Source organism: Rattus rattus, chromosome 4 (genome assembly GCF_011064425.1).
Source record: "Rattus rattus isolate New Zealand chromosome 4, Rrattus_CSIRO_v1, whole genome shotgun sequence".
In the NCBI taxonomy this organism is placed as follows: domain Eukaryota; kingdom Metazoa; phylum Chordata; class Mammalia; order Rodentia; family Muridae; genus Rattus; species Rattus rattus.
This window is the reverse complement of record NC_046157.1, coordinates 131034621-131106709: the sequence shown is the minus strand read 5'-3', so window position 1 is coordinate 131106709 and position 72089 is coordinate 131034621. Positions and strand designations below refer to the sequence as shown.

General features: G+C 38.6%; 1 protein-coding gene across 1 annotated transcript; it reads left to right on the top strand.

The window, feature by feature from the left end:
• The first annotated feature begins 35464 nt into the window (after nucleotides 1-35464).
• Nucleotides 35465-36869, top strand: LOC116898182 (heat shock transcription factor, Y-linked-like). The gene has a single exon (XM_032899545.1). The coding sequence runs from the start codon at nucleotides 35538-35540 to the stop codon at nucleotides 36714-36716; it is 1179 nt and encodes a 392-aa protein (XP_032755436.1). The 5' UTR covers nucleotides 35465-35537; the 3' UTR covers nucleotides 36717-36869.
• The last annotated feature ends 35220 nt before the right edge of the window (nucleotides 36870-72089 follow it).

The window sequence follows — 72089 nt, the reverse complement described above, 5'->3', positions numbered from 1 at the left end:
CTCTCTCTCTCTCTCTCTCTCTCTCTCTCTCTCTCTCTCTCTCTCATTGACCAAGCTATCTTTGAGTAGTGCATTGTTCAAATTCCATGTGTATGTTGGCTTTTTGTTGTTTTTGTTATTGAAGACCAGCCTTAGTCCATGGTGATCTGATAGGATTCCTGGGATTATTTCTATCATATTGTATTTGTTGAGGACTGTTTTATGACGCAATATATGGTCAATTTTGGAGAAGGTACCATGAGTTGCTGAGAAGAATGTATATTCTTTGGTTTTAGTTTAAAATGTTTTATAGATAGCTGTTAAATCCAGTTGGTTCATAATTTTGGTTAGTTTCACTGTGTCTCTGTTAGTTTCTATTTCCTTTGATGAGTATTTTGTGTCCTTCTTTACGTTATTTGGTAACTTTTTGTTGAAAGTCTATTTTATTCCCTATTAGTATCACTACCCTAGTTTGTTTCTTCTCTCTTTCCTTCTCCCTCTCCTTTTCCCAGTCTAGTTTTTCAAGACAGGGTTTCTCTGTGTTGCCCTGACTGTCCTGGTACTCATTTTGTTGACCAGGCTGACCTCGAAATCAGAGAGGAAAAGCTGAAGGTAGAATCTTTTTCCCAAATAACAACATTATGAATAAAATCCAACAGGGTTATTATACATTTAATTTGTGTACTTCTCTTGCAGGGTCTATGCAGAGTGGTCCTGAAACTGAAGTCTTCTGAATCTTTGATCAAGATGGCAGGACTTGATTTCTTTCAAAGATATATCTGCTCACCTTTAAAACCAACTACAACTTCCGTCTTTGTTCTTCTTGTCATGCAAACTGAGCCTGTTGAAGCTTTGATTGACTTCTACTGTGTCAGTAATAGATGGTTTATTATTAGCATGTCATCTGAGGAAGTCAAATGGGGAGGTGATCTACTGGTAAAGAACAGAAATCCAAAAAAAAAAAATGAAAACTAAATAAAATCAAACAACAACAAAAGAATTAACCAGTACCTGCCTGCTCCAACCTCCAACCTCCTACCTGCAACTTTCCGAGGAATACCATTGGGAAATATCACAAACATCTTGGGGCAACATCACTGTGAAAGAAGTCTGGAAAACCCACAGTTTAACAGTTGCTTTTTTTCAGCTTTGCATGAGGGCAGTTTCTTCACTCAAAACTTAGCAGCGGAAAGGATGAAGGTGATGATGCAGGACTCTTTCGCCATTTTAAGATTCTATCCATGAGTTCTGTTTTCTGTAACTGCCAAGTAGATCTTGACCATCCTGAACTTAAAAAGTTACTTCTCTCTTATAATTTGGAGACCTCTTGGCATTTTGTAAGCTTCTCAAGGCCCATCCCAATTAACAACTTTAAAACCTTAAGATGACTACTGAAATGTGATGATCTCTCCAACACATTCCAAATTATGTATAGAGCAGACATGATCTTTGACCTCACCAAACTTAAACTAGGCCAGATAGCTCTTGTTCTTCCTCTCCTGGATTATTGAAATGCTTTCCCTCAGTTAGAACTACCATTTTAATCACTTAAGATGTTATCTATCATTTTTATGTTTCTCTTCTCCAATGCTCACCAGCATTATATTGGGTGGAAGTCACATGCTATTTTAAGAAAGATTTTATAGGTTATATTTCCAGTTGCCTCCAGGTTGTCTCCATTTTTTAATGTGGCTGATTCCTATCACTGGGTTTTCTGAAACTCATCCTTGAGACCTTGAGATCACAAAGCAGGTTTACACAGATTAGACTCGAATCTGAACTTTGCTTCTTTCTGGTGATTCTGTCTCTCTTCCTTTTTATGATCTCCTATGAAGGAGATCGCAGAGTATGTCAAGCTCCCTGCTCGGTGTAGCTGAGTTTAGAGAGCACAGAGTACTGCGAGTCCCCTGCTTGGTGTAGCTAAGGTTAGGTATCCATTCCTAGCTCACTCTGTCCCAGCAAAAGGGCCCTGTTCAAGTGTAGGTATACGGGGTATTGGAGTATGGTTGTGATCAGTTCTCAAGTGAAGGACGGGGAAACAAGCATGTTTCATCAGTACTATAAATGGACTGCGGTTAACACCATCTTTGGATGCTTACTTTTCTGAATTTGCTGCCATGGAAGGCAACCTCATTTTCACACATTAACATTTTCATATTAAAAAACAATCTTATATTCACCTTGATGATTCAAATAGCTTGTCTGAACATATATTTACCCTGCTACTATAAACCCATTTGAATGGGCCTTGTGAAGAAGAGTGTGTGAATATACTGTTTACTGTTTATCCACTGAGTGCAACCACTATATGCTTATATCCCATGCATAGTGTTACCACAATGCTCAAACTTCAGGACACAACTATTTTCAAGACATACTTCTCCAGAAAAGCAACTGTAAGATGATTTCTATATTTACCACTGATTATACCCAGTCTATTGTTGACCCAGATCCCCAGTGTTTGCCGAGAGTTTACCTTTATTATAATTCTGTTGTTAAATGTTATAAAGAATACAAACAGTACAAAGAGAACTACTAACAAAGTAATATTTATTCTCTAGTACTATATTCATTAAATTTGTTTCTTTCTTTACTCACCTAGCTTGTATACAGTTTTGAAATAGAATCCATCTTGATAAATCTTTAAATCATAGGAAAACCTTATCTACTAGAAAGTGCTATGCAGGCTGCTGGGAGAGAAATTGACAGTGGTTTTGTTTGTTCGTGGACCCCTCCTGAAAAAATACTTATGGTTCAGGCAAGACATGCCCACTGGTGCATTTGACTGTTCTGATTCGATTTGAGATGTGCTCCATGGAAAATTCATTCTGATTACAGTAAACCTGATCAAGAGCCTATGACTGAGAAGGCCACAGGCTGTTGTGTCAAATCCACAAGTGCCATTTGGCTAAATTGACATGTAGTCAAACAGCTTTCCAAATATTTGTGTTTCCAGCTACAGAGCAGTGCTGCTCTTGACCTGCAACCAAGAAGTTGCTTTCTGCACTGGGTGGCAGCTAATGAAGGGACTCAAAGCTGGACAAAGTATCAAGACTAAATGGCTGTTGAATGCTTGGCCCTAAATAGGACATTCCCTCTAAGGCCTAGGGAATATCACAGAAGCGTGGGGGAGAAAAGACTGAGGGTTAGAGAATGGAAAGGAGGCTATAAAAGCTATCTTCTAGACATGATAGGGTCATCGAAATAATGAATGCGGCATCTATGGCTATCTGCACAAGACCTGCATAAAGACGAGGGGTAAGAGAATTGAGTAGATGAGAAGCAGATGAAGGTCGGGGGAATGGGGAGGGAAATGGGGTGAATGTGGTCACAGCACATGTATGAAACTGTTGAGAGAAAATATTCAATTTACCTCAGGTAAAATTACAAACTAGAGGAAAGAGCCATAGGTATCTAATTGAGATCGGGATGTCTGGCAACCCCTAGTGCTCCTCAGTAGTTTAATCACTGAGATGGAAGGTTAGTGCTTAACAGTGGGAGTCCTCTATGCTTTCCCTTGCCTTCCTGGATAAGCTGCTGACACAGCTTGAGGGCTTGTAGAGGATAAAAAGCTCATCCCTGGTCTGAGCTAAGATACCCTCTCCTACTGCTTTGCCTCGCATATGACTGTGTGGGGCTAAACATCTGGTAGACCACTTATTATTTGTGAATGAGGGCAATTACCCATGGCACAGGTGTGTTACCCTCGGAGAGATCCTATTTCATTCTAATATGGACATGTCTGCAAATAATTTATGAGGTGCACTTACTTAGAGTCATCTTTCCCATGGAGAATAATTGCTAAGCTGCTTTTTCTTGGGTTTCTTTTTCTTTTTTAATTAAGGATTGGTCCATGACACCTTTTAGCTCACATGTTAATTGTAGCACCTTTGATGAAAGCCTGAATGCTAAATAACACGCCAGTCTTTTTACCTGCAAACCACAGCTGTTTCTTTTCAAACTCTCTTTGGTACAGTTTTCAAGGTAGTCTATTTCTCGATCACAGTACCTGTGTGGTTAATAGGCTCTTGGTGGTTCTTTCCTTTAACTCTTGGCTATTTTCTCCCTGATGTCAGAAGTAGACACTGAAGTCTGAAGGTCAAAATCCTGGTACACTCCATTTTAATGAGTAGATTATAGGAACACCCCTCTTACCTTTCTTTTCCATGTGGTACTTGGTTTTGTGAACAGTTCTTTGATAGTCAAGGAACTTTTAATTCTTTAAAAAAATTATCATTTGCATTTTGTATGTTGGCAAATAATTTATATAGTTTATTAACAGACACCGAAGGACTCTGGACTCCTTCCCTAACTGGTGGCACTCCTTTTAAAGTCCACTTGAGTTATTTGGCATGGAAAACAATGGAATCTTTCCTCTCAACACAAGCTATATGATTGTGTAGCAAGTATCAGTACACTGAAAAATTTGTAATATAAAAAGAAACAGAATTTGTGAGTTCAAATCACTTTCTACTTGCTTTATTGTTTTGGATACATCATTTAACCTCAGTGAATTCAGTAAGAAGTCGAATTCTGGAAGAGACGTGGGTTGAATCTTGGCTCTATCCCTTCACTCACTCTGTGTCCAGCCTTACGTTTCAGTTTTTAAAATCTAGGGTGCGAATAAGTGCTGGTGAGATGGCTGTTTTAGTTAGTGTTCTGTTGCTGTGATGAAACATCATGGCCAAGGTAAGTTGAGGAGGGAAGAGTTTATTTGTCTTACATTTCCAAAACTGTGGCCCATCATTGAAGTAAGTTGGGATAGAAACTCAATCAGGACAGGAACCTGGAGGTAGGAGCTGATGCAGAGACCATGGAGGGGTGCTGCTTACTCAACCTGCTTTCCTATAGGACCCTAGACCACCAGACCAAGGATGAATGGCCCCATCTAAAATGGGCTAGGCCTTCTCACATCAATCACTAATTAAGAAAATGTCCTATAGGTTTGCCTACAGACCAACCTTATGGAGGCATTTTTTTTCAATGTAGGTTCCCTCATCTCTAATGACTCTAGCTCATGTCGAATTGACATAAAACTAGTCAGCATAATGGCTCAGTATGTAAAGCACATGCCAAGTCTGATGACCCAAGTTTCATAATGGGATCTACATAGTAGAATGAGAGAACCCACTCACAAAAGTTGTCTTCTGATCTCTACGCATGCACACCATGGCACATGGATGCCCCCCAATCGTTAAATGTGTGTAACTTTTAAATTACATGAATAATAAAATTCAGGTTGGTATAAAAAATTTATCTAAAATGCTTTTCACAATGTGGAAAGCACTACATTTTGGGGCCTTATTCTTATAATTTTAAGTATTCAAGCACATGATAATATTGCCATTAGTATATTTAAGATGAAATCAATAGCATTTGCCCTGCTATCTCAGAGGCCATTTTCACTGGTAAGAAATAGCAGTACATAAATGGAAGACACAATGATGCTATCTGAGAATTTTGGGGGCTATAGCTGCCCTGTGTAAAAGCACCTTTGCTTTTAGTAATGTCAAAATTTCTTTTCTTTCTTGATCATTGTTGCCTCCATAGCACTGAACAGAGGGCTTGAAATATGATAGGAATTCCAGAAGTCTTGTTGAATGAAGCTATTGTATTACCTACCCCCCCCCCAACACACAACTTTTGAAGCTTGGCATGGGTTCTAACTTGTGATAATAAAAGGACTGACTGTGATGGTGCTCATGATTAGATGCGGAGTTTCCCATCAGCTCATGCAACCCTAGGTCTACATCATACCCAATACCCTGGAACACACCAGGTTGCCATGCTGCAGGGTATGTGTTACAGCTTACAGACTTCTTTCTTTCTTTCTTCCTTCCTTTCTTCCTTCCTTCCTTCCTTTCTTTTTTTCCTTTCTTTCTTTCTTCCTCTCTCTCTTTCTTTTCTTTCTTTCTCTCTTTTTTCTCTCTTTTTCTTTCTCTGTCTCTCTGTCTCTCTCCTCTCTCTCTCTCTCTCTCTCTCTCTCTCTCTCTCTCTCTCTCTCTCTTTCTCCTCCATCAGCTAGGGTTTTCAGTCTTACTTGGAAATCGCTTTGAAGAAGCTGAGGTTAAACTCTCAGTTTTTCTATTTCAGAGTGTGGAGAGGATCAACCATAGGTTGAAGTCTTTCAAAGTTAGCCACAAGTGTCCTGAAATGCTAGGGTGCTCTTCAGCCTCTCAGTAGGGAACTTCCTGGGCAAGCAGTGAGGGTGACTGTAAAGTAGTGGTTGGCAGATGAATGCAACAGAGAAGGGAATGTGGCCCAGTTAGAGCTTCTACAGGGAGAGAAGCTACTTTGTGTTGGAAAAAAAAATTAAGGAAAGCGTACATGATTTTAAAGACTACTTTTCCTGCTCACTTTGATTATTTTTCTCAAAAGACAGGAATAAGTCAGACACTAAAAGAAGTTTTCACGAATGCAAAAGACGAAAGTCAGAAAGAGAGAAACCGCATTTGTAAAAATCAAAGAGGAGTAATCACACAATCTGAAATTCTTTAGAGCAAATGTAATTAAGGAAAGCATTTGGAGCAACTTGGACACAGATTGGTTTTCTGAATGTTTTCGTAACTGATCTTTTCCATGACTTTCTTATCAGACCACACTCGTGTCTCCTCAAAATTTCCCTGAATGGCATTGTAGTAGAGTCAATGTACACTTTGGTCTTTTTATTTCAGGCAGGAGATTTCACTCAGAATGGAGTATCAGTGACTGACTAGAGCACAATTAATGTAGATTAATTAAACCTATGGTCCTCAACTTCAGCTGGGCATCATATTTAATTGGGAAGTTTCTTAAAAATGTAAATTATTCTTCAGGTCTCTGAACCTTGTTTAGAAAGTTGGAGGTGAGAGTTTTGGGGTTTGTATGTTTGGAAGGTTTGGATGTGGGAGGTTTTACTTGTACAAAAGGTGGATGTTCTGAAGCACAGGGGGAAATGGGAAGCTGCCGGTTACTGGAGACTAAGGTTAGGGGCACTCACAGCCCTGTGTGCTTTTATTAGGACATTAAAGAGAAGGCCATGACCTAATAATTATCAAGTACAATTCTTTTGTGTCACTCGGGTCTCTGTTCTGGCCTACGTACAGACATAGTGAAAAAGAGGTTAATACCTCACCTGCCAGAAACGAGTGCAAGGGAAGGCAAGTCTCCTCTCTTACGTTGCATAACTCAAGTTCCTATTAGTTGAAGCTTTCAGTACAAACGTAAATATTAGTTATCTTTCTCACATTAATTATTGTCACACAGATTTAAAGGGTCAGAGATCTGGAAGTTAATGCCTCCTTCACTGTGGGAAAGGTAACACTGTGCATCTTAGCTGCTGTTTTTCTTTCTGGCTGACTGCAGACCAATTGTTTCTGCCCCAATGCAGCCGGCTGGCAAGATGCTCATTTGCATAGGGCAGCCCTTTTCCTGGTGGGAAAGAGATGCCCTCAAGTCATTATTGACTTAAAGCGAGAACCTCGCTAGCTATCAGAGCTTACATTCAGTGCACCCCTGCTTTAATTCTGCTCTTTAAAAAAAAAATCTGTACATGACTCTTCTGCTTTTCTCTTTAAGATCCACAATTTCCTTCCTCATAGGCTGAGGAAAGCACAAGATTTTCATATGCTATTTTATTTGCACCTTATGCAGGTGATGTAACAGGAGGCAGGAAAGTAAAAAAAAAAACAAAAACCAAAAAAAAAAAAAAAAAAAACAAACCCTGGGTTTTATTCTCAACTAACTCCAAGCTTTTGGGAGAGAAGATGACAAATGAAGTTGTTGTGATTTGTTGCCGTAAAACATCTGTACTGAGGCTGGATTATCCCTGTCACTGATTACGTCACTTCCGATGGGAATGGAATTTCACGGCGGACTCTAGGGAAGGGGTACTTGCCTTGTAGGACCTTCATTAAAAACCAAATCCAGAGTAAAGAATAGACTTGATGAAAGGGTTGAGGGGTTCTTAGTGGGAGAGAGTATATGGAGATACAGGAAGCATGATGGGTCAGCAGGGAAGCATCAGCTGGCCTAAGGTAGACAGGAAACCCTGACTGGATATGCTCACCTGGCAGTGGACAGGTGGAGAGGCAGCAGGAGGGCAGCACACTGGCCCCCACGCCTGACAGTCTTTACGCTCCCACGAAAGCTAGCGTAGCACAGGTATTGAGGGAATGACAGAGTCCGCAATGTGTTTACTTATACTTTATTTAAGAACAAGACAAACGAGCTGTATCTCCAGCATTTAGGAATTAGCGATGCTCTGAAATGGTTAAAAAAAATACCACCAAGCCCTTTGCAGTGGGGCCTAGACCTACAGAATGTTCAATGCTGGTGTCAGAACTGAGTTTTCTCTTTTATAGAAGGAAAAATTGCTGGAATCTTGTTTTATAGCTCAGGCTGGCCTTGAGTTTGTAAGCCATTAGTTTCTTGATTCACAAGATGTAGATTTGAAAACCTACCTCATGGACAGGGCTTGAGAATTAGAAACGACTTACATTGTTCATAAAATTGTTTATAAACTGATGCTGTAATTATAGGTTCATTCCAACACACTTGTCTTTGTCATAGTGAGTTGATGGTTTCTCTCCTCCTTTCTTAAGGAGGACTATAACCTTCTGAAGTAGCACACTATCATTTTTCCCCAATAGGAATAAACAAGGCTAAAAGAAAGAAGACTTTCTCTCCCATCTGTCTTGTCGAAGAAAATTCTTCCCAGAAATTTCAAAGGGCCATGTCTCACATGCTAGTATTGGGTCACATCTGTTTTACTGGTCGGTGAAAATACAGCTAGAGGTCATACTGCTTTAGGAATTCGAGGATAGTAGTGTTTCTTTTAGGTTCAACGGCTTCACCAGCCACAGGTAGTTGGCTCAGTTTACAGTGTCAAGCATGCATTTCTCTTTGTAGGTGGTAAACACAATTAGAAGGTGGTTGGTTTCCTCCAAGAGTGCCAGTATTGCACAGGTCAGAACATTCTGCCATGTTTGCCATTGCTGTGGTTTTCGGCTCTCACGGATATATAGCACTCTCGGTGGCTTCTCTCTCCCAGGAGCTTGCGCATCTTCTTCTGGTACTGTGAGAGCAAGTATCCAACAAGGAGGCTTCATGTTCCGATTCCTATCAATTTCTCCAAGACCTGTGTCCACTATGTAGTGCCCTTTATACAATGTGGTGCTTTTGTCGTATAGTCCATGGGTTTGAGGGAGAAGCATTGTCATCGCAAGTGTTGTAACACCAATTCAACTATATATTTGTATATACAAAACTTATACACTATATATTTATAGTAAATATAAGATTAAAATACAATAACTCCCTGTGGCCTTTCCAAATGTCCTTAGTGTAATTTATCTCTTGTCCTCTCCTCTCCCTCCATTGGTCTCCCTCCCCTCTCCTCTTGGAAGTCTCCCTCATTCATGTTTTTTCTGCTTTCCCTTCACAGCAATCATGTCCTACTATGCCCTATGTTCTCTAAAGCTCCTTTCCCTCCACTCTCACCATGACCCCCTTTACTTTCCTGACATTAACAGTTACTGCATGGTATGTACTCACATCTAAATATTCCAAGCTAGCATCTGTACAAAAGAAAACATGTATCATTTGTCTTTATGAGTCTGGGTTACTTTATTCTGTATAAAAGTTTCTAGGTCTATTCCTTTGCGAGTTATTTCTAATTCTCATACCCTGTCCATGACGTAGGTTTTCAAATCTACATTTGATGAACTGAGAAACTAGGGCAGCAAGATCTTGAAGAGCCTAGATGGTGGGACGTCTACGTGGTTCCCAATTCAGTCTTCTTCTATATTATTAGTATCTGTCTAGGATGGAACACCATCTTTGTCTCTACTCGACTTATAAGAAACAGCCTCTTTACTCACTGTCCTTAAAGACATCGAGAATCTCTGATAGAAATTGAAACCTTCGGAAGCTTTGTTATAAGCTCTTATTTGTAAAGGAATCAAATGGAGTAGGAAGAAATTTCATAAAGCAAAATGGTGGCAGAAATTAATACCCAATACATTTCCAATACATGGTTTCCTGGTGACTCCTTTACCTGTTGAAGGCTACTTGACTAACAGCAGGGTTGAGGTTTTAGAAGACAAGTTACTGCCACAGGAAGAGAGCATTGCAGGTAACCTGTTATACACATGTTATGTCTATGTGCACATCAGAGTGCACATACGAGCTCAGAGACCTTAACAACCTCCTGCCAACTCCGAAGACCTGAGTAAGCTCAAGACAGACAAAACGCCAGCATGGAGGAAGGCATAGGGCTACAAAGTCCCATCCCCAGTCAAGGCATTTGCTCCTGAGAGAGGGAGTCAGTTTTATTTAATGGAATGACAGACATGGTATTTGTTGACCATATTCCATAATAGGTCAGGAATAGTTGGCCAACACAAACTGGACTTCATAGATTTTGTTTGTTTTTCTTTTAAAAGAGAGATGTAGATAAGTAGGTGACAGATGAGTAGATCACATGATGTTCAATGGGTAGGGGCCTTTGATGGCTTCTGGGAGCAAAGCTGAGAAAGGAGGGCGAACATGACCAGTCCCTATGCTACAAAATACTAAAAGAACAAATAAAAACATTATTTTAAAAAGAAGAGTGTTGAATATAAGACCCCCAATTCCTAGCTAACATGAACAAATGAATCTGAATGTCATTTAGATTCAGTGGTTTGGGGCTTTATGAAGAAACAAACCCTATCCATTTTCATCGAAAGTACTACTTGTATAAGAGGTGCCACATATCTGCCTGTCCTGTCCTCAGAGGGTAGCCAGGGTAATATTTTCACAGTCAGTCTTTCTTTTTCACTTGCATGAAATTTTCGATGGCTTTTTAGGTATTAGAGTTGAGAAAAACATGTCTTCAAGTGCTTTGATCCCATCCTAGATCTGGCCTTCTTGACACTGTCCTTACCTGCCCCTCTCTCATTTGCATTCTGTTCTCCAACCTCTGACCTCATTTTCTCCCATGCTTCCTAGCCTTTGTCCTACCAGCAGGATTTTGCTGCATCTGTCTGATCCCTGGCCTGAAAGCTTTCCAGGGAGGCTTGCCACAGTCACAGTGTCTTGGGGAAGGACTTTTAGAAGAGTGAGGAGAGGATTTTCAATGGTTTTAATGACTTTGATTTTTCCCTCTCTGTAACATGTAGAGTCACTGACCCTTTCTGTAGAGGAGAGGGTCAGTCCTGTGACGTTAATAATAAAACAGCCAGCAGATGGAAGACAATGGGGTATTGGTCCATTTGATTAATCGTCCATTTTATGTATGGATTTTTTTTTGTATGTGTGTCTATAATGAGTAGGAATTCTGAGATTTAGGGAATGAAGAGCATGATTAACATCTGAGACAGGGCCTAGACTAAAGGCTGTTCACTGAGCCTCAGTATACCTACTGAGCTTATGTATACCTTATGAGCTTATGTGGCTTGGAGATGTCCCCACAGTTCACATGTGGCAATTTAATCCCCAGTAGATAGTGTTAAGGCAGGGCGATCTTAAAGACACAGGCAGACCTCTTATATGGATTGCTGAGAGAGTTGGCTCAGTAATAATGAGAATGGAATTATTACTAATGTGATGCGTTTACCTGTGATACCAGCTCCTAGGAGGCAGAGATAGGGGCCTTGGGAGAGCCATCCTAGCCTAAACTATACAGTAAGATCCTGTCTCAAATAATAATAAGGTGCTAGGCTCCTCCTGCTTTCTTAGCCATTAATGTGATGTCATTTTATGATGCAGAAGGAGGCACTTGCTGGTTGTGGTCCTTCGATTGTGAATTCAGCTTCTAGAGTCACAAGCCAAGGAAACGTCCCTTGCTGGTAAATTGCCTTCTCTGTGCTATTCTGTTAGAACAGCATAGTGTATTAATAGATTAACACATTCAGGTTGCAGGTGCTGCTGTAGGAAGGCATCAGAGAAGAGAAGGGAACGAGGAACATGAAGAACAACATACACACAGACCCTTCAGAAGCATCCTCGACAAAGCTCAGCCAGGGCAGACAGGCTCTTCTTTTCCTGGCAATAATGCATCTGAAATGCATTATTCAGAAAAGACAATATTACCAAAGTCAACATGGATGGTGACAAGTTTGCCTTGTTGCAGAAGGGGAGAAAAAAAGCACCGTGGAAGTGCTTCAAGTAAATGAAAATGGATCCAGTTCATAATCAAGTAAAAATGTTATGGGTCCAGAGCCAGAGAATATTCTTATAGTGGGCTTTTTTCAGCACCCTAAATTTAACCAGATGGAATGCTTTTTAAAGCACCACCCTAGTCAAGCTTTGGAAGCGAAGAATTTGTCTTTTAATGGTAAATTTGCATTCCATCAAAAGATGGAACACATCATCCCCAGCTTACTTATTACCCAGAAATAAGTTATAATTTAATTTATTTTGCTTTATGGTCTATGATGAATACCTAGATTTCAGAAAATTTATTTCAGACATGACCAAGTGGAAGTATATAAACAACATGGATTGAGACACATTAAAAATGTGAACGCCATTCCTGGTATACTGAAAGCCATGTAACCACAAATTCTTGTTGGTTTTAATATGAATATCCTATTTCACAAACCCCAAATACCAAGGTTAAAGAGAGAATACTCACTACCCTGAATGTGGAAAAATTAATGCAGCTGAATTATTAGTAAGGGAGGATCTAGTTGCTGAAATGCAAATAGGTCAACACCGAGTTAACACAATCCAACAGGGAACCATGGGGTCTGTCAAAGATTCTTGGTTTGGAAATAGTCCCACATGCTACTGAAATAGCATCTTGATTTTCTGATAGCTCCAACAAGTGGAAGCCATTGAGTTGGAATTAGTGCCCATGTTGCCCTAATTTCTGCACAATAGACTATGCATTTGTCAGCCGGCAGTTAGGTTGCTGTGGACATCTGTTGGTAATAGGAGTAAAGATGCAATTTTAACAATCAACAAATATCTATTGAATGCTAACTATGTATCAAACTCTGCGGTAGGCCCTGGGAATTTGGGAGGTGATAGACAAGAAAAGGAAGTAAGACATGTTCTTAATTCTCCTGGCATGAAGCCTGGTGAACGCTCCAGACAGGGAACCATTGTGGATGTGATTCAGGATGGAGACGTACTAAGGGCACAGAGGCCCAAGTACAGCTACTGCTGCTCAACTGACCAGAAGTGAGGTGATGCTGGCCAGAGGAGATGTTTGAGTGAGACCTTTGTGAGTGATCTAGCCTTTGCCACACAAGATGGAGGCAGGAGAAGGAGCATCCAGGTTCCAGAAGAACTCGAGAGGCCAGGAGTTTCAACAACTTACCAAAGAATTACCAGTCAGTTGTATTGGATGTGTCAGAGTATACAAGAAAGAAAACAGTATTGAATGTGGCCCTCTCTTAACTTTAGGTTACTCTTATGAGTTGTCATAAAGGGGTGTCTTATAAACAAGAGGAATTTATTTCCCATAGTGCTTGGGGCTAAGAATCTGCACTCGAGGGCTCATGTAGTCTTATGAAGAATGTCTCCATCACAGCCTACCAGCCCTTGCTATATCCTACATAATAGAAAGAGGAATAGAGATTTGCCTCAGACCATTTACATGAGGGCATTAACCCATCTCACAGACTCTACTCTTCTGTTCTAATTACTTTCCAAAGACCCCATCTCCTAATATAGTCATATCAGAAAAGATTGTAGTAGATGAACTTTGGAGACACACAATCATTTAGTTTAGAGTCAAACCCTGACACAACCCATTGGGCATACAGACATTACTATTTCTAGCTCACAGATGACAGGAAGCAGAGACACAGCAAAGTTCAAGCTAACTAATATCATTTAGCTCAGGGCTGTTCTCACAGCTTTTAAAAAATTAAAAAGAAAACTTTTTTTGAGATGTTTATAGGTGTTTTGTCTTCATGTTTTCTTGTGCACCACATCTGTGTGGTGCTTGAGGAGGTCTGAAGGCAGCACAAGACCCCCTGGAACTACATTTATTGAAGGAAATGAGTCTCCATGTGGCTGCTGAACCCAGGTCTTCTGGAAAAACAGCAACTACTGTTAACTGGTAAGCCACTCTCCAGTTGCTCCCCTCTCCCTCCTACCCCTATAACTTCATTTTTAAGTGTTTTTATTTATTTATTTGTCTGTTTGTTTGTTTGTTTATTTATTTCTTTTTGAAACAGAATCTCAGGCTGACCTTGAGTTCACTAAGTTGCTGAAAATAAGTTCAGATTTCTGATTCTCCTGTCTCTGCCTCCTGAGTGCTAGGATTGCAGCCTGGACTATTTTGTCCCATTCATATGGTTCTTGAGATTGAACTCAAAGAACGTGAGGCAAGCATCTATCCACTGACCCCTATCCCCAGGCCCTATAGCTTCAGTTTTAAAATCATGAACAGTATTATAGTTAGGACACAGCTGAGCTTTACTCAACAATGTCAAAACCCTAGTTCGGGAGGACATGCTACTTCACGAAGAATGTTCGTATTGGAGGTGAAATGGTGAGTCATCAGGTACTTGGGCGTGAGCTATTCATTACGTCTGCTTTCACCTTCTCTCACCAGCACTGCTTGTTCGCTCATTTCACTTTTGAATGTCTGCTTCCGTCTACCACGTACCGTGAGAGAAATCTTACGACATGGTAGCTCACACTTTCTAATCTTAGATAATAGAGACAGGAGAATTAGGAGTTCAAAGTCATCCTCATAGACATCGTGAGTTCAAGGCTAGCCTGGGCTACATGGAATCCTGTCTCAAAAGCAAAGCAAGCAACCAGAGTAATTTCAGCTTGTGACATGGAAGAGAGACTGGGAGGTGAGAAAGGTCTGTGGGCAAAGAGCCACGGAAGGACTTGTCACAGGTAAGAGGAGAGATGAGCCAGTGAGATGACTCAGTGGGACGGGCGCCAACCCGAGGGCCTGAGTTCAATCCTCTAGAATCTCATGGCAGAAGGAAAGAACGATGCTGTCGGTGATCCTCTGACCTCCATGAGCAAGATGCCCCTTGCACTCCCATCCCAGATAAGTAAATGTAATAAAGATGTTTAACCAGAGGAAAGAGGAAAGGACTTCTTTTTTTTTTTTTTTTTGTATGAAGGAAATGAGGCAAAGTCTTTTGATTTACCAGTTAGAAATCAAAGTACAGTGAGGTAAACAGACTAGAGGATATAAATTATGTAAGCCAGGCATGATGGTTAAGGACTCTGATCTCAGTTATGCAGGAAAAACACAAATTCAAAGCCTGGTTGCTACAGAGAGAGTTCAAGGCCAGCCTGTGCAACTTTGTGTAATTCTGTCTCCAGATGGAGAATAACACGAGGGCCAGGGATATAGCTCATAGGCAAAGAGCTTGTCTAGCATGTGTAAAGTATTGGGTTCAAACTCCCCCCAACTACTAAAGAGTAAATGAGTTAAATTATAATGAACTCTTAAATAAAAATAGCTTAAGGAGGTCAGGACAAGAGGAGGTGTTCATGGAGAAAATATTAGAAGTCACCCTATTCCGTGGTCAGGATAGTAGGAAAGACGCTCTGTGGGAAGAATTACTGACTTGTCCTGGAAGGAGAGCAGAAGGCTGTCCATGCTGTCCATAAGATGAAGCGCACTGACCTCCCGTTGCTGCTGCTGACCTTTGAAGTTCCGCAGGATAAATTGCACTTACTACCAACAAAAGCACCAACTCCAGACTCCAGGTAATTAACGGGCTCTGATGCCTTATCAGCGCTATTTATCTGGACAGTCTAGTTAGACTAATATGATTTTGAGGCTATCTAGAAGTTTGAATGACTATATGACTATGTTCCATTCTGATAGTTAACGTTAATATAAATTCTTCTATCGGACAATTACTCATCCAGATGTTCTAATTTTTTTCACTAAGTATATAATTATTTATCTACAGTAGTGTGCACTGAAGAGAAAAACAGAAACTTTTTTTTTTTTTTTTTAAGAAATTTCCATCTCTGTTTCTAGCTGATTAGGTCCCCCCTCTACCCCTGAGCACCAGCAGAAGTCCTTGTTTGTAGATGCACAGAAGAGACTTGGGCACTATCTGGAAATCATGTAAGACAGAAACAATGCACTAATATAATTCATATTTTTATAATGTGTAATTTAAATTCGATTATAATTTTGCCCCATTTCAACTTGAGATGATACATAATTAATAAAATAAAAGCAATTAAGAAAAATTGTTTTAAAAAGCAAGACCTTTTCTTGCTGTGTTTCTGGAATATTTCAGTAAGCATGTCAACAACAACAAATATGTTAATTATGTCACCTACAAGTGGGGTAAAATACATGCAATTAGCTTAAGATTCGGTTAAAACATGTTGTAGTTATATGACCATTCTAAGAAATTATAATGTCTTCCATTTGAGTCATTGTGTTATAATCTAATTGTTATTAGCAGTAAAGCTGAAAGAAAAAAGTTCAAAATTACATGAAGAGGGAAAAATAAAGTGTGTTTCCATGAGTCTGGATTCCACAAGCAGTTTCAAAGCAAGATGAAGTAACATCAAAGGAAGAACTGCTTTTGTTTCTAGAGTCTGTGGCAGAAGGCCATGCCCATCAGTTGTAGAGCCCCTGGGGAGTGTGCTGAGGCAGGATGGTCCTTGGGTGTGATCCACTCCCCTGGGCAGGATGGTCCTTGGGTGTGATCCACTCCCGTGGGCAGGATGGTCCTTGGGTGTGGTCCACTCCCCTGGGGAGTGCGCTGAGGCAGGATGGTGTGTGGGTGTGGGGCATTAGTGGGACATTGTCTCCCACATTTCTATTTTCACAAGCTCCCTCCTGAATCTGTGTAATGAATGGGGAGGACCCTGTGTAGTCAGATAAGTATATGTTGACTCTCAGGTCTGCCCCAAGTGTCTGGAGTATGGGGTGGGGGGTAGAAAAAGCCAGCTTTGTTCATTTCACCTGGTGGAGTGATTTTGCTCCTCGGGCCCAGGTCCGGGTCCTGGGATGGTCTCAATCTTGATTGAATCTGGCCCAGGACCTTGGGTTCTGTTTTAGGCCCACGTGCTTGCTTTCTCAGGGAACTGCCTGTCTAGAACATTCCTGACATATCCCTCTGCTTTAGTGCTCTATCTGGAACACAGCACATATAAGGGTATTTCTTTTTAGCACCTCTTCCTTCTTTAGTCTAATGTATGTCTTTGTTTTCTAAGATAAGAAAGTATTTCTTGACTGACATAACTAGCTTTGGTAAGGACAAATGATTTTTTTGACCAACAACAAACAAAAAGTAAAGGGAAAATAAGGTCTTTATTTTATGTGTCTGACTTCACACATGTATTGGTCAATCTTTTCATCTTCTTTGAAAGGGTTCCCCTCTACTTTTCCAGTATACCTTTTCTGTAAGTTGAATATTTGGTAAAAACTCATTTTTTCAAGTGTAGCTGTGGAAGAATCTTTCTTTCTTTTTTATTCCTTCCTCCCTCCAACCCCCGTTCTGTCTGAAGCTAAGTTTTCTCAGTTTTGAGACTTTAATATGATCATTAAGTGCACCAGTTGCTCTATTCTGTGCTGCTAATTGAGCGTACATTTGTTTCCTGTTATCTTTACGAGCCCTTACGAGTTTAATTTGGTTGCATCAATCAGTTTTTTCAAAACTCCTTTAATGTCATGTTCTAAGATGTCTGTGCTTCCTAACACACTCATTAAATCCAATTCTAAGTTGTGCTTCCCAAGAGCACAAGCCAACTGTTTGTCTCAAGAGTTCACCCCTAGGCTTTCCCTGGTTTTCTTTACCACTTGAACAACTTCCACCCAACTGTAGGCTTTGCTAGAAGTTTCTCTGATTAGCCTGCTCACTCGTCTTTCTCATCCTTCAGACTCTCGTGAAAGCAGGCGTGCAGCTACCTGACATGTCATATTCACTGAGCGCCATTCAATGTTGTTCGGAGCTCTTCTATGCTTTTGTCAAGCCTGTGGAGGGCAGTTTGATTCCTCTTCGAAATAGCATGTCTTTCATATTTAAATATGAAATTAAAGCATATCTTCTAAATACAGAATATTCTAGGTACTGTCAACCATTAGATTCACTTGTTATAAATACTTTGATTGAACCTTTTTGAAAGTCTGGGTCCCAAGTCCCTGTGTTACTTTATGGTATAGCTTGGTCCATATTGGTGTTAACACTGGAAGAGAAAAAATATCCAACTGACTTTAGTGGAGAGATTAAAGTTTTATCTTTCAATGTCCCAGGAACTTGGAGACCAACTCATTGTAAAAAAAAAATGATGTGCAAATTATCAGTAAGCAAGGCTAGTTATCAGAGAAATTAAAACAAAACAAAACAAAACAAAACAACAACAACAAAACAAACCTTGAGAGCAGAGCATTTTATAATCTTATCTTAAGCTAGAAATAGTGACTCTCCAAATGTTAGCCAGAACTATATCACTTGTTGGTAGGGCTATAAAGTGGTACATTCTTGTTGGGAAACAAAAACAAATTAATAAATAGAGTATTTGAACCATTCTCAGCATTCAGGTAAGAGAAATTGTCACACACGCTAACAGACAGATGTCTGTTGGGCTTGTATAAGATCCTTATGCAGTTTTGTCACAAACAATGAATTCATTGTGGTATTAAATGGAAAGAACTCAAGTGAATAGCAAATATCCACATATTTCATACATTGTATGAACTGTTCATACAATGATACAATGTTTGAAATGTCCATTAAATGAAATATTCATACAATGTGTAAAATGTTGATGCAATAAAATATTACTTAGCAATTAAAATAATAAGCTAGTTATTCACATAATGTGGATGAATGTCAATACCTTTTGTCACCAGAGAGGAACCTGATGGAAGTGTAAATAGCATTCAGTGTGTGCATAGCTCAAGGACAGGAGAAGCTCTCCAGTGACAGGCTCAGGATCGTGGCATGTATGGGGAGGGTGCGGTGACCACATGAATTCTCTGGGTGAGGAACTTTGATCCTGGGATGTGGGACTCTTCATTTCTCTCACACTTCACTGAATCATACTTATGAATACTTTCCCCTATTCAAATAAGCAGCGACTTTCTCGGTGAAATAGCAGTCCATGCTTCCACGAGAGCCGGTGGAGCAGAGGGTCAGTATAAGAAACACTCCATTCCAAAGACAGCAATAGAGGAAAAACATCGGAAATTCAGAATGGAAGTGTAAGAGCCTTGAAAGACTGCACAAAGATTTACTAGATGGAGAAGCAATCTGGATACACCGTCCATCATGCAGGCTTAGCTAAAGCAAGACCCCAAACAAGAGAAACAGAGGCAGGCAAGAGGAGGTCAAACTGTCCCCACTTGCACATGACAGGATTCATTACTATAAAGACTCCAAAGATCCTACCAGAACACTCTTTTACCTGAGCACTTTCATCAAAGTGTACCAGTATACAACATCTGTAGTAAAACTCTGGTAGCTATATATCAATAATGCATCACCAAATAGGAAATCTGGGAGGCATTCCATTTACCATTCCAAGACAAATTAAAGAAATTAACAACAAAAATGAATGTAGCACTAAACCTAAGGAGATGAAAGTCTTTACAATGGAAACGTCAAAGGACAGAACGAAGTACTGAAGAAGACACTAAAAGGAGGAAAAGGCTGCTTATGCTAACAGATCACAGTTCATACTGTGAAAATGACTACATTACACGAGTAATCTACATACTCAATCCACCTCCCACTCTAATCCCATAATTAAAACAAAACAAAACAAAACAACAACAAAACCCCAAAACCAGTCAGATAGAAGCACAAAAACCTTATCCAGAAGACCAGTGCTGGAGGGACCACAGTACCCGATCTCCTATTATGAAACCATAGAAACAAACACTATGGTACCAGCAGACATATAAAAACAGAAAGTGGCAAAGATGACCCATAATTAAACACACACAGTTACAGCTAATTTTTGGCAAAGCAGTAAAACATAAATATACAGACAAACAACAAAAAACAAGAACAAAACCAAAACCAATACCAATGACAGCTTCTTTAACAAATGGTGCTAGAAAACTGGATTTCCATTTGTAGGCAGAATGAAATTAGATACATAGATATTCCCTTGAAAAGAAATTTCAATCACGTGAGACCTAAAAGTTTACAAGCGCTAGAGGAAAAACGGGCAAAACATTTCAAGGTATGGGCATAAGTAGGACAGTCCTGACATAGATTCCAACAGTATGGGAAATAACGTCAAGAACTGATACATGGGATTATATGAAATTATAAACTTATATAGCAAAAAATGATCACTAGAGTTAAAAGTAGCTTATATAACGGGGAAAAACAATTGGCAACATATACAGGATTAATAACCAGGGAATAATGAGCTATAAAAATTAAACGGCAAAAAGCTACAATCTAACTAAACATACATGGACAAATGAACTGAATAGGCAGATCTCAAAAGAAGAAATGTAAATAAATACCCCAAAGGATGAGCACTGCTGCCACCAGGACAACGTATATTAAAACTTGAGATTCTATATCGCACATAAGAATGATTTTCACTAAGAAAACAAATGGCAGCAAATGCTGGTGAGCATGTGGGGAAGGAGGAATTCTGTTCCCAGTTGGTGGGAATTTAATTTGAGGGGCTACTAGGGAAATAGGTATGAGGTTCCTAAAATATTGAAAATAGAAAAACTCGAGGACAACGCTATGCCACCCTTAGGTATATGACTGAAGGGCTGTAGGTTGGAGAACCACCGAGAGGTGCTTGCATAGCCATGTTCTCATGCTCATCACCGTGCCAGTGGCTTAGGGAACCTCATAGATGAGGCAGAAAGAAGCCAGGGTAAAAGGAAGTCTGACGTGTGACAAAAGCAAACCATGGGTAATGGCAGCATCCATAGACATGTTAACATGGAAAGAGGAAAATCTCACAGGTCCCCTCCGCTACACAAAGAACTAAAGGCAACTATTGGCCTCTAACCAAAGTGGTCAGTCCTGAAAAAGTACGCACACAAACAACAAAAAGAACTCAGCCAGCTTATATATTTGTCTAGAAATGTATAAGCAGCAAAAGTAATGAAGGAAAAAGCTGACCAGTTTGATGAGGGCCATGGGATGAGCAGACGGGACGGGATGGGCTACAGGAAGGGAGAGAAGGGAGGAGTGATTAATCAAAAATGTAAGAAAAAATATTAGAAACTGAAGAAAATAAAGTTCAAGGAACTGTATAGAAATCATTTTTTGCTGAGAGTAAAACTGAAACAGAGCATTCGCATACCTTATACCTGTCTGATGCTAACTGGGCTCTTATCATTGGGCATCTTCTGAGCAACTGAAAGCAGGACTTCGGTGCTCTTGCTTCCCACAAACCCAGGTGTGCGATTGTTCTTTTCTCTTCTAGAACCTTCACAGCATCACCTACCATTGCCAGTTAAGGCAAGCAAACCTCAAATCTCCCAAGGCAAACGTCCGATGGCAGATGGTAAACAGGAAAGGAAAGAGAATGAGAGCAAATATTGTATTCAAGGTAAACGAAGGGAACTTGCCGGAATGTTTCTGTAAACAGGGTTTGCTTGGAGTTGACCAAACTGGGGTGCTCATCCAAGCAGCGATAGGTGTAACAGACTAAGGCCAATATTCATTCTCAACGGGACTCTGTCATGCTCATGGGCCTGAGGTGTTAAACCCTAAGATGAGACTTATGTATTTTGCATTCTCTGTGGGCTTTTACTTAGAAATGAAGCTTCAGGTAAAATAGAGCACTGTCCCTATAAAATAAGAACAATTCCACATGATGTATGATTTTAATCACTATAAAATGTATATCATAAGTAATACTATGGTGACATAAAACAGATCAGCTGTGCCTTGGGCCACACATTTATGGCTGAGGGCGGATGGTATGGTGATGTTCCTGTGCTTAGTGATGGTAGAAATGGTTGAAACTGATGGAGATGGTTACCATGAAATTACGTATATGTACACCAAATGCCTCCGACTTACACTCTTTACTTTTTAAAACGATTACATTTATTTATATACTTAGTTTTTACATGTGTGCACACTTGTGTGGCATGGCATTTATGTGTAAGTCAGAGGGCAACTTTTGGGAGTTGGTCCTGGAGATGAACTTACGTCATCAGGCTTGGCAGTACGTATCCCTACTCACAGAACCATTGTGTTGGCTGTGACTTATATGTTTACATGGAAGAACTGAGTAATATGTGACTGGGTAACTCATTGGTTACCATAAAGCTGTTAAAATATCAAATGTTCAAACCATATTGAAGGATCCATAAAATCTAAAAAATATCTGAAACTTTACTATCTTTACACTTTAGTGTAACTACAGTTTAGTTTTCTTTATTCATGATCACGTTGAAACTTTAGCTTTATTTATAGGAATGAAATTAGAGAAAACGATCTACAAATTAGCATTTTCTATACACAGAACCACAAACTAAAATGTAAGATAATAGCAAATCTTTATTATTTATAATCTATTCAAAAATAGGCTTGGCCGTGCTATGCTGCTGTATGGCAGGAAAGGAGGGGATATTAAAATATCAAGTGGTTTTTCCTTGAAAAGCCTATTTTACAGACAAATAATTCTGATGAGAGAATCTGTGCATTGTTTTCTAACTTTTATGAATTTACATGACAGGTGATACCATGGTTAATCTTGATTGACATCTTGATTGACTTGGGGGATGATTAGGAGAACATGGAAACTTCTGGGCGTGTCTGGGCAGAGATAACCTGAGGATGAGCTCCTGATGACTCTGTTTTAGTCACCGCTGCTGACTGCAGCCTCTGACTAGACAAGACAGAAGTGGCAGAACTGTAGGAGCTGAAAGTGGAGATAGCCTTCGCATCCCTGGGGATGCGCCTTTGAAGGGTGCATCTTGTCCCTCTTACTCCTCTCTGCTCCCTGGCTGCCTGGAGTGAATGAGTAGTTTTCCTCTGCTGTGCTCTTTGCTATTTGGTGTTCTATCTCAGCAGGCCCAGAAGTGACAAACAACTGAGCCTGGATGGAAACCTAAAAATGGAGCTGAAGGAAATCTTTCCCTTTTCAAAAATGTTTCTCTCAGGTATTTGTCAGAGTGACGAAAAGTGACTGACAGACAGGAAGCCCTTCCATTGTTTATTTCTGTGACTCAGACACCTGCCCTTGGACGAATATGGTCACTAAATGGTTGTCACTATTTACATGTAACATTAATTATTCTCGAGAGACAGTGATTAAGCTCTCCTAGATATTTGTTCTGCTGTTTACATGCCCAGACAGAGCTTCAGAGGAAAGTGGTGCTGCTACCCACTGGCTTCAGAATGTATGCTTGAGTGTTACTCCCCAGCGTACGGTTGAAAGCTTCAGTTTTCTTCATCCAATGGGAAAGTTATAAATCCTAAGGTTTTATATGATCTAAATTTTAAAAATGTAAAGAGGCCAGGAGGACTTTTGGGCAGGCTACAGTGCACACTGGATATTTGTCCTTACCCTTATATTCCAGGAATAAGGACAGAAAGATATTCTATTTAAATACAGATATTGCCAAATCATTGAATTAAATTGTGTTATATGTGACCCATGGATGTTTACAGCCAATTGTTACCTTAAAACATCTTTAATAAATCCATTTTTGAATATAAAGTAATCAGAACTTGTAGAAAACAGCAGCATACAGGCGATCTTTCTAAACTTTGTGTGAAAACAAGGATGTGAGCGTTAATAGTAAAGTTGAAATACCCAAGAGTGTAATGCGTACATAGGAAAGTTATTTTAAACTCATTTGAATGACTACAATTAGGAAATACTTGATCTATAGATACCTGGCAATCAAGGTATATATAAGATTTCTATAAGCCAATGTGAACCCAACAAAGATGGGTAAAGGGCATAAGCGACCAATGCAAGAATGATAAAGCAGAATAAATACTCATGTGGAAAATTTGCTTAATTAGTAACTGTGACATGTCAATTTATACATGCTATTATTTTTTATCCATATATTTCCCAAAGACAAGAGTTATGTATAGAACATATACCAAGGTAGGTAATTTCATGAGTCATAAAACAAACTCTAGCTATTTAAAGGCATTAAAACTATACATTTGTTACAGGTTTCTGGGAGTCAGACACCACACTACTAAATCATCTGTAGGTCAAGAAGAGGTACCGGGGGAGGGGGGTAGGAAGGAAATACACAGAAGCAAATCAAGATGAAAATAAAACATACCGAAATTCATGGAATTTGGCTAACACATTATCAATATAGAAAGAGAAAAAAGCTTCAAGTCTGTAGTTTAAGCTCCTGTTTCAGAACATAGGAAAGATGAACAAGAGATTCAGCGTGGAAGGAAAGAAACAATGCATATAAAAAGAAACCAACAAACTGAAACAAAACTATAAAAATCAAAGAGATGTTTTTTTCACATTGTCTAGTAAAATTCGTTATCTTCTAGAAAGATGGGCAATGGCAGGAAAGGAGAGATCAAAACTGAGATTAAAATGTCAAAAATGATATTAAAATTAAAATATCAAAAATGAGATTTAAAGCATCTGTCTGCACTCCAAAGGCGCCTATCTGTAAAGAATCCAGTCTCCAGAGATTCATTTAGTGACGTTGATCAATACCTGGAAAAACACAAACCATTACAACTTGTAGAAAAAGTAATAGAAAATTTAAAACTACAAGGGAAATTAAGATTTTTTTTAATAAAAAGAACCTCAAAATAGAAACAGCTAAGCTCGGATGCTTTTTCAGAAGAATTAGATTGGTTATTTAAAGAATAGACCAATCCAGTTTTATTCAACCACTTCAAGACAATAGAAGAATGACTTTCCATTTTATTTTTTTTCTGAAGCTAGAATTACTCTGATTTCAAAACCTGATAAAGGAATACAAAAAAGGAAAAGCATAGCTTAATATTTCCACTGAACATAGAAACAAAGTCTTCACTGGAATTTTTTCAAGCAAAGCCAGTGATGTATGAAGAGCATTATGCGATATGACTAAGTAGAGTTTATTTCATCTACACCACAGCCACTCGACACAGAAAAGCAGTCAGTGCCATCTACCATACTAAGAGACCACAGAAGGTAAAGCTTATGAACATATCTGTTGACACAAGAAGAGATTCCAACATCCACTCAAACTTGCAGTGTGCGAGAAATAAAGGGGCATCATTTCTATGGTGCAGAACATTGTAACATTAAAAACCAACTTTCTGTCAAAGAATCTACTTAACAGTGAAAGACCAATTTTTTTTTCATTTTGTTCAAGATTGGTAAATAATTCAAGGAAAGGATTCAGGCTTTTCTGACATTTATTTTACATAGTTCTGGAAGTACCTATTTTCAAAAAAAAAATAATAGCCACAAACCAGAAATAGTCAGATGCTAATGGTATGTCTATGTCATGGAATATTGCTTAGCAATGAAAAATTGCTATGGTAAGTGTGTAGCAACTTGGATAGGTTTCAAGGATATGTTGCTCAAGAAAAAGAAGCATGTCCTCAAAACTGAATGTTTTTGTGATTCTATTCATATTACATTGTTGAAATTATAGAAGTATGGATATGAGAGATGGATTGATAGCTTTCAGGCATTGAGAAGGGAATCAGGGGTAGGAGGGCATTGGTGGAACCATGATAATCTCATAATCTGCTTTTTCCTTGTGGAAAGTACTCTTTCTGTGTCCTGTGTCAATCATCCTATCTGAATGCCAACATTCTGGATCCGCTGTTGTACTGTAAATTTATAGAATGTCACCATTGGGGCAATCTGAATAAGGGCTACAAGGAATCTTCCATCATAATTTTTTTGAGGATACATGATCCTGCTATTATCTCAAAATAAATTTTAATTAAAAATACAAAACATAATAAATGTTATGAAAAGTGGACTTCTCAAGCACAATTTTTTTAAAATAACAGATTGGTTTAAAAATTAAAAGGAAAATATGACAGTAGCTAGCAATTTAAAAACTTAATGTGTTTTGATTTAGTGCTCTACTTTTAGGGCTTCATCTTTAAATTAATTCCTTCGTAAAGATGCTCATTTCTACACTCTGCATCACAAAAACTTCTCTTTGCCACAGACAGAGACCATTACAGAAAAGCACAAGTGATTGAAGCGGAGTCCAGTCGAAACTAATAGATTTATAACGTAACTCTTGTGCCTAAGACTCTGGGATTATTGCAGAAGCGGGATGAGAGATTGTGAGAGCCCAAAGCAAGGGTTTTTCTGTGAGATTGTATCTCCTAGACAGGTCAGAGAAGATACACCCACAATGTCTCACCAACATGGTTTCCTGAATGTGACTTGAGGAGGGTAACACTGACAGGCATACTAACATGAACGGGATGAGCTCAGGAGGCCTCAACAATACACGAAGAACTACAGGCAGCTAAGGAATGCTGAGAGAGCAAGAGAGTCTTCTACAGGCAAGAGAACACCAATCAGATATCCAATACCAAATGATCGGCCCTGGAAATGTATATATGAGAATAACGTTCTTTACCAGCTGACCAGGTTGTAAAACACACACACACACACACACACACACACACACACACACACACACACACACACACACACACGTAACAATAATTAATGAAAAAGAGGCAGTGAATATCAAAAAGAGCAAACTGAGAGTACAGGAGAAAGTTTGAAAGAACGAAAAAGAAGGAGAAAGTTATGTAATTATATTAGAATCTCAGAAAAATTTAAAAGAGCAGATGGGAAAAATGCTCATTTTAGCATTCAATGTATACATTAGATGGTATTTTAAACTACAGACAGATAACCGTGTCCATCAGTAGGTACAGAGTATTCTTTTATATTAACATAAATGAACCCTTTGTAGTCATCGCAGAGAACTAGGCAAACAGAAATGACTGGATACACAAGAATGATCTAATATCAGATGAACAGAGCAAGCTCTGGGTAACACTTTCTACTTTTGTAACATAAGCTCTCTATGCCCTCTACAAGAATAGGAGAAAGTAACAGAACCAAGAGATCAAGTTGCAGCTAGTTCTCCATCACCGCCACACTGGGGCTGTAGTAGGAGAGGGGAAGAATCATTACTCTCTACTGGCTATAGTTCTGCACTGCTCTCCTTTTTTATTAGACACACCCGCTGCCTTTAAGGTGAAATATTATCCTGAAATGGTGGGTTATAGTAATAGCACAGGCTTTTACAGTGGAAGACATACTTTTCCCATCCATAATTTCACCAACAGCCTTGTGAGGTAGGTAAGCAAGTGTGTGAAATGAAAAAATGGGGTTTCCCAAAGACCAACTCGTTTCCCCGTGATGCTCCAATGGGAAGGGACGGAATCTGGCACTCCATGTGTTTTCTAAGCTAGCTCCATGCTTAAGCCATGTATGACTTTTGCTCACTCATAATCTGCTTTCTCTGGTGAGCAATATTCCTTTTCTTCCTTTCTCTCCACCTTCTTGCAAGCCGTCAGTCAAGTCTATGTCTTTCCAAGAGCTTTTGGAGTAAGGATGACCCCTCCTACAAAAGCAAGGTAGAGCCTTGCTTTTGCTCATGGAGACCTTGGGTGGTGTTGCAGACTGGACCCACAATTCTCTTTTGTTTTCTCCACAGTGATATGGGATGTAGACCCCTGTCTAAAAGGGGCAACCCAGTGGTTTGCTATGTAGCTTAAGATCTTCAAGTTACAAATGAAGGAAACAGTATTAAATCAGCTAAGAACAGAATCACAGAAGGACACAAAATTCTTTATCCTTAAAGAAAAGAAAAAAAAATCCCTTTACCCTTAATCTGGGAACTATATGCCTGGGAGTGAAATCTCACTTGATAACTAGTAATGAGTTATCAGATACTTAGAATTTTAAAGACCATTTTCAAAAGCCATTTCTATGGCCTCTCTCTCTCTCTCTCTCTCTTCTCTCCAGGATTGGGTTTCCTGAGATCTTGTTAAAGGGGTACTTCACTGAGTGCCTTCTCCCAGCTGCTCGTAAGTGAGTTCTAGGCTAACCTGTTCTACATAGAGTCAATGGTTCACAGGAAGGGGTGGGAGGATGAGAGATGGAGGTGATTTGGACACTGTTGATGTGTTGTATGACCCTGAACTATAAAAGTGAAACCTTTTTATGGCGACTTTGACCTCCCATTAAGACTTTTGTCTAATCTCTGCTTTTCCTTATTTTAACCACAGGGTGGGTTTTTCTATGCAGTTAAAGAATCAAGACCAAAATTTTGAAACCTGATCAACAGTTATAGTCATGTTTATGATCTTTCACTGCAAATTATCTGTTAGTCTGTCTCCTATTAATCATGCCTTGTGGGGCAGAAGGAAAGCACTACACTGTATCCTTTGTGCATAGAGAGGGTTCTCTTCATTTAACCTTCCTGAACAACCCCTGGAGTGATCATTTCTTCTGCTGATGGGGGCATTCTGGTCCTGTTCACTCCATCATCCAAGTCAGCGGGTGGCATTACAGTGTGTCCATTTTGTCCTCCTGGTAGTTAAGGGCTTCAGGGGTCGGGGAGATGTCCTCTAAAGAGGCCAGAGCTACCTCTGAGATGAGATTCTGAAATTAGATGAAAGGGTTTCCATCCTAGCAACCCTTAAAAAAATACATAGAAACACATCTGTCCCTTATTTTTTCAGCTTGCTTCATGGTGAGTCACTCAAGTTCTTAAAACCATACAATTACACATGCTAACAGCAGGGGAAAAGAGTAGATAATAAACCCGGCAGGGGTAATTTAACCAAACCATGTGTATCCATGGTTTATATCAATAAGGGACACTTAAGAATTCTTTTAAGATATGTGTGCATACATATATGCACTCATGCATACACAAAGTTCCCAGACAAAAATGCTATAAAATTATGGGTATGCACACTCAAACACATGAACACACACACACACACACACACACACACACACACACACACACACCTACTGTCTATAGTATGTTCAAAGATGAATATAAATGGTACTTTATTGAAAAAATGTAGAGTGGTTATAGACTTAGAATACAGGTAGAATTCACTCATGTCCTAGGTTACCATACTCTCATTGTTTGATAAAGAAATGTTTCCTTCTGTGAAAATTATAATTAAATTTAACAGTTTACAAGTCAAAGAATCCTGGTGGTTTATAGAATATTGGTTTCTTAAAGAAAATGAATAGTCTAGCTTACTATATACACATGATTTCACAAGACACTGTGTTTTATTTGCTAAACTCCCACTATATAATAAAAATTTTAATATATACAAGTATATGCACATACACATACACACATGCATATTTGTAATTTGTTCTGAAGCCAAGATTTGGAAAAAATATCTAGAGAGTAAAACATGATGGAAGATTAGCTATATGCCATGAACACATGAAGGCATAGAACTAGATACAAATGCAGTATCTCTTGGGAGAAGCAGTTTACACAGTACTGGGGCTGCTTCTTTAAAGGCATCCAACCATTCAGATGTTAGGAGAGACTTAGAAGCAGACAATGTGTTAGACCAATCACCTAAGGTTCCCCATCTGAGAGACTCTTGGATTTTGACATCCATCTTTGTTCATATATGTTTGTGTGCATATATGTGTGATGTGCATTGTGTGTATTGTGGTCAGAGGATAGCCTAAGGTGTCTTTCCTCAGACAGCATCCATCTTTACTTCTGAGTCAGGGCCTTTTAGTGGTCTGGAACTTGGTAACTAGGCTAGACTGCTTTGCCAGTGACCCCAAGAGTCCAGTGAACCCAACGAGTCCATTGGCTGTCTAACCTCAGCACTGTATTACAGATGTGCTCCCTCATACCTGATTTTACAATTTTCATTTTATTCAATTTTTCCTTATATGCATGCATTTGTGTCTGTGTGTGCTGTGGTCAGGTGAGGGTGTTGGACGCACTGAAGCTGGAGTTACAGGTGACTGTGAAACGCTTTTGTGGTTTCCAGTGCTTGTAGAGAGTGTGAGAACTCCTGTACAGAGCCATGTCCCTGTGTCACCAACCCCCGCTCCACCTTAAATGTGACCCAAACTCAGGTTCTCATGTTTACAAAAGAAGCACTTTACAGCTGAACACCTCCCTAGACACTAGTGTTTATTCTTACAAAGTTCTCTGTATATCTTTTGTCATTAATTACTATGGGATAAAAAAATCAACTTCTTCATTTTTTCAATGACTATGATTATTTTTCCATTTAAAACTTATTTTAAAATTATTATTTAAAAACAGTTGACAAAAATCTAAAATGCTAAGACCTTTATTTATTGTATGCAATTGCCATTTGCCTTCTTCAAGCCACCACATTCTCAACTTCTTTGTCTCATTTCTTTATTCTTGTTCAATGTAATAAAATAGTATATTAAAGTTATTTTTTTCCTGCAACTATTTCGGGCCTGACTCCCAGACTCACAAGAAATTAAACATTTATATATTAGTTTATTATGTATATACATACAATTTATACACAGATACACACTCTATACTTAATTTAAACAATCTTAGAAAATTTTGTTCTAAAGTTATTTATCTATATCCATTATTGATATATATTGCTATTTGTTTAATTGCATGCAATTGTATAGTGTATTGATTATAGTATATTTTAAGCACAGTTTTACACCCAAATATGATAAAATCTTTGTTTAGTGAAACCTTTAAATTTAGAGTGTTTGTATTCTTTTCTCAATCAAGTATCTAATGAGAGAGAGAGAGAGAGAGAGAGAGAGAGAGAGAGAGAGAGAGAGAGAAGAAGAGAGAGAGGAGAGAGAGGAAAAGAGAAAGAGAGAGGGAGAAAGAGAGAGAGAAAGAGAGAGACAGGGAGAGAAGGGAGGGCGGCAGATAAAATGATCAGAGGAAAGGCATTATGCAAGAATTTGAATTCAGGACACATTAAAAATGGATCCATTCTAGAGCATTTTATACTAAATGTATTTTATTTTACTCATATTCCCTAGTTTCAACAAATTCTCTATGCAGTACATTCAATTGATACCTTTCCTTTGTCCCTTATGCATTAAATGCTTGTAACGGAGATGAAAGGTTAATTAAAATGTTATAAATATCATGAGTTCATGACAATTTAAGAAGCATTGCCAAGTGGATTGCTTTAGACAAGCTCCAGCTCTGGCCTATTCTGCTAACAATTTTTCTAGACTGAATTGTCTGATGGTAAGAATGGTGGCTCATTCGGTCAGCACTTAATGTAAGATGTCTGCCTTCATTTGTCTTTGATTTTATGGTATAAGATACCTTAGGGTCATTGAGATGTTACTGAACTTCATAGTATTGTGAATGAATTTCTCCCATAAAGTTGTTCCATAAAGCATGACTAGGCAGCTAAGCTCTGTGGAGCAGTTTCTACCTGAGTTCACAGGCCCTGTGGAGATGGCTCTGTCTCCTCAGGTTGGAGTCAAGGGCACAGACAGGATAATTTGCTCCCTTTGGAAACCCAGGCAGTGTTGACACAGAGCTACTGTTTGTCTAGATGAAGTCTGAAAGGGGTTGCAGACCCATGTCCCTCAAGAGCTAAAACACCAACTCCATCCCAATTCTCTTTGCCAAAGCCAACCAAACGGTTGAGTCTAGTGAAACGAGAGAAGGCCATTTGCCTCCTGGAAGCAGGAAGTCAATGTTTTCTGAAGCACAAGACAGTCTAACAGGCTTAGCAGAGTTGAAAGGTTTCATATTTTCCCTATTAGTAAGAATACTTAGGTATGGCTTGCTTTGTTTACGTTTAAGAAGTCATTTGAATTTTAAATATTCAGATTAGTTTCTATGGCTGTAAAAATCACCATGTTTCGCCATTTATACACTAAGCCTTCATCATGTTGATATGCGCATGAGTGAGGAGTTCTGGTAGAGCCCAGTTTTTACCTGGAAGAGGACTCAACTTGTCATCTCCATTGTGGTCCTTTCAGGAGCATCTGTCCAAACTTCATGTGTCCACAGAGTTCAGTTCTGTGAGATTATACAACAGAGGACTCTGCTGTCTTCTGATTTGATTATTCACAGTTCCAAACATCCCTACAGTGCATTGCTATGTACACTGTGCATGGATCCCTCACAACATGGACATATCCTTCCTCAAAGGCAGCCAATTACTCCGACTTCAGTCCTAAGTGTTGGGACAAAATCCTAGCCGTGTCTTCATCACCTTTGCCACACAGTCTAAGTGAATAATAATCCCACACTTTGCCAAACTCATGGCCTGAAGCAAAGACTGGGTCCTAGAGCAACACCTTCCAATTTGGCCTACGAAACAGCAGAATCTCCCAATTTAGAGCCACAGGCCCAGCCCTTCTGCCTTTCAAAGGATTCTATCTGCCTTCAGAAATTGTAGCTTCCCTGGGAGTAGCTCTCAGGATGCTGAAAGCAGTAGACTGATCAGTTAGTGATGATTTGTCTAAACCTTCTGATCACTGACTCCCATTCCTCAGAGATGCTGGGGGAATTTTATCTGAACTGCTCACATGTCCCCAATGGTGGCATGGGTGTAGAAGTGGGAATCTCCTTTAAAAAAAAGAAAAAAGGAAAGAAAGAAAAAAAAAACCAAACGAACAGTAACACCTAGGTTTAAAATCATGCCCAGCTCATGTTTGACAATCCTTCTGATAGCCCAAATACTATAAATTTAGTTGACGATAACAGAACAGATGGGAAAACATATGGCTTGTAGGTAGTGTGTGGTGGTTGATATTTGCGGTACATTAGGGGAATTTATTTTATTTTGTCTCTTTCCTTGTGTAACTTTATGATGTTTTATCAAGTGAATTTTATATGTCTTTTGACTTATATCTGTAGTATTAAACTCTTTGTGGCTCGAACATCCTATTTTTAAATAGTTGGTTTTAAAACTACTTCAAAGCACAAACTGAACTACATAGGCAAGACCGTCATTCAGGGAAACATGTCGGAGTTCCTGGCAATCTGTGGACAGAGATTACACGTGTAAGGGTGGACATTTGTGGAGACTAATTCAGGCAAAGCTTATTGAAGATGGTCTGTCTAACTGAGATTTAGATTAGAACATTTATCTAAAAGTGCATCTAAACCATAGCTCTAGAATTAATATTGATCTTTGTAACTTCATACTTTCTAAAAAACAAAAAAAAAAAATACTATGTTTTCATCCTGTTAGAGGAATAAGGGAAATTTAATGTACATGGAAAAAAGAGACATAAACACATATGTTTATATGTGACCTCAGCTTGATTTGCTTTTAGGCTAGACAGTGGCCCTGGGAACCCTGTATCACTTTGAAGTTTATCTGAATTGAAATGCAATTTCCTGATAGGTGCCTGTTAGCAATTTTGTAACTTTTTTTTTAAAAACCTAAGTATTTGCTTTTTAAAAACACAAGACATGATAAAGATATTTCTCTTTAGAGGGAGTTAAGGATAAATAAAGGTAGACTTAACAACTGAACACAGTTTTAAAAAGTATGTGTGAAAATGCCTATAGTTGCAGGGTGCTTAATAGTATGCCTGTATTCAAATCACTTAATCTTGAATTCTTGGTAAATTTTCTTCTATCAGAATCTTTTTTTTTTTTTTTGGTTCTTTTTTTCAGAGCTGGGGACTGAACTTCTATCAGAATCTTAATTTCTCCATATGACGATTTCCTCTTTGCCTAGGCCGTGACATCAATTTATGAATATCATATTTCTGGTTATCTTTGGAAATAAAAGACTTTCTTTAGATTTTACACATGATACTTCTCTACCTAGATGAATTTTATTAGTCCTCTTTTCTACCCATGGTTTGAGCTTACTTTCACACATACAAAATCCACTAAGCTAGGTGAGAAGAAAAGAGGTAATATTAACCTGATTCTCCCATGAGCATCTATATACCATGGTTCCCTCTTAACAATAGGCAAAGAGCAGAACATTTCATCTAGGCAAGCTTTATACTTCCAATTAAGGCATATTTAGGTTTAACTAATTGTTAGTGTTTGGCTTTGAATTATTTCTTCCTTTTTACAGAATAGATTTTTCAGAGGAGTTTCTCACTCTTAATGCATGGGAAGGTACAGAGATCTCTCATATGTTTGTTTCTTTGTACACACAATTTCTCTATCTTTGTTATCCTGTACTAGAGACCTGCATTGCTGATAAAGATATGTGGCCAATGACTGCTACCTGAGGGCGGTGTCCATCAAATACTCCAAAAGCACTCCTTTGGGCCTGTACATCTAATTGCATTAGTTCAAGACGTGAAGCAAGCAACCTGTGGTCAGGAAGTGAATGTAGGAAAAAACCATAGAGAGGAAGAGGAAGTCAGGAAGGTGGATAGAGAGGCACACAGGAAGTAGAAAGGAGGGACATTGAATTTAAAGGAGTTTTGAAGACTGCTTGGAGGAGAACTTCTGGCTGGGTGTTTTCTCTGACTCTCTGAGCTAGCAGGATTTCACCCCAGCTCCCAACTATGCATTTGCAAAAATCAAACAATTGAGATTTTTATTAAAGAAAAAGTTTTGCTTTTAGAGATTGTCTTTGTAATTTAATTGTCTTAAACATAAAAATAGTATTTTTTGTTATTCCAAAGTAAAACTTGGTAAATTAAGAAAAAAGATGGGGAAAGGAAATCATGGAAAAATATATTGTATGAATTAAAAGAAAAGAAGTGTGTTAATCAGGGTCTGACTTCTGCCCCTTCTGCCTCACTCTGTACCTAGGATTACCGTTTTCATTAGTTTTGGCTTACCTTGCTAGCATTTTTTTTTTTTTACTTTTGTAAACGTAATTAAATATATGTATATGTACAGCTCTTTTTTGTCACACACACATATATAAAACATAAGAATGCAAGTATGTCAGGGCTAGAGAGAACATTCTATAGAAAAGTGTAAGTATGTCAAGAATGGAGAGATTGCTTAACGTTTAAGTGTAGTGGTTGCACTAGGGCCATGGTTAACAATGGAACTGTCATTTATACCTGCTTTGAGAAGAAAAACTGATTTTCTCCAGTGGAGTGACACTGGGTATCCCAACCACTCCAGGGCAGGCCTCATATTCAGAAGTAGCTGACCAACATACAATGGACTCCACAGGATTGTTTTGGCATGTATTTATTTAGTTACAATTTGGTGTTTTGCTTTTACTTTTGGGGCAGTATTTTATTTTGTTTTCCTGGCTTTGGGTTTTTGTTTTGTTGTTGTTGTTGTTGTTGTTGTTATTATATTGTGTTTTGCTTGCTTTTGGAGGAAGGACTGAAAGTTGGGTGGGTGGAGAGGAGAGGGATGTAGAAATACTTAGGGGAGGAGAAGAATATGATCAAAGTATATTTAAAATTAAAATTGTTTTAAATAATATAAAGTCTAATAACAAAGGGGGAGGAAAGAAAGTGTCTTTAGGGATGACATTTTGAAATCTTCAGTAAATAAGGGGCTACTCTCTTGCTTTCCTGGGAACATTCTTGCAAAGGACAGGAATGCTTTTGGCATAATGTTATTCAGTGATCACCAGGAGCCCTAAGTGATTCTGTGATGTCACAACTATAAGACTGACTACCTTTATGATGTCGTAACTTACTTTCATCTGTGTAACACTTCTGAAGCGCCAATATAATCTGCAGAGTCCAAAGCTGTTCAGATGTGAAGTCTATGTGGGTAAAGTGTACAGGATATGGCTGAGGCACCTTCAGAAATGCTGGATGTTTCCCCTAACAGTCTATCAACGGATTCCGAGACCTCTTCCGGTGACCCTTGGTGTGACAACACAGGTCAGAAGGACTCCGAGTTATGGGCTATTATTGAGGAAAGCGCGTTCCAGGTTTTGGCTCAGCGATTCTTGATAAAGAGGCCGCCTCATACCCTCTGTACCTCGGAGCCAGATGAAGACAGTAACTTATTTTCAATGACCTTCCCCAGAAAACTGTGGAAAATAGTGGGCAGTGACAAATTTAAGTCTATTTGGTGGGATGAGGATGGGACTTACATAGTGATCAATGAAGAACTCTTCAAGAAGGAAGTGCTGGAAAGAAAGGCCCCCTTCAGAATATTTGAAACTGATAGCATGAAAAGTCTGGTTCGACAACTTAATCTGTATGGGTTTAGGAAAATGAGACAGAACTTCCAGAGGTCTGCTTCTCTCCCAGACTTCCTGGCTGAAGAAAAAGGAATTTCTGCCTCATGTAAGTTACAGTTCTACCAGAACCCAAACTTTCTGAGAGACTGTCCCCATCTTATAGAAAGAATGAAAAGGAGAATTGGGATTAAAACAGTTTCTCGTGGAGCTGCTCCATCGCTTCCAGATTTCAAGAACAAACACTTCAGACCAGACTTGGGCAAGATGGATGACCATAGTTTGGGTGTAGCTGTCCAAACCAGTGAGAGGAATCTGTTGTCTGGCTCTAGTATTTCAAATGTATATCTGAGACAGAAGCCTTCTCTTACTCAAGGGAGTTCTGATTCGATGGATGTCATCAGAAGTGACTTTTCTCTAGCAACATCAAGTTCCTTCAGGCCACCTGAAGAAGTGCTAACACATCGCCCTGCTCCTTTAAATGAGGTGTCCTCTCTTCATATGGACTCACAGAGAATCTACACTCAAGCGAATGACAGCACTGTGAATTTCATTATAACCTCTATCACCCAAAACCGCAGGGACATGTCTCACTTGTGGAATAGTTGTATTGAAATGCAGGGAGAGCCTTCCTTTCAACCTGGGTTTCCTCATTTTTCATCCAGTTCATCTACTTATTCTGACTCAAAAGCCAAAGGTGAACCCGAGTTACCAATACACAAGGAAAGAGTAGCATCTACCACGTTGGCATCAACATCAAACCATCACCCATCTTCGTGAGGCCATCAATTTAATAATTACCAACAATCTACTTGGTTCTTTATGAAGACATTCATGATAGCAGAGATTAGAATTCATGTTGACAAACACCTGGAGTGTACCTGAGATTATCGTAATAGAACAATAAAACTCTATGTGCACCTTTCAAAAAAAGAGTACTGGCTGGTCTTCTAGAGCACCTGAGTTTGATTCTCAGCATCCACAGGGTGGCTAACAATTCTCTGTAATTCAGTTCCAAGGGATCCAAAACTCTCTTTTGGCTTCCATGGTCAGTACATGGATGTGGTGCACAGGCATACATGCAGGCAAAACATCCACACATATAAAATAAAATATTCCTGATTTTAAAAAATGCATATATGTGTACAAATAAATACTGGCGAGTCTCTATACAAATATATTTGTGTATTCATATGTAGTGTACATGCATATATAAGTACACATATATAATGTATATTCATTTTTAAATGCCTAAAAATTACCCACTTAGCATCTTTCCCACCTTTTCCTCCTCTTTTATAAGTGTACAGATGTATCATAGTTCAATTAGTGGGCACAAAGCAGTTTCTGATAGTTTTCTGTTGTAGAAAGTATTGTAATAAATGGACTTGTAGCCTTGAGTTGTTTTTGTTGTTGTTGTTTGTTTTTGTTTTTGTTTTCTTTTTCATTTTGGCTTGGAGTGGTTTAAAGTCTTAAACTTCAAAGTTCTATCTCCCGAGAAATTCTCTTTGTCTAGGGAGAAAAAAATATTCACATGCTTTCAGGAAGAACTTGAAACTATCATATTTATATCTAAATTTTTAGGTGGCTTCCATTTTTAACCTTTCCTATATAGTAAAAGAATATAGAGCAGGAGTCATATAAAGTATGTGACTTTTCTATAAGTCACGAATTTGAACTATTGTAGAGTGTGGTTGTGGTTCGCTATGATCGTTCTTATCTGTAATCTCCTAATAATCTGTTTTTATGAGTCCAAGGGGATATTGCCAAGCATTCTCTTGAATATTAATTGAGAAAATATTTATGAAATGTTGTATGGTGCTGTGCAGGGTGAAAAGCTGAGTACTGTCTCCTGTGTTGCTCTGCTGGTCCTGGGGTTAGTCATGTGCCCTAAGCTAAGGTGGTTTGCAATTTTGGAAATCAGAATTTTTATATGAAGTAAAAAAATCAAAGTCATAATTCTACTTTGATTGTTTCATGGGACTCCTGGAAGACACAGTCGCAGTGATGAATGTGAAGTAGATTGCTAAAATATAAAGAGCCATAAAATCTATAGAATAGTTATTGTTTATGGTCGGAGTATATGCTCTTAAGTGTTTGCTATTATCTTTCCCAACAGACTCAGCTGTCTGCAAAGCACGAGTAGAGTCATTGTTCCTTTGATATTTCCTCAAAGCAGCTGCTACAGAGGAATAGACCTGGTGTTTATGAACATTTTTTTTTTTTTTTTTTTTTTAGTGAGTCACTTACAAAGGGTCTCAAACTCAAACTTCTACAGAGGCGGCACAGAGACCGTAAATAAGACCATGGCAAGAAGTAGAAAGACATTACCACTAAACTAGAGAATGAATTGCAAGCCCAAAGATGTTCAAGCTCTAAAAATCAAACTGGAAAACATCACTGTAAACAAACAGTGGGAATGGGTTGCATTTAGCAGTCTAGGTACTCCATGTGAGATGGGATTTATACCAGGGCTCTGTTTGGGAATGGAACATCTTTCTCCATATACTGGATAATTTTCACAATGTGAATATTTACAAATAGAGTAAAATCTCCATTATGATAGCCCCTAAACACAAGAATAATAGCAACAATGCCCATGATATATATATTAAGCCAAACCTATAAGATTCTAGGTTACATGTTTACTAGTGAATTTATATTCATGTGACTCACATACTACAGCCACTGTGTTTATTGGTGAAATATAGAGCAAGATCTACTCTTACAGCTGGTTTCAGACATGCCCCTTGTAAATGCTTTATCATGCGGTACATGTTTTTTTCAAGATCACTGCAGGGTCAGATGTTATTGTGTTGTTACTTTTAACAGAAAATTTATTTTTAATTAATATTTGAGGTGGGATCTTACTATGTAGGTCTGGGTGCCCTGCAATATCAGTTGTGCCTGTATATCAGTTGGGACCCCAGCACCCAGAAATCTGCCTTCCGGGGCTGGGATTATAGGCATATGCCTTTGCTCCAGTTAGCTTCTTAGTCACTTTCCTTAGTACATACTATCAAGCACACTTGGTCAGCATGTATATTTTGCCTGGCTCTAGAATATTCAGAGCCAAGTTTGTCATTGACTTCTAGAAGAGTAGAAATATTTTCTGTCAGAGAGAAAATGCTATACCTGAGCGTTTTTACAGCCATGCCCTGCTCACATTAAAATCAACGACAACAACAATGTTGCTCCCTGTGGCAACTTGGTTAGCTGGATAATATGTTTGCACACTTTCTACCAGTCCTGCATATTTGACACTTCGACAGCTAGGAGTGAATGAGGATCGGGAGGGAAATAATGAATGGATTCAGCCCTCATTTGCATGGATTCAAAAGGTAATTTTTGCATTTTCTCAGAGACTGAGAGCTGTCATTTGGAGAAATTGTTCAAGGATAAAGATATCCCACCAGGCAAAGGAGGAGCTGATGCTTCTGAGACATCTCCTCAGTCTCCAGTGTGCAGGAGGACTGGAGGAGGCAGAGGGTTTCAATGTCTGGGTGGGTTCTCACAGTAAGAGCCTGGCACTCCTGCTCCGTGCTCAGCGGTGAGCAGGACTCTCCCAGGAGCAGGTGCTCCAAGTGTCATTTTGTTGTCCTTGAAGCATTTTGGATGACAGTAGGAAGGAATCACTCCTGAGGGGATGGTTTTCATCTGATACTTTTCTGTTTCCTGGGGTTCTGGTTTGGATGTTACTTTCAAAGTTCTAGCCATGGAAAAATGTGATTTCTTTTTGTTTTCAGGAAAATAAACACTAACCAGTACTATAAACAGTAACAATACTAACTCAGGTGTGGCTTAGGTACACCAAAATGGGAGATGAAGACGGGTTTCTAGAAATCCAAAGCTCTTACATTTCCTCAGAGGGAGAGTTTTGAAACTCTGACACTGATTCCTTTCCCCTTTACTGTTTGATAGCAAGCCCATGGCTTCATGCTTATAGATAAACTCTGCCACTGAGGTACACATATAAAGCCCAGGCTCTGGCATTCTTTATTTTTGTTTGTTTTGGTTTTGTTTTTTGTTTGTTTTCAGATTCAATTAATATTTATTGATTATCCAATACATACCAAGCATTGACCAGCATTTGTAATATCTCACGGAACTTTGAAACAACCTATAAAGAGAAAATTAATATCCTTGGGTCTTAAAAAATGAAGAATTAAGAAAGATAACTTGCCATTCCATTCCACAGTTCGCCACATCCAAATCCCGTGGGGAAGAGAGCTAAACACACAGGAGTGCAGACATTCTGAGACCACAGGACTGCCATCTCTGCACACCTCTGCCCACATCCCTGGTCCAAGGGTAAACTGCACAGTACTTCTGGACATAGGGATATAGGAACAGACAGCTGTCAGTAACTGCAGTTCTGGTCTGCGCCCAGAACCAACTGAACCGGCCAAGCAGCTCCCTGCACCCAAATTCTGTGGGGGAGAGAGCTGGACCCTCAAAAGTGTGGACACACTTGAGAAGTCAGAGGAGACTTCCCTCTGCCCACAGTCCAGACCCAAGAGGGAATCACATAGTGTCAAATGTGCCCCCTGGGTGCAAGGACCTAGGAGCAATCAGAGGCAGGACCCTTTGATTCATGCCCATGCCTACAGCTGGAAGACAGTCTCCAGGAGCGATGCCACACCTGAAATCAGGGCACCTGTTCTCAGGAAAGGTTGAAAGAAAACAGCAAAACAGTTCTACATGAGTGCTGATACAGAGGCCTATAGCAGGGTCAATTCACTCTCAGAAACAGCAAGACAAGCAAACACCAGAGACAACCCAATGGCTAGAGGCAAGCACAGGAACCTAAGCAACAGAAAGCAAGACTACTTGGCATCATCAGAGCCCAGTTCTCTCACCAAAAAAAAAATACTAGATATCCAAACACACCAGAAAAGCAAGATTTAGATTTAAAATCACATTTTTTGATAATGATGGAGGACTTTAAGAAGGACATAAAGAACTCCCTTAAAGAAATGCAGGAAAATACAAGTAAACAAGTAGACGCCCTTAGAGAGGAAACACAAAAATCCCTGAAAGAATTACAGGACAACACAACCAAACAGGTGAACGAATTGAAAATGGAAATAGAAACAATAAAGAAAGCACAAAGGGAGACAACCCTGGATATAGAAAACCTAAGGAAGAGACAAGGAGCTGTACATACAAGCACACCAACAGAATATAAGAGATAGAAGAGAGAATTTCAGAGGCAGAAGATAACATAGAAAACATCGACACAACTGTCAAAGATAATGTGAAACACAAAAGACTCCTAGCCCAAAATGTACAGGAAATCTAGTACAATGAGAAGATCAAACTTAAGGATAATAGGCATAGAAGAAAGTGAAGACTCCCAACTTAAAGGGCTAGTAAATATATTCAACAAAATAATAGAAGAAAACTTCCCTAACCTAAAGAAAGAGATGCCCATAACCATACAAGAAGCCTACAGAACTCCAAATAGACTGGACCAGAAGAGAAATTCCTCCTGTCACATAAGAGTTAAAACACAAAATGTACAAAACAAAGAATATTAAAAGCAGTAAGGGAAAAAGGTCAAGTGACATATCAAGGCAGACCTATAAGAATTACACCAGACTTCTCACCAGAGACTATGAAAGCCAGAAGATCCTGGACAGAAGTCATATAGACCCTAAGAGATCCCAAATGCCAACCAAGGTTATTGTGTCCAGCAAAACTCTCAATTAACATAGATGAAGAAACGAAGATATTACATGACAAAACCAAATTTACTCAATATCTTTCTACAAATCCAGCCCTACAAAGGGTAATAGATGGAATACTCCAACAAAAGGAGAGAAAGTACACTGTACAGAAAGCAAGAATATAATTTCCTTATAAGGAAACCAAAAGAAAAACAAAGAAGCATAATTCCACTTCTAACAATGAAAATAACAGGAAATGATAGTCACTATTCCTTAGTATCTCTCAACATCCACGGACTCAATTCACCAATAAAAAGACAAAGACTAGCAGACTGGATACATAAAGAGGACCAGCATTTTGCTGCATGCAGGAAACACACTTTAGAGACAAAGACAGACATTACCTCAGAGTAAATGACTGGAAAACAACTTTCCAAGAAAGTGGTCTGAAGAAATAAGCTGGAGTAGCAATTCTAACATCAAATAAAATCGACGTTCAACCAAAAATCATCAAAAAAGATAAGGAAGGACACTTCATATTCATCAAAGGAAAAATCCACCAAGATGAATTCTCAATTCTAAATATCAATGCTCCAAATGCAAAGGCACCTACGTTCATAAAAGAAAACTTACTAAAACTCAAATCACACATTGTACCTCACACAATAAAGTAGGAGAATTCAATACCCCATTCACATCAATGGACAGATCATGGAAACAGAAATTAAACAGAGACATAGAGAAACTAACAAGTTATGAACCAAATGGATTTAATAGATATTTATAGAACATTCCATCCTAAATCAAAAGGATACACCTTCTTTTCAGCACCTTGTGGAACCTTCTCCAAAATTGACCATATAATCGGTCACAAAACAGGCCTCAACAGATACAGGAAGATAGAAATAATCCCACGCATCCTATCAGATCACCATGCACTAAGATTGGTCTTTAATAACAACAATAATGACAGAAAGCCCACATATACATGGAAGTTGAACAATGCTCTACTCAATGACAACTTGGTCAAGGAAGAAATAAAGAAAGAAATTAAAGACTTCTTAGAATTTAATGAAAATGAAGATACAACATTCCCAAACTTATGGTATACAATGAAAGAGGTACTAAGAGGAAAATTCATAGCTCTGAGTGCCTTCAAAAAGAAGCAGGAGAGAGAATATGTCAGCAGCTTGACAGGACATGTAAAAACTATAGAACAAAAAGAAATAAATAAACCCAAGAGGAGTAGAAGTCAGGAAATAATCAAACTCAGGGCCAAAATCAACCAAATAGAAACAAAAATGACTATACAAAGAATCAACAAAACCAGGAGCTAATTCTTTGAGAAAAGTAACAAGATAATAAACCCTTAGCCAGACTAACCAGAGGTCACAGAGAGTCTATCCAAATTAACAAAATCAGAAATGAAAAGGGAGATATAACAACAGAATCTGAAGAAAGTAAAAGAATCATCAGATCCTACTACAAAAGTCTATATTCAACAAAACTTGAAAATCTGGAGGAAATGGACAACTTTCTAGATAGATACCAGGTACCAAAGTTAAATCAGGAACAAGTAAACCATCTAAACAGCCCCATAACTCCTAAGGAAATAGAAGCAGTTGTTAAAAGTCTCCCAACCAAAAAGTGCCCAGGACCAGATGGGTTTAGGGCAGAATTCTATCAGACCTTCATAAAAGACCTCGTACCAATACTGTCCAAACTATTCCACAAAAATAGAAACAGACAGAGCACTATCAAATTCCTTCTATGAAGCCACAATTACTCTTATACTGAAACCACACAAAGACCCAACAAAGAAAGAGAACTTCAGACCCATTTCCCTTATGAATATTGACACAAAAATACTCAATAAATTCTTGCAAACTGAATCCAAGAACACATCAAAATGATCATCCATCATGATCAAGTAGACTTCATTCCAGGGATGCAGGGATGGTTTAATATACAAAAATCCATCAATGTAATCCACTATTAAACAAACTCAAAGATAAGAACCACATGATCATTTCATTAGGTGCTGAGAAAGCATTTGACAAATTCAACACCCCTTCATGATGAAAGTCCTGGAAAGATCAGGAATTCAAGGCCCATATCTAAACATAGTAAAATCAATATACAGCAAACCAGTAGCTAACATCAAACTAAATGGAGAGAAACTTGAAGCAATCCCACTAAAATCAGGGACTAGACAAGGCTGTTCACTCTCTCCCTACTTATTCAATATAGTACTGGAGGTCCTAGTCAGAGCAATCAGACAGTGAAAGGAGGTCAAAGGGATTCAAAATGGAAGGGAAGAAATCAAAATATCTCTATTTGCAGATGATATGATAGTGTACTTAAGTGACCCCAAAAGTTCCACCAGAGACCTACTTAATGTGATAAACAACTTCAGCAGTGTCAGGATATAAAATTAACTCAAACAAATCAGTAGCCTTCCTCTACTCAAAGGATAAACAGGTTGAGAAAGAAATTAGGAAAATGACACCCTTCATAATAGTCTGAAATAATATAAAATATCTTGTTGTGACTTTAACCAAGCAAGTGTCTTGTGAATGACAAGAACTTCAAGTCTCTCAAGAAAGAAATTGAGGAAGATCTCAGAAGATGGAAAGATCTTTCATGCTCTTGGATTGGCAGGATTAATATAGTAAAGATGGCCATTTTGCCAAAAGCAATCTACAGATTCAATGCAACCCCATCAAAATTCCTACTCAATTCTTTTTTTTTTTTTCTCAGAGCTGGGGACCGAACCCAGGGCCTTGCGCTTGCTAGGCACGCGATCTATTACTGAGCTAAATCCCCAACCCCTCTCAATTCTTTATAGAGCTAGTAAAAGCAATTTTCAAATTCATTTGGAGTAACAAAAAACCCAGGATAGCAAAAACTATACTCAACAATAAAAGAACTTCTGGGGGAACCACCATCCCTAACTTCAAGCAGCATTACAGAGCTATAGTCATAAAAACTGTATGGTATTGGTACAGAGACAGGCAGATAGATCAGTGGAACAGAATTGAAGACCCAGAAATGAACCCACAGACCTTTAGTAACTTGATCTTTGACAAAGGAGCTAAAACTGTCCAATGGAAGAAAGATAGCATTTTCAACAAATGGTGCTGGTTCAACTAGAGGTCAGCTTGTAGAAGAATGCAAATTGATCCATTCTTATCACCATGTACAAAGCTTAAGTCCAAGTGGATCAAGGACCTCCACATCAAACCAGACACACTCAAACTAATAGAAGAAAAAGTGAGGAAGATTCTCGAATACATTGGCACTGGGGAAAATTTCCTGAACAAAACATCAATGGCTTATGCTCTAAGATCAAGAATTGACAAATAGTATCTCATAAAACTGCAACGCTTCTCTAAGGCAAAAGACACTGTCATTAGGACAAAACATGAACCAACAGATTGGGAAAAGATCTTTACCAATCCTATATATGATAGAGGGCTAATATCCAAAATATACAAAGAAATCAAGAAGTTAGACTCCAGAGAGCCAAATAACCCTATTAAAAATGGGGTACTGAATTAAGCAAAATAGTCTCAGCTGAGGATTATCGAATGGCCAAAAAGAACCTAAAGAAATGTTCAACATCCTTAGTCATCAGTGAAATGCAAATCAAAACAACTCTGAGATTCCACCACACACCAGTCAGAATGACTAAGATAAAAAACTCAGGTGACAGCAGATGCTGGCGAGGATATGGAGAAAGAGCAACACTCCTCCATTGTTGATGGGATTGCAAACTGGTAGAACCACTCTGGAAATCAGTTTGTAGGTTCCTCAGAAAATTGGACATTATACTACCTGAGGACCCAGCTATACCTCTCCTAGGCATATACCCAAAAGATACTCCAACATACAACAAAGACACATGCTCCACTATGTTCATAGCAGCCCTATTTATAATAGCCAGAAGTTGGAAAGAACCCAGATGGCCTTCAACAAAAGAGGAATGGATTAAAAAATGTGGTTCATCTACACAATGGAGTACTAATCAACTATCAAAAACAATGACTTCATGAAATTCATATCCAAATGGAATGAACTAGAAAATATCATCCTGAAATCACAATCACAGAAAAACACACTTGGTATGCACTCATTGATAAGAGGATATTAGCCAAAAAGTTTGAATTTCCCAAGATGCAGTCCACAGACCACAGGAAGCTCAAGAAGGATGAACAAAATGCGGATGCTCCCACTCCTTTTTAAAAGGGGGAAAATATCCATAGGAAGGGATATGGAAGCAAAGTTTAGAGCAGCGACTCAAGGAACGGCCATTCAGAGCCTGTTCAATATGTTGCCCACATATATACAACCACCAAAACTAGATAAGATTGATGAAGCTAAAAATGCATGCTGGAAGGGACTGGATATAGATCTCTCCTGAGAGACACATCCAGAGCATGTCCAATACAGAGGTCAATGCTGGCAGCAAATCACTGAACTGAGAACAGGATCCCCTTGTGGGGAGTTAGAGGAAGGACTGAAAGAGTTGAAGGAGCTTGCAACCCCATAAGAACAACAATACCAACCAACCAGAGCTTCCAGGGACTAAACCACTACTGAAAAACTAAACATGGACTGACCCAGGGCTCCAACTGCATATGTAGCAGTGAATAGTCTTGTTGGGGCACCAGTAGAAGGGAAAGCCCTTGGTCCTGCCAAGGTTGGACCCCCAGTGCAGGGGAATATGGGGGAGGGGGCAGTAAGGGGGATGGATGGGGGGAATACCCGTATGGGGGAGGGGGACTGGAGGGGATGGAGGTTTATGGACAGGAAACCGGGAAGGAGAATAACATTCGAAATGTATGTAAAGAAATATATCTAATAAAAATTAAAATAAATAAATAAATACTGAAAAATTAAAAAAGAAGTTATGGAGTATAACTTCTTGAGTTCTATGTATATATTAGATATTAGCACTCTGGAGGATATAGGATTGGCAAAGATCTTTTCCCAATTGTTGGGTGCCATTTTGTCCTATTGACAGTGTCCTTTGCCTTATAGGAGCTTTGCAATTTTATGAGGTCCCATTTGTAGATTTTTGACCTTAAAGCATAAGCCACTGGTATTCTGGACGAGTTAGAGGAAAGGACTGAAGTAGCTGAAGAGGTTTGCAACCCCATAAGAACACAGTACCAACCAACCAGACTCCCCAGAGCTCTACGGGACAAAACCACCATACCAAGAGAACACAGGGATGGACCTATGGCTCCATCTACATATGTAGCAGCGGATTGCCTTGATGGGCCTCAATGGGAGGAGAGGCCCTTGGTCCTGTCAAGGCTGGATAGAGAAATGTCAGGACAGGGAGTTTGGAAGGAGTCTGTTGGTAGGTGAGAGAACACTCTCATAGAACCAAGGGGGCTGGAATAGTGGGTTTCTAGAGGGGAAACCAGGAAATGGGATAACATTTAAATGATAAAATAATGCCATTAAAGACATGAGCCCAAGCCATTGGTGTTCTGTTCAGGAAATTTTCCCCAGTGCCCATGTGTTTGAGGCTCTTCCCACTTTTTCTTGTATTTCTTTGAGTTTATCTGGTTTTACGTGGAGGTCCTTGATCCACTTGGACTTAGGTTTTGTACAGGGCAAGAATGGATCAATTTGCATTCTTCTATATGCTGACTGCCAGTTGAACAAGCACCATTTGTTGAAAATGCTGTCTTTTTTCCATTGTATGGTTTTAGCTCCTTTGTCAAGATCAAGTGACCATAGGTGTGTGGGTTCATTTCTGGGTCTTCAAGTCTATTCCATTGATCTACCTGCCTGTCTCTGTAGCAATACCATGCAGTTTTTATCACTATTGCTCTGTAATACTGCTTGAGGTCAGGGATGGTGATTGACCCAGATGTTCTTTCATTGTTGATAATATTTCTTTCTATCCTGGGTTTTTGCTTTTCCAAATGAATTTGCAAATTGTTCTTTCTAACTCTATGAAGAATTGATTTGGAATTTTGATGGGATTGACTTGAATCTGTAGATTGCTTTTGGCAAGATGGTCATTTTTACTATATTAATCCTGCTAATCCATGAGCATAGGAGATCGTCCCATTTTCTGAGACCTTCAATTTCTTCAGAAACTTGAAGTTCTTGTCATACAGACCATTCATTTGTATGGTTAGAGTCACACCAAGGTATTTTATATTATTTGTGGCTATTGTGAAGGGTCTCATTTCCCTAATTTGTTTCTCAGCCTATTTATCCTTTGAGTAGAGGAAAGCTACTGATTTTTTTGAGTTAATTTTATGTCCAGCTACGTTACTGGAGTTTATTATCAGGTTTAGGATTTCTGTGGTGGAATTTTTGAGTTCACTTAAGGATACTGTCATATCATCTGCAAATAGTGATATTTTGACTTCTTCCTTTCCAATTTGTATCCATTTGACCTCTTTTTGTTGTTTAATTGCTCTGCCTAGGATTTCAAGTACTATATTGAATAGGTAGGGAGAGAGTGGACAGCCTTGTCTAGTTTCTTACTTTAGTGGGATTGCTTCAAGTTTCTCTCCATTTAGTTTGATGTTGGCTACTGGTTTGCTGTATATTCCTTTTACCATGTTTAAGTATAGGCCTTGAATTCCTGATCTTTCCAAGACTTGTATCATGAAGTGGTGTGCATTTTGTCAAATGCTTTCCCAGCATCTAATGAGGTGATCATGTGATTCTTTTCCTTGAGTTTGTTTATACACTGTATTATGTTGATGGATTTTGTATATTGAACCATCCTTGCATTCCTGGGATGAAGCCAGGAATGATCATTTTGGTGTGTTCTTGGATTTGGTTTTCGAGAATTTTATTGAGTATTTTTGTGTCAATATTCATAGGGGAAATTGGTCTGAAGTTGTCTTTCTTGGGTTTTTGTGTGCATTAGGTATAAGCATAATTGTGGCTTCAAAAAGCAAATTAGGTAGTGTTACTTCTGTTTCTATTTTGTGGAAAACTTTCAAGAGTATTGGTTTTAGGTTTTCTTTGAATGTCTAAACCCATCTGGTCCTGAGACTTTTTTGGTTGGGAGACTTTTAATAACTGCTTTATTTCTTTAGGGGCTATGGGACTGTCTAGATGGTTTTGCTGATCCCGATTAAACTTTGGTACCTAATATCTGTCTAGAAAATTGTCCATTTCCTCCAGATTTTCCAGTTTTGTTGAATATATGCTTTGTGATAGGATCTAATAATTTTTTGAATTTCCTCATTTTTGATTATTATGTCTTCCTTTTCATTTCAGATTTTGTTAATTTGGATACCGTCTTTGTGCTGTCTGCTTAGTCTGGCTACAGATTTATCTATCCTGTCGATTTTCTCAAAGAACCAGCTTCTGTTTATTTGCTTGTTTGTTTTTTATTCTTTGTACAGTTCTTTTTGTTTCAACTTTGCTGTTCTCAGCCCTGAGTTTGATTACTTCCTGCTGTCTACTCCTCTTGGGTGTATTTGCTTTTTTTTGTTGTTCAAGAGCTTTCAGGTGAGCTGTCAAGCTGTTAGTATATGCTCTCTCCAGTTTCTTTTTAGAGTCACTCAGAGCTAGGAATTTTCCTCTTAACACTGACTTCCTTGTATTCCATAAATTTGGGTATGTTGTGCCTTCATTTTCATTAAATTCTAAAAAGTCTTTAATTTCTTTCTTTATTTCTTCCTTGACTAGGTTGTCATTTTATAGAGCGTTGTTCAGCTTTCATGTGTATGTGGCCTTTCTGTTGTTTTTGTTGTTATTGAAGACCAAACTTAGTCCATGGTGATCTGATAAAATGCATGGGATTTCTATCATCTTGTATCTATTGAGACCTGTTTTGTGACCAATTATATGGTCAATTTTTGAAAAGGTAACATGAGGTGCTGAGAAGAAGGTATAATTTTTTGTTTTAGGATGAAATGTTCTGTAGGTGTCTGCTAAATCCATTTGGTTCATAACGTCTGTTAGTTTCACTGTGTCTCCGTTTAGTTTCTGTTTCCATGATCTGTCAGGTGTGTTGAAGTCTCCTGCTATTATTGTGTGGGGTGCAATGGATGCTTTGAGTTTAGTAAGGTTTCTTTTATGAATGTGGGTGCTCTTGCAATTAGAGCATAGAAGTTCAGAATTGGGATTCATCTTGGTAGATTTTTTTCCTTTGATGAGTATGAAGAACTTTTGATTTAAAGTTTATTGTATTTGATAACAGAATGGTTAGTCCAGCTTGTTTCTTGCAAACATGCACTTAGAATATTTTTTCCTTATATATTCAACAAAACTTGAAAATCTGCAGAAATGGACAATTTCTAGACAGATACCAGGTACCGAGTTAAATCAGGAACAGATAAACCAGTTAAACAACCCCCGCAACTCTAAGGAAATAGAAGTAGTCATTAAGGTCTCCCAACCAAAAAGAGCCCAGGTCCAGACGGGTTTAGTGCAGAATTTATCAGACCTTCAGTAGAAGACCTCATACCAATATTATCCAAACTATTCCACAAAATTGAAACACATGGAGCACTACCGAACTCCTTCTATGAAGCCACAATTACTCTTATACCTAAACCACACAAAGACCCAACAAAGAAAAAAAACTTCAGAACAATTTCCCTTATGAATATCGACGCAAAAAATACTCAATAAAATTCTGGCAAACTGAATCCAAGAGCACATCAAAACATTCATCCACTATGATCAAGTAGGCTTCATCCCAGGCATGCAGGGATGGTTTAATATACTGGAAAACCATCAACGTGATCCATTATATAAACAAACTGAAAGAACAAAACCACATGATCATTTCATTAGATGCTGAGAAAGCATTTGACAAAATTCAACACCCTTCATGATAAAAAGTCCTGGAAGGAATAATCCAAGGCCCATACCTAAACATAGTAAAAGCCATATACAGCAAACCAGTGGCTAACATTAAACTAAATGGAGAGAAACTTGAAGCAATCCCACTAAAATCAGGGACTAGACAAGGCTGCCCACTCTCCCTACTTATTCAATATAGTTCTTGAAGTTCTAGCCAGAGCAATCACACAACAAAAGGAGGTCAAGGGGATACAGATCGGAAAAGAAGAAGTCAAAATATCACTATTTGCAGATGATATGATAGTATATTTAAGTGATCCCAAAAGTTCCACCAGAGACCTACTTAATGTGATAAACAACTTCAGCAAAGTGGCTGGGTATAAATTAACTCAAATAAATCAGTAGCCTTCCTCTCACAAAAGAAAACAAGCCGAGAAAGAAATTAGGGAAACGACACCCTTCATAATAGACCCAAATAATATAAAGTACCTCGGTGTGACTTTAACCAAGCAAGTAAAAAGATTTTGAAAACAAGAACTTCAAGACTCTGAAGAACGAAATTGAAGAAGACCTCAGAAGATGGAAAGATCTCCCATGCTCATGGATTGGCAGGATTAATATAGTAAAAATGGCCATTTTACCAAAAGCGATCTACAGATTCAATGCAATCCCCATCAAAATACCAATCCAATTCTTCAAAGAGTTAGACAGAACAATTTGCAAATTCATCTGGAATAACAAAAACCCAGGATAGCTAAAAGTATCCTCAACAATAAAAGGACTTCAGGGGGAATCGCTATCTCTGAATTCAAGCAGTATTACAGAGCAATAGTGATAAAAAACTGCATGGTATTGGTACAGAGACAGACAGATGACCAATGGAATAGAATTGAAGACCCAGAAATGAACCCACACACCTATGGTCACTTGATTTTTTGACAAAGGAGCCAAAACCATCCAATGGAAAAAAAGATAGCATTTTCAGCAAATGGTGCTGGTTCAACTGAGGTCAACATGTAGAAGAATGCAGATCGATCCATGCTTATCACCCTGCACAAAGCTTAAGTCCAAGTGGATCAAGGACCTCCACATCAAACCAGACACACTCAAACTAATAGAAGAAAAACTAGGGAAGCATCTGGAACACATGGGCACTGGAAAAAATTTCCTGAACAAAACACCAATGGCTTATGCTCTAAGATCAAGAATCGACAAATGGGATCTCATAAAACTGCAAAGCTTCTGTAAGGCAAAGGACACTGTGGTTAGGACAAAACGGCAACCAACAGATTGGGAAAAGATCTTTACCAATCCTACAACAGATAGAGGCCTTATATCCAAAATATACAAAGAACTCAAAAAGTTAGACCATAGGGAGACAAATAACCCTATTAAAAAAATGGGGTTCAGAGCTAAACAAAGAATTCACCGCTGAGGAACGCCGAATGGCTGAGAAACACCTAAAGAAATGTTCAACATCTTTAGTCATCAGGGAAAATGCAAATCAAAACAACCCTGAGATTTCACCTCACACCAGTGAGAATGGCTAAGATCAAAAACTCAGGTGACAGCAAATGCTGGTGAGGATGCGGAGAAAGAGGAACACTCCTCCATTGTTGGTGGGGTTGCAGACTGGTACAACCATTCTGGAAATCAGTCTGAGGTTCCTCAGAAAATTGACATTGAACTGCCTGAGGATCCAGCTATATACCTCTCTTGGGCATATACCCAAAAGATGCCCCAACATATAAAAAGACACGTGCTCCACTATGTTTATCATCAGCCTTATTTATAATAGCCAGAAGCTGGAAAGAACCCAGATGCCCTTCAACAGAGGAATGGATACAGAAAATGGTACATCTACACAATGGAATATTACTCAGCTATCAAAAACAACGACTTTTATGAAATTCAGTAGGCAAATGGTTGGAACTGGAAAATATCATCCTGAGTGAGCTAACCCAATCACAGAAAGACATACATGGTATGCACTCACTGATAAGTGGCTATTAGCCCAAATGCTTGAATTACCGGGAGATGCCTAGAACAAATGAAACTCAAGACGGATGATCAAAATGTGAATGCTTCACTCCTTCTTTAAAAGGGGAACAAGAATACCCTTGGCAGGGAAGAGAGAGGCAAAGATTAAAACAGAGATGAAGGGACACCCATTCAGAGCCTGCCCCACATGTGGCCCATATACATACAGCCACCCAATTAGACAAGATGGATGAAGCAAAGAAGTGCAGACCGACAGGAGCCGGATGTAGATCATCCTGAGAGACACAGCCAGAATACAGCAAATACAGAGGCTAATGCCAGCAGCAAACCACTGAACTGAGAATAGGACCCCTGCTGAAGGAATCAGAGAAAGAACTGGAAGAGCTTGAAGGGGCTGAGACCCCTTATGAACAACAATGCCAACCAACCAGAGCTTCCAGGGACTAAGCCACTACCTAAAGACTATACATGGACTGACCCTGGACTCTGACCTCATAGGTAGCAATGAATATCCTAGTAAGAGCACCAGTGGAAGGGGAAGCCCTGGTCCTGTGAGACTGAACCCCAGTGAACTAGACTGTCGGGGGAGGGCGGCAATGGGGGAGGGTGGGAGGGGAACACCCATAAGGAAGGGGGAGGGGAGGGGATGTTTGTCTGAAACCGGGGAAAGGGAATAACACTCGAAATGTACATAAGAAATACTCAAGTGAATAAAAAAAAAAAAAAAAGAATATTTTTTCCCAGCCCTTTACTCTTCAGTAGTGTCTGACTTTGTCAGTGAAGTCCATTTCCTGTATGCAGTAAAATGCTGGGTCCTGTTTATATATCCAATCTGATAGTCTATATCTTTTTATTGGGGAATTGAGTCCATTGATGTTAGGAGATATTAAGGAATAGTGATTGTTTTCTGTTTATTTTTGTCATTAGAACTGAAATTATGTTTGTGCCTATCTACTTTTGGATTTGTTGCAAGAATACTTTCTTGCTTTTTCCAGGGTGTAGTTTCCCCTGTGTTTGAGTTTTCTATCCATTATCTTTTGTAAGGCTGGATTTGTGGAAAGATATTATGCAAATTTAGTTTTGTCATGGAATATCTTGGTTTCTTCATCTATGGTAATTCAGGGTTTGCTGAATATAGTAGCCTGGACTGGCATTTGTGTTCCTTTAGGGTGTGTATGACACCTATCCAGCATCTTATAGTTTTCATAGTCTCTGGTGAGAGGTCTGGTGTAATTCTGATAGGTCTACCTTTATATGTTACTTGACCTTTTCCCTTATTGCTTTTAATATTCTTTCTTTGTTTTGTGCATTTAGTGTTTTGACTATTATGTGATGGGAGGAATTTCTTTTCTGGTCCAATCTGTTTAGAGTTCTGTAGGCTTCTTTTATGTTCATGGGCATCTCTTTCTTTAGGTTAGAGAAGTTTCCTTCTATAATTTTGTTATTTACTGGCCCTTTAAGTTGGGAACCTTCATTCTCTTCTATACCTATTATTTTTATTTTTGGTTTTCTCATTGTGTCTTAGATTTCCTGAATGTTTTGGGTTAGGATCTTTTTGCATTTTGCATTTTCTTTGACTATTATGTCAATGTTTTCTATGGTATCTTTTGCCCCTGAGAGTCTCCCTTTAATCTCTTGTATTCTGTTGGTGATGCTTACATCTATGACTCATGATCTCTTCCCTAGGTTTTATATCTCCAGAATTGTCTCTCTTTGTGATTTCTTTATTGTTTCTCTTTTCATTTCTAGATCCTGGATGGTTTTGTTCAATTCCATCTCCTGTTTGGTTGTGTTTTCCTGTAACCCTTTAAGGGTTTCCTGTTTCATGTCTTCTACTTGTTTACCTGTATTCTCCTGTATTTCTTTAAAGGAGATATTTAAGTCCTTCTTAAGGTCCTCTATCATCATCATGGTATGTGATTTTAAATCCAACTCTTGCTTTTCTGGTATTTTGGGGTATCCAGGACTTGCTGTGGTGGGAGAACTGGGCTCTGATGATACCAAGTAATCTTGGTTTCTGTTGCTCAGGTTCTTGTGCTTGCCTCTCGCCATCTGGTTGTCTCTGGTTAGTTGGTCTTGCTGTCTCTCACTGAAGCTTGTCCCTCCTGTGAGCCTGTGAGCTTAGGAGTGAGAACAGTCCTGGGAGATCAGCTCACTCCGGGCAGTCTTTGGGTCCTGAGGGCTGTGGGACAGCCTTAGCTCTGGACGCAGATGGAGTCCGAAAGGCTTCTGTCCCAGGCTGCTCTGTGGTTCTTATGTCTTGTGTGCTCCTGGAGTGTCCCTGTTTGGACAGTTAGTGGAGCAAAAGCGGGGTCTCACTTTTGCTTAGGAGGGCTGAGGAGGCCTTAGGAGGACTTAGGGGGTCTTAGGAGTGAGAGTGCTTCTAGAAGACTACCTCTCTCTGGGCAGGTTTTGTGTCTGGAGTCTGTGGGACAGCCTTACCTCTGGGTGCAGATGGAGACCAGAAGGGGACTCTGGCATTCTTGATGAGAATTTTAGGTTTAAAGGGGAGGAAAGACATCGTGTTTAATGTACTTCTCTTCTTTTCTTATCCTTTACAGACCATGACTGTGCCATCTCATAAACTGAGAGAATTTATTTTCGATGTTGAAGCTGATGTGATACTCCCACTAGCAGTTTTAAAATATTGAAGACTGCAAGCAAAATGTGTATAGCTGGTTATGAAACAAACAACAAGCAAACAGTCCTGCCAACTTACCTTGTTTTCCACTTCATGTCTATAAGTGGTGAATTAATTTGATTCTCTATGCACTAAGCATATATATCACATAATATTTCCTGTTGATTCTAAATTTCCCCAAAATACAGAGCTATATAAAAGTGTTACAGTATTGCTTATTATAGCAGTTATTAGAAGGCGTGTATGCTATTAAAATAAGAACAGGCTGATAATGTTCAGCATAGCTCTATAAAGCAATATTATATACTCAGTAAAGTTATGTATCTCTGAAAGAGACTATAGGAAACTGTATCTTCAAAGTATAGAGAGCTTTCACTTCATCCCAGTGTTCAGTCTCCAGCACTGAAAAAAAAAATAGAGGAACCCATGTTTCTTTGAAAAAGTTGTGCTCAAATGTACTACTAAAAATTGGATTAAGATTTAGAAGATATATTTCTTCCTCGATCTTTTTAAAAGCCAGGTTCACTTCTTGATGTCACTCACATATAGATATCCCAGTGAACTGGCCCTTGTAATATGAAATAAGATTTCCTGCAAAGCCTTCCACCTCAGTGAAAAACCCTGTCCCTTCTGGATGAGTCACAGAAAGGCCACCTTTGCACCTTTCACACCCCAGGTTTGATGAGTGCCTCATCGCATTTATGGCCACCTCCAGTTTCCAGCACAGATTTCCAAACACTGTAAATACCAGTCTCTGCGTCTAAAGTCCCCATCTCAGGGAGGTCTCCATCACCGCTTTTCTGGTCTCCTGTACCACCTTTGTGCCTCAGGTTTGGTTGTGACTGCCTTACAAGTTAGGGAGTGTGTTTCAAACTGTCAACAGTTTTCTGCTGCTTATAGGCAGGTTCACTTTGATGACTGTCATAGTCCTGATTTCTGGAGACCCTGGAAGCTGGTTCGCAGCACTGTCCAGCCTCATGCAGTGTGGCTCCATTCGTTCCCCATCTTTCTAAGATCTCCTCCACAGTTTCTTGCCTTTGTGCTGTTTTACAGCCTATTACCTATTATTTATTCTTAGAATGTCTTCTTTATATTTCATGCTTCATTTCAATTCTCTCTTTAGATGTTAGTTGAAGGTCTCTTTTTGGGGGATGGGGTAATAACATTTTATCACCACACATACTGTTTATTGTCTTGTTACTCCTATGAGAACAATTGCTTCCTGGGGACTGGGATTTGTCTTCTTACTGTTCTATCTCTGGTGTCCAACACAATTCTTGGTGCATGCAGAGCACAATTCTTACCACCATGGAACTGATGGCTACATGATTACATAACTGTATCATTTTTGTATTAAAATATTTGTAAATTGGCTATTCTTAAGCTGTAAGTAATATAGTTGACTTTTTCTAAGTTTCTTTCTCCCTGTTTGTCTAGATAATTAGTTGGAAATAACCTAGTATTTCCTTCATCTTTTATTCTGTACAAAAAATGATAAAGTGATTTTACATTTAGGTTGACAGCAAAAAAAATTTACGGGAATTTTAATAAAAGTGCAACGTTAACAGCCCACGACCTTTGAAATGTGAAGCATGCTGGGCTACATGGTCTTTCATTGTGATCTACAGGAATTTAAAAGTATTAAACTAGCTGCAGGCATGGTCTCTATTATTCTCTAATGATAATAGAGCATATTGAGAAGTATAAGTTAAAATTGAATGTGAGTGCCACAGAGCTCAGACAAAAACATGCTCTCCAGTTCAGGAAAAGTAGAATTAAATTTTGATCATGGCATGTACATCAGATGCAAGTAAAATAATATCAGATACTTTGAGAAAATGGGGTTGTATACAATGGAATAAGCAACATTTGAATGGTATTGATGAAAGTTGAGGTTATAATAATCCATTTCATACATAGAGAACACTGGCAACTTTATAAAGAAATTTAACTGCCAAAAATTGAAAACGTTCTTTCAAAATTTCGATTTTTCTAGATCTTGAGTTTGCATCTATTTTACTGGCTATCATCCAATATAGGTTCAATATTCTCTGTATCGCTATAAGGAGACTTTAGAAGAGATGAGCATCAAGAGGTCATAACTAGGACATGTAGGTCAGTACTGAAGACTAATGGACAAGACAGCACCTTTTGAATTCCTGATGAATAAAGACCTTGGGAGCTGGCCTCTGCCCCGGCCTCATGCTCTACCCTCTACTCCTGTCCTCCATCTGTTGGGACACTACTAGAGCATCAAGCGCTATGGTTACTTGGAGAAAAATTCAGGTCACAATATATTGATAGGGAAGTTGCTCAGCATGCCTGAGACTTGTATTCACTCCTCCCTACATATGTGTAGAGGTGTACACACACACACACACACACACACACACACACACACACAGAGAGAGAGAGAGAGAGAGAGAGAGAGAGAGAGAGAGAGAGAGAGAGAGAGAGAGAGAGAGAGAGAGAGAGAGGGGAGGAGAGATAGATTGGTAGACACAGAGACCGGGATAGATAGAGGCAGAGAGAACATTTTTTTTAATTCCGTATTGTTTCTTTTTTTAAAAAAATATTTATTTATTTATTTTTAAAACACTCCAGATTTTATCCCCCTCCTGGTCTACCCTCTCACTGTTCCCCATCCCATACCTCCTCTCCAACCCCCTGTCTCCACAAGGATGTCCCCACTCCTCCCACCCCTACCAGATCTCTAAACTCCCTGGGGCCTCCAGTCTCTTGAGAATTAGGTGCATCTTCTCTGACTGAACCCAGACCCAGGAGTCCTCTGCTGTACATGTGTTGGGGGCCTCATCTCAGCTGACACCAGCTGCCTGGTTGGTGATCCAGTGTCTGAGAGATTTCAGGGGTCCAGGTTTATTGAGACTGACGGTCCTCCTACAGGGTCGCCCTCTTCCTCAGCTTCTTCCAGCTTTTTCCTAATTCAACCACAGGGGTCATCAGCTTCTGTCCACTGGTTAGGTGTAAATATCTGCATCTGATTCTTTCAGCTGCTTATTGGGTCTTTTGGAGGACAGTCATGATAGGTCCTTTTTTTTTTTTTTTTTTTTTTTTTTTTTTTTGTGAGCTCTCCATAGCCTTAGTAATGGTGTCAGGCCTTATGGCCTCCCCTTGAGTTGGATCCCACTTTGGGCCTGTCACTGGACCTCCTTTTCCTCAGGCTCTTCTCCATTTTTGTCCCTGTAGTTTTTTTTCAAACAGAAGCAATTATGGGTCAGAGTTTTGACTGTGGGGTGGCAACCCCTGTGGGACACTGACCATGGGTTCCACCCTGGTCGATATGAATGATTCAATATTAATGATTTAGGGTATTCATAAAGCTTACTGACTTTTACCAAAAATACCATAGTAGTTTCCTTAAATACTTTAATCTACTCTAGAATTACCTGCTAGGCTTGGGGGTAAAATACAGTTTATCCCCATTCTCAAAGCTTTTGACTAAGGAACTCTAAGACGGAACTGAGACTTTATGATGCTGATGCTTATGGAAGACCACATTTGAAAATAAATTAAAAACAAATGAAACAGTATATTAAGCAAGATCCCAGGGTTCCTAAGTATATATCCTATCAAAAGTATATAATAATAATTAATATATATTGCCCAATTGTTTTCCAGGAAGACTGAATCAAATTGTGTTCCTACTAGTAAGTCTCATAGCACAGAGCATTTATACTTCAAATTTATTATCATTTTAGGGCATGAAATGTGTTGTGTCCACCAAAACATTTTATATAATAATAAAACATTATATTTACGAAGCATTATATCCTTGGCAACATTTCCAGTAAAAAAAAAAGTAAGCAGACCTAGGCAGAGTTATGTAAGGACTTTTATTTAGCATTGAGATGAACTATATCTACCTATAGCCACATAAAAAAAAACCCAATAACTATTAATCCGCATGAATGAGTTTCAAAGCATGAAAACAGTGCTGAGTTCTGACACATGCCTGAGACTATCAGGACAGGAGTGACATTCATGTAGACTGTAGGGGCTTCAGGACATGTGAAGGGATGGAACAGTGTCATACCTGTCTCTGGAGAGAGGAAGGAGCAAAGAAAACAGGGAGGGCATCAGGAGAGCCTCCCATGGCGATTTATTCTTCACTTATGATTCCAGATGGAAGCCAAGGCCTTCCGCATGCCATGCAACTGCTCAGGGGAGGTGCTGCTCCAACCCTTGTGGTACAAGATCTTTAAACCACAGATTTGAATCTAGGAAGACAGGTTTGAATTTGTTAAGGCTAAATGGACATTTGTTATCCTACTCGATATTAAAATCAAAAATATGGGACCTTACTATCTGTATTTGTACATCCTTAATTAGCAGTGAAGTTTGAAGCTAGTGGTAAACATTTTTTGTCCTTACCAGCAAATGGATTTCAATAGGCAAATGGATTTGTTAACCCTAGGAATAGCGCTTACTTGCATTCAGCAGCTATAGGTATTTACTTTCTAAGGTCATTGATTAGGTCCATATTTTTTGCTGAGAGACCTGTAAGAACAGCGGCCAAAGATGAACCTCAATTTTCTAAATTACACTCAAAAGGGCACTCACCCACTTGCAGTTCTGTGTTGAATGTCACATTAAATAGAGACAAACTCAAAGCATACCAAGCTAATGACCTTTTTAGTAGATTAAAAGTAGCTACTCAAAACTAGCAGTTCTGGATCCTTGGGGCCTGGGAGTTCCATGTATGGAGGGAAACATTTTTGTAGGCAGGACTGGACCGAGGTTCTTACTATGGCGAGATTACTGAGGTTAATCTGAGCAGGTCCCGAATTCACCCACGCCATCTTTATATGAAATAGGCGGAAGGAGGTTCTGTATACACAGAATAAAGGTGGCAATAGGATTATTAAGCAGACTGGGGTAATGTGACAATTAGAAGGGACGTTGCAGACACTGAAAATCAGACTGGGCTCTTCTCCAGAGCTGCTGGAGAAAGGACGCTTTCATTTAGTCTAGCAACGCTTATGTAAGACTTGTGGCTTTAGGAACTATGAGATATTAAATCCTCCTCTTTTAAACTGCGATAGTTGTGCAGGTACAGAAAACCAATTTGTTTTCTAACCCAGACACTTCACTTTGCTTACATCTAGGATTTCCCAATGAGTTTTCAGGATAAAAGATACATTATTAAAACGATTTATTTGAAACGTAAATATTTTTCAGTTAAAAAGATGCTATCACAAAAAAATGACCGAATCTTTAGTTTCCTCCTTTTTGGAAGAGGATGCAGGAAGATTGTAAGATGACACAAAGAAAACAGCGTTCTCCACACACCATAGGGCAGATGTACACATGAATTTACGGAGATTGGGAGAGCATGCGCAAGACCTATGCATGCTCAAGCCAGACAAAGTTCCAGCATGGAGGGGAAGGTGAGCATAAAGTCCCAGCCATAGCTGAGGAGCTATTGAAGTTCAAAGCTCCAGGTGAGGGAGAGTTAGCTTTCTTTACAGATATGAGATTGGCTGGTGTCACACCCCCCAGTGATGGTAACGCACCTACGAGTATAGGCAACATTCATGGGATTTGATGGCTTTGAAAGAATAAATGAGGAGGCAAGGTTGGGCAGGTATGAAATGGAGGGAGTGAACGTGGGAGGAATGCTGAAGAGGATTAGTGCAATCAAAACACAATATAGGAAGTTCTTAACAAATTAATAAATTCCCTTTAAGGCTTATTAAAACACAATTTTTATAATTTCATAATACATGTATTGAAATTTTCACCAATGAGTTTCATGTAAAGTGTTTTTTAAAAATAAAGTAGTAATATTAATAGTAAAACAAAAATATATTAATAATGAGCTTAAAAACACCACTATGAATAAAATGAATGATAAAATGTGATATCCCTTCAGAATGAAAAGAGTCAGTATTTAGGAATAGTGCAATTCTTCCTCAATCTCTTAAAGAGATTTATCAAAGGATATCAGTCTAACATCTGAAAGAACACTCAGGATCCTCCCTGCGATGCCAAGAACAAGGTATTCATTTTAACAGAATAAATGATGCAATTTCCTGCAATAATTTGTCTTTAATTCAGTTTCTAATTTTCCTTACTTTTCCAAAGCAGTTTAATATAATTAAAGTGTTCTTCTAGCCAAGATTATAGAATACTCAAGAAATGAAGAGACTCCATAAAATAGGCAAGCCAAGTATAATAATCTAAATTTTTACAACATAGAAAAGGGGGGAATTGTTAATGACAAGTTGATGATTATAAAATCAGACAAGCATGTGATGAATTAATTTGCTTGTTTCATTATTAATGAAAAATTTGTCAACTGACCTTAAAAAACGTTGTTCTTTAAAATAATATTCTAGGGGGATCAAGATACTTTTTCTTGTCATTGGATGTATTTTAGAGACTCTTTGGTTTATTCCACTTATTAAATTTAGAACATTTTATTTTAAAACAATTCTACATTTAGAGAAGGTAAAAAATGAACTTAAACCATGTTTAGTAATGGAACTGTGTTAGGAATCCTTTGTTATGTTTTGTTTAGACAACCTTGACATGTACGAATACACTTTTGTTTCTCTTTCCTATTTAACACAATTGTTTTAGGTTTTCTTTATTGTAGGAAATAGAACTTCTAACAATTTTTTTTCTGTAAGAATGAACACTTTGGCTTTGTTTTGGTATCAGAGGGAAAAGCTTCAATATTCTATATTGAGATGTTAGTCTGATGTCTTCTTGAAAAATCTCTTTAAAAGACTGAGGGATTGCTCTATTCCTAAATACTGAAATTTTTCATTATGAGTGGATATGAGATTTTATCATATATTTTAGTCACAGTTGATATAATTATGTTTTTTCTTAAATTATTAATTATTGATCTAGAAATGTTTGACTGTCCAAATATTGAACCAGCCTTGCACCTAGAATAAGCTTGTTATATAATTACACTTATTCATTTCTAGGTTTAGCTTAGTAGTACTATATTTGGGATTATTGCCTTGTAAAATTTATTAAAGACACTAGTCCATCTTTTAGTGCATTATCAGTTTTGGAATCAGTGCGCTATTAGTCTCATACGTCAAGCTGAAGGCCATTCTTCCTGTTCTGTCTCCTGGAGAAGGCGCTTTAAAACTGATGCTCACTCTTTCACTCTGGTAATAACCAATACTTAACTATCTCTAGTTTCAAGCCCTGTAATTACCCATTTAATTATTTAATAAGTATAGGGTTGGTAAGATTATTTATTTGTTTTGACTAGGATCCAGTAGTTTGTGAGTTTTGTAGCCCCTGGGCCAATTCTTCTAAGTTCTGTGACAGTGAAGTTGTTTGTTTTACTCTCCTGATATACCCTTTGTAATATTCCCCGTTTCTTCTGACTTTGACTTGTACCTTACTACCTTTGCCATCAGCCTTTTGAGTGGTTTATCGGTTAAACATGTTTTTGCAAGATGTGGGTTCTGTTTTTTTATGGTTCGTGTTTTCCTGGTTCTTAGCTCCACAGGTTTCTGTTCTTACATGTGTACTCCTGCTGCCTCCAGGTTATACTGTTTTTATTTATTCAGTTAGGAACAATGATTTGAGGCTTTTCCTATAACCATTAGTGTTGCAAATTCTCTCTCAGTCCTATCTTAGCTACAGCATAAGCTTCATACGTTGTATTTTATTTTCATTCAAAGCAATTGGTAAATTTCTGCCCTGACTAATGAAGGAATACTTAAGTGTTTAATGTCAATTAGCAAGTATTTGAAGATTTTTTCTGTTATGGATATGTAGTTTGCGTCTATTTAGAGGCAGACCGTGTACCTCAATCATTATAAACCTGTTATCATTTGTTTTATGAGTCTGAATGGGATCTATCTTAGTGCAAGTTTTATAGACAATGGAAAACAAGGTTTGTTGTGCAGGCTCTTGGTTCAATTCTATGGTCTAGCTGATTTTCTTACCTGAAGGTTTTTTCCCTCATTACTCATAACAAAGATACATTAACTAACTTTTAAATATGTTGTTACTCTGTACTCACAGGAGTATGATAAGTCATTAGTGAAAATTATTTAAAAATTACTGTATTGGCTGACGAGATGGCTCAGAGGGAAAGGCTCCTGCTGCTGCCATGACAGCTGAGCTGAATTTGATCTTTGGGCCCATGTGGTAGAAGGGGAGGACTTAACTCCTGCAAATTCTCTAACTTACAGACACACACACACACACACACACACACACACACACACACACTCACATATGCACTCATACATACAATTGAAAAATTATAATCACGCTGGCCAGGCAAGCAGGATAACTGTGTACCTTCACTTCACTCTCTGTTTCTCTAAATCCAAACCCCAGTCTTATTCCCAGCTCTGAAACAGGACACCTACTGCAGCCTTCTCTTCCTCTCTGCCCTACCTCCAAAGGGTCATGAAGGCCCTCTGCTCCAACCTCCTCCACACCTCATAGCTTTATCACAGCCCCAACTCCAGCAGGCTTTCTCTGGGAATCCTTGGGGCACTTCAGGTAGGCTCACTACAGATCTTCACCTCTCCCCCCATTTCTCCAAGTCCAACCCACCAGTCCCATCACTATCTCTGTAGCACAGCAGGCTACCTGCTGCGGTCTTTCTTTCCTCTCTGCCCCCATCTCCAACTAATCACAGAAACCTTTTCCTCCAGCCTTCTCCATACTCCAGCTGCCAACGCCAGAAGTCAGACTCTGGGAAACCACCTGCAAAGCCTGCCAGAAAAGCAAACAGGCAGCCAAGAAGGGGGCAAGCTTCAGATCCTCACTCCTCACTTCTTCCTTCCATCTCCAACCCCCCAGTTTCATTCATAGCTTTTTAGCAAACTACTTGTAGTGACCTCTTCTTATTCTCTACCCTGATTCCCAGGAGACGACGCAGATCTTGATGGAATATCCTGCTTTCTTCCCACCTGTGAGTACCCTCAGCCTGCCCTACCCAAAACACCCAACTCCATTCCTGAGTGACTGATCCCAATGACTAGAAACACATTTTTTTTAATCTAGAATTTCCAGTGACCACACCTATCAGAATCACAGAAGAATTTCCTACCAGGCAACACACTGCCACCATTTTCTACTGAGAACCAGAAAGGGCACCAGAAACAAGGAACAAAGCATCTATTGTTGACAAGACCAGGTGTCAACATCTATAATAGCAATCGGTGCAAACACAGATGCCTAGATGCCAGTATGAAAACACAATCAATACCAGCATGAACAACATGTTTCCACTACAGCCCAGCATCCTACCACAGCAGTTCCTGTGCAACATTTCAGAAGCCTAAGAAAAGATCTTTAAACAGCCTTTCTGAATACTATAGAGCTCATTAAAGAAGGAATAAAGTTCTTAAAGAAATTTATGAAAACATAAACAGTGGAAGAAAATAAATAAAACAGTTCAAGACCCGGAAGGGGAAATCTAATCAATAAAGTAAACCAAGACTGAAGGAACATAGAATCAAAAATTTTAGGAATACTTGTTCAAAATTCAGAGGCAACCTTCACAAGCAGAATATGAGATATGGAAGGGACTGTAAATAGAAGAAGTGGAGATATAGATTAAAGAAAATGTGAAAACATTCCTAGCACAAACATTCAGGACACTTGGGACACTATGAGAAGACTAAATCTAAGGATAAGGAAAATGTGGAAAGAGAAGAAATGCTGGCTAAAAGCACTGTAAGTATCAACAAAATCATAGTAGAAAAGTTGTGTGACCTAAAGAAGGAGATGTCCGTTAAGATACAAGAAGCATACAGTATATCAAATACTGGACCAGAAAAGAAATTCCCCTCAGCATATAATAATTATAAGTTTAAACATACAAAACAAAGAAAGAATATTAAAAGCTGAAAGGGAAAAAGACCACCTAGCATATAAAGGTAGATTTTTAGAGTTGCACCCAACTTTTCAATGGAGACTCTAAGTGAGAAGGGACTGGACTATACAACATACTCCAAGAAACCCCAGAAGACAGCCCAGATTACTATACCCAGCAAAACTTTCTATCACAATAGATGTAGAAACTAAGACATTCTATGATAACTAAATTTAAGCAATGCCTATCTACTAATCCTGCTAGACAGGAAGTGCTAGAAGGAAAATTCAACCTAAAGAGGTTAACTGCAACTAAGACAACAGGAAAATAAAGGGAATAAATAATCTCACAAAAGCGAGTCAAAGGGGGAAAACACACCACCACCACCGCCGCCACCAACAACAACGAAATTACAGGAATAAACAAATATTACTCATTTATATCTCTTATCATCAATGGCATCAATTCTCCAATAAAAGAGACAGACTAACAGAGTGGATGTGAAAACAGGATCCATCTTTCTGCCACATGCAAGGACATACTTTAAAATCAAGAATAGTTGTCATCTTAAGATAAAGGATGGATAATGATATTACAAGGGTACAGACCTAAGAAGTAAGCCGGTGTAGCCATTTTAATATCTGACAAAATAGATTGCAAGCCAAACTAATCAGGAGACATAGGAAAAGGCACTACATACTCATCAAAGGAAAACACCAAGAGGATACTGCAATTCTTAACATCCATGTATCAAATATAAGGATACCCACCTTTATAAAAGAAGCACTACCGCAGCTTAAATCACATACTGACACTTATACAGAGATAGGAGAGACTTCAATGACCCACTCTCATCAATAAACAAGTCACCCAGACAAAAACTAAACAGAGAAATGCTGGTGCTAACTGATGTTATAAACCAAATGGACATAATAGATGTTTACAGAACATTTCACCTAAACAAAAGAACACTTCTTCTTCTTCTCAGAACCCTATGGAACTGTCTGAAAAAAATTGAACACATGTTTGAACACAAAGCAAGTCTTTATATAGTCAGGAAAACTGATATAACTCCCAGCATCCTATCAGACAAAATAAAGCTGGATATCATTAACAAGAGAAGCAACAGAATGCCTACAAACTCATGGAAACCGAACAATTCACTAATGAGTGAAAAGAGGGTCATGATAGAAATTAATCTGGAGATTAAATACTTTCTACAGTTGAATGAAAAGGAATACCAACATAACCAAACTTATGGTATACAATGAATGTGGTTCCAAAAGGCAAGCTCATAGCACTAAGTGCCTACATAACAGCATTGGAAAGATCTCATACTAGTAACTTCACAGCACACCTGAAAGATATAGAAAAATAAGGAGAAATTACATCCAAAAGAAGGGATGGCAAAAAATAAATTCAGGTGTAAAATCAATGAAATAGAAACAAAGAAAAAAATATAAACAATTAGTGAAATAATGTTAGTTCTTTAAAAAAAATTAATAAGATTGCCAAAAGACAAGCTAAAAGACAGAGAAAGCATATCTGAGTTAACATAATTAGAGATTAAAGAGCAGTATAACAACAGAAATGGAGGAAATCTCGAGAATTCATACTTTTTAAATCCTGTACTCCACAAATTAGAAAACCCAAAAGAAATAATTTTCTCAGAACATATCTCTTACCAAAGTTCAGTCAAGATCAGTAAGCAATTTAGATGCCCACAGTTCCTAATGAAATAGAAAAAGCATTCAAAATTCTTCCAACCAAACATCCCTAGCAAGACGCTTTTACCTCAGGCAGATTTCAATCAGACCTTTGAAGAAAAGTTAATGCCAATACTCCTTAAAGTATTTCTCAAAATAGAAACAGAAAGAACATTGTTCAATTTATTTTATGAGGCCACAGTTACTCTATTACCTAAGCCACATGAAGACCCAACAAAGGAAGAGTATTACAGACCTATCTCCCTTATGAACATAGATTCAAAAATTCCCAATAAAATACTTGGAAACTGAATTTAAGAACACATTTAAAAGATCATCCACCTTGATCAAATAGGTTTCATCCCAGAGATGTAGGAATTGTTAAACATACACAAACTGATAAATGTAATCTGTCATGTATACAAACTGAAAGACAAAAATCACGTAATCATCTCATTCAATACAGAAGAAGCTATTGACAAAAATCTAACACCACTTTATGATAAAAGTCCTGGAGAGATTAGGGATATAAAAGACATACCCCAACATAATAAAGAGTTTACAACAAGCCCATAGCCAACATTAACTTAAACGAAAACAAACTCAAAGCATTTCCATTAAAATCAGGATCAAGACAAGGTTGTCCACTCTCTCTACACTCACTCAATACAATACTTGAACTTTTAGGTAGAGTAATAAGACAGACAACTAAAGGAGATCAAGGGGACACAAGTTGTCAAGAAAGAAATCCAAGTACCCTTATTTGCAGATGACATATTATTCATAAATGACCCTAAACATTCCACATGTAAACTCCAAAAACTGATAACTCCACTTCAACAAAATGACTGGATACAGAATTAACTCATATAAATCAGTATCCCTTCTATATACAAATGACAAATTAACACAAAGAAATGAAGGAAACACACTTGTCACGATATCCTCAAATATTATAAAATATTTTGGGGTAGCTATAACCAGTAAGTTAAAGACTTGTATGATAAAAACTGTAAGGCATTGAAGATATAAATTGAAGAACATTTCAGAGTAAGGCAAGATCTCCCATGATCATAGATCCGTAGGATTAATATAGTAAAAATGGCCATCCTAATAAAAGTAATCCACAGATTCAATGCAATATCCATAAAAATTTCAACATGTTTCTTCACAGATCTTAAAAGGACAATTTTAGCTTCATATGAAAACACAAAACCCCAGGATAGTTAAAACATTCCCGATTAATTAAAGAAATACCAGAGGTATCACCACCCCCAATTTCAAATTGTACTACAGAGTTATAGTAATAAAATGCTATAATAATGAAAATGGCATGATATTGGCACAAAGACAGACATATTGATCAGTGGTATTGAACTGTAGACCCAGGCATAAATGCACATTGTGATGGACACCCAAGTTTTGATAAAGATGGCAGAAATACACACTGGAAAAAATACAGCATCTTCAACAAATAGCATTGATCTAACTGGATGACTGCGTGTAGGAGAGGAAAAATAGATACACACTTATCTTGTACAAAACTCAACTCCAAATGGATCAAAGACCTCAACATAAAACCAGATGTACTGAATCTGATAAAAGAGAAAGCGGAGGATAGTCTGGAACTCATTGGCTTAGGAATTGTGTTTCAGAACAGAACTCTATTAGCACAGGCATTTATATCAATAATTAATAAAAGGGACCTCATAAAACTGAAAAGTTTTTGCATGACAAAGAAGGCTGCCATTCTGACAAAAGGCAGCCTATAGAATAGCAAAGAATTTACCAACTCTACAACAGATAGAAATAAATATCCAAGATATATAAAGAACTCAGAAAACTAGACGTCAAGAAAACCAATAAAGCAGTTAAAAATGGACATGCAGTCTGAACAAAAATCCCAATAGAGGAAACTCAAATGGCTGAGAAATGATTAAAGACATGTTCAACACTCTTAGTTATTAGTGAAATACAAATCAAATCTACATTGAGATTTATCTTGCACCTTTCAAAATGGCTAATATCAATCAAACAAGTGACAGTATATGCTTGTGAACTTGTGGAGTAAGGGGAAGCTGCCATTCCTTGATGGTGGGAGAGCAAACTTGTAAGACGCCATGGAATTCAGTGTGTTGATTCTTTAGGAAGATGGGAATAAATCTGCCTCAAGATCTAGCCATACCACTCTTGGTGATATCCCCAAAGGAACCGTTCCCTCTCTTTTCCTAATAGTTAGAAATTGTAAACAACTTAGATGTCCTACAACAGAGCTGTGCATAAAAATATATCAGATTTATACAGTGGAGTATAACTTAGCATTAAAAACTGAAATCATGAAAGGTAAATTGATGGGATTAGAAGAAAAAAAATCATGCTTAGTGAGGTAACCCAGAATGATAAATACATATATGGTATGTATTTGCTTGTATGTGGGTATTAGCTGTTAAGTCAATGATAACCCAAGATAAAATTTGTAGAACCACAGAGATTAAATACAGTTTAAAGGGGACAGATCTCCTTACAAAGTGAAATAGAATAGATAGTTAAGGATGGATGTGGGTGGGGTGACTGGATCAGGAGAGGGAAGTGGGGGGAAGGGAGGAGAAGAAAGAAAGAGATAATATGACAAGTGGCAACTAAAATTGAGGGTCATTAGAAGGGTAGTATGAGGCTTTCTAAAATATACACACATATGAAGGCCATCTAAATGAAATAACCAAATAAATGTAGAGACAGTGCTCACTAACTGAAGCATCCATTTCCAGGATTGGGTTACCTCTAATTGAGTTGCTGATGAAATAGGTCCCATGGGAATTCCCAAAACAACCTGGGATGATGCTAAGACTAGTTTTTTAGAGAGCCAAGGTGGCTCTCCAAAACTTGAGGGCAAGGTCCTAATGCTAAAGATAACACCTACACTAATCATTGAACATGGAGATGTGGAGTTGGTGCCTACAGAGAACCTTTACTCCTATGTTTTTGTTAGTGTCTTTAGTTACTGTTACAGGCGCCCTGTCAGAGAAATGTGAACAGCTCAGCCTTAAGCCCTTTGTTCTACAATGGTGTCCTACCTGCAGACATGCTAGTGCAACAGTGGCATAAAGGGTATGGGAGTAACCAACCAATATTTAATTTGACTTAAGGCGCATTCCATGGACCATGGAATCAATTCCCAACACCGCTTGGGTGACCAAGAATCTGACACTGGATAACACAGATACCTAGAGTAAAACTAAATACTACCGTTCCAAAAAGCAAAGCAAATCAAATGACAACAACAACAAAAAGAATGTAGCAAAAAAATCATTCCTAATGACATTCTGCTATACTCACACATCAGTGCCTTCCTTATTCAGACATCAACAGAGAAGCGTCTTCCTACAGCTGATGGGAACAAATACAGAGATACTCAGCCAGAAACAATGCACAGGGCTTTGTAACACTCAACCCTAAACTGGATGCCTCTATCAATCCCCTCCCTTCAGGACGCAGGACACCTGCAGAAGAAGAGGTAGAAAGAGTGCAAGCGCCTGATGGGATGGAGGCCACAAAACAACAACGAAAACAACACAAACAAAACCCCATCAAATCCCTCTAATTCAGCTCGAGCAAGTGGGCAGCAAACACACAGCCATCATGCATGCGTCTGCCTCAGATGGGGTCCTGGAGCTGACAGAAGCAGACACACTCCTCCATGCCTAGCGCAGACCAATCTCCAACTGATAACCACTTGAAAATGAAAATTTAGTTTTCTTCAGTGGAGTCTCACTGGGGGAACAAAGTACTCCTAAGGATAGCTTGTACGCCTAGCAGAAGATGGCCGGTTGAAATGAACTCAGTGTTTCCTTAGGAAGTTCTTTGTCTCATGTCATGTCAGGGCTTTTCTTCACACACACACACACACACACACACACACACACACACACACACACGCACACAAAACTCTATCTTAATAGATATATAGTTATATGTATATACTTATATATGTATATAATATCTAATATATGTATACATACATTATATATAATTATTTATTCATTATATAATATATAACACATGTATATGTAATATATATTATTTCTCTCTTTTTTCCCCAAAGCTTCCTTGTGTATGTATTAAGGCTTAGTGCTTTATGAGATTCCTGGTATATGAACAAATGGGTCTCTTTCTTGTGCCTCTTCTTGGTCTTTTCCCTACTGTTTGGTTGCTTTGCTCAATTCAGATATGTATTCATTTTTGTTTTATCTTGTATTTTATTACTACTCTTTAGAAGTCTGTTTGTTTTCTAATGAGAAACAGTAAGGGAATGGATCCAGATGAGAGGGAAAACGGGGGGTGGGGGTTGCTGAGAGGAGTAGAGGGAGGGAAAACAACATTCAGGACGCATTATGTGAGAAAATAAGCTGTCATCCATAAAAGGAAAAAATGTAATAACATTTAAAAATGTCCTCTATTATCAAGTTTACATGTGAGTTTTACACTGCACATAAACGTCACCTGCGCTGTCTTCGGATGAGAAGAATCCCGCTATTTTTGTCTCTTCCCATCTTCTGGAAGGTTAAAGAAAGCATGGGAATTCTGGAGGTCTCTAGGAGAGACATTTCAGTATAAAACCATCAAGCAATCAGTAGACTACACAACATGGAAGCAGAGACTGTGACTGGAAAAAAAAAATCACTGTTTCATTCTCCTGTGGGTTAATTCTAACACTGTTAGACTTTGCCAACTCACACTCAGTCATCACCGTTTACTGAAGGTAGGTGAAATACAAAGTTTCTCAGATCCATTTTATGGACAAGGATCCATTTTATGGAATTTAGATGCAAAAGGAATTATGTACGCAAATTCTTACTGTATTTGTAGAACTGATAATTCTTACAAAATGCAGTGTCTTCCTTACATCCATTTTTATGAGTTTTAACATATATTATTTAGTGGCAAATCACTTTAATATGAGACTGCATTGGATAAGCTAGAACAGAAATGTGGCTAGGATGACTACATGTTTGTAATTCCACCCAGGAGGCTTAGGATGGAGGATCAAGAGTTCAAGGCCAGCCTGAGCCTCAGATAATCCTGTCAGGAAGAAAAGAAGAAAGGAAGGAAGAAAGGAAGAAAGAGAGAAAGAGAGAGAGAGAGAGAGAGAGAGAGAGAGAGAGAGGAGGAGGGAGGGAGGAAGGAAGGAAGGAAGGAAGGAAGGAAGGAAGGGGGAGAAAAGAGAAAGAAAGAAAGAGAAAAAATAAATAAAAATGAAGTCTTTGATAAAAATTATTGTTATATATCTGATTTTGGTAAACCAATGATGGATTACACATTTGGAAAAGGAAGGAGATACAGAATACAGTGTAGAAAACTGAACACTGAATAATTTATCCCGGGGTTTCAGTCTCCAAGCCTTACTCACTCCAGTACCTCAGCTGAGTTCTCTTTACCATTATTTTCTGATGCAGAACATTAAGAGCGATTACCTTTTCTGAAAACAAAAGCCGGGGAATTTGTACATGC

Bases quoted from the DNA above. Each gene is read 5' to 3' on its own strand.
- LOC116898182 (XM_032899545.1), top strand. From the start codon at position 35,538: ATGGCTGAGGCACCTTCAGAAATGCTGGATGTTTCCCCTAACAGTCTA.